Source organism: Gigantopelta aegis, chromosome 10 (genome assembly GCF_016097555.1).
Source record: "Gigantopelta aegis isolate Gae_Host chromosome 10, Gae_host_genome, whole genome shotgun sequence".
Classification (NCBI taxonomy): Eukaryota; Metazoa; Mollusca; class Gastropoda; order Neomphalida; family Peltospiridae; genus Gigantopelta; species Gigantopelta aegis.
The window spans coordinates 16,331,000-16,390,117 of NC_054708.1; the positions used below are offsets into that span (position 1 = coordinate 16,331,000).

General features: G+C 36.3%; 2 protein-coding genes across 2 annotated transcripts in view; both read right to left on the bottom strand.

The window, feature by feature from the left end:
• The window catches only part of LOC121383434, an 8,340-nt gene extending 4,843 nt beyond the window's left edge, over positions 1 to 3,497 (bottom strand). The window contains exons 1-2 of the mRNA XM_041513452.1: positions 1,436 to 3,497; positions 1 to 1,086 (exon numbers count right to left, since the gene is read on the bottom strand). The exon at positions 1 to 1,086 is cut by the window's left edge and continues 4,843 nt beyond it. The gene's annotated coding sequence lies outside the window, so the exon portion shown is untranslated. The remainder of the gene's footprint in view (positions 1,087 to 1,435) is intronic.
• A 13,364-nt stretch (positions 3,498 to 16,861) lies between these two features.
• On the bottom strand, positions 16,862 to 48,654 carry LOC121383433 (protein mono-ADP-ribosyltransferase PARP14-like). Its single transcript, XM_041513451.1, has 6 exons — positions 48,462 to 48,654; positions 45,534 to 45,736; positions 41,973 to 42,387; positions 38,259 to 38,416; positions 22,377 to 22,548; positions 16,862 to 19,115 (listed from the first exon to the last, which is right to left on the bottom strand). The coding sequence occupies exons 1-6, from the start codon at positions 48,541 to 48,543 to the stop codon at positions 18,835 to 18,837; spliced, it is 1,311 nt and encodes a 436-aa protein (XP_041369385.1). The 5' UTR covers positions 48,544 to 48,654; the 3' UTR covers positions 16,862 to 18,834.
• Positions 48,655 to 59,118: the final 10,464 nt, after the last annotated feature.

The window sequence follows — 59,118 nt, forward strand, 5'->3', positions numbered from 1 at the left end:
ATTGAGGATGGCTTTTTTCTTAGACAGAACGTTTGGAAGAGGAATATAGCTGCTACCACTCAGTGGAGCATATTCAGCTGTATTGATTTCTAGATGTATAATATGATCAATAGCCCACCCGCTCCCTTCTGCTTGAAACTCTTGTGATGATGTGTACAATTTTGAAATGCCTCTGCTATTTGTTGGTCTATTTCAGAAATATTTGTTGTTAAAAAATTGATAGTTCTAAGTACAGGTTCAGCTAATATGCTTTCGTTGTTTTCATCATATTTAACAAATTTTAATTTTAAAGTTAAGAACCACTTCATACCTTTTTTCTCAGTCAGAAAATCATGTAAGATGGATACAATGTTATTTTGTTCATCTGCTAAGAACTGAAGAATGTCAACGTCATTTGACTGACTTGGTATCCGTGTGTTTGTTGAGATTGCCCCCTCAAGAGCATCAACACGACCCGCTCCGATTTGGTTTCTTCTCTCTTCATACCTCTTACGTCGTCGAATGCAGCTGTCACATGTATTTACCTGATGACTGTAAAAACGCTCAGGAAGCGGTCGATGACACTGGCAACATTATCGGCCCTTTGTGGAACATCCCTCACAAAACCTTTTACCAGGAAGTAAGCACTTGACGTGTCCACAAAAGTTACACACTGCTAACCTTGCGGGGCTATTGTTATTCGAGTTCACTGGGTTAAGACAAGGTCGTTTTGCTGTGGGATTCACCTCAGATGATTTTCGCTTCAAAACTGATAGACACTTATGCTTGTTATAGTTATCAATTCGGTTGAAAGCAGAGTGGCAATGTATACACTCAAATTGTTCATTTCTATGTACTGTACGAATATGCCTTAGGAGACTCTGTTTCTGCAAAAAGGATCGTTGACATATGTTACACTTGTTCTTTGTAAGTTGATCTGTTGAAGTACTACTGTTGTTCTGAACCGTTCGTTCTGCAAGTAATTCGATCTGCTTGAGATTGACGTCAGTATCGTCAGTATAATGGTTAGCCGTGGCCCATGTATTCAGTTCATCTATGCTTTTTACACTATCCAAGAATCGGCCTTTGTCAGACATGATACTTTCCCTATAGTATGTAAAAGAAGAACTAGTTATTTATTTATCCAATGTTCATCTTGAAAAATATACCTTTAAACAAATTGAGTAATTGATATTTCCATTTAAATATTATAAGTATAACATTTACAATGCTTATTTTGAAAATGTACTGCTCATGTAAAATTAAACAACTAACGTACTATTATTTGTTCAAAATCTATTTCTTTATTTGACTGATCATTTATCTGTTAAATAGCAAATTTTGACTTCTCCTAATTCTAAAACAAATTCTTTAAATAAGCTGAAGTTTTCAACACATCTGCGTCCTTGCGCCTTTCTTACTCGAATGACCTCTTTGAAATGAATAAAGTATTTACCTTGGTTAATCTGGCTTGTGGTGAAGTTGTGATAAGTAACTTGAGTTGTTTACACAACACGGGCTCTCGGTGAAGCGTCTATCTCGGCCGTTTACACACGCTCAAATGATTTAATTATTCCCAGTCGTACTCTTTTTATACCTATTCAATATACTACATTGGATGAGTTCATTACTTTTTGGACACTAATAGTATGGTTAACATCACTGAGAGCAAAGCAGTACAATACTAGTGGTGACAGGTTAGATTACATTAGTAAAAGGTATCACACGGCAATAACAATAAATTCATCCCTCCATAATAGTCTGGTCAAAGGACCCAGGTCGCAAAGGAGATCCGCTTCGATCTGTGACCCTGTTTCACATAAGATTTGTTTGCCTTACGCTGTGATTCACAGTAAACGTTGTGTATATACCAAAAGGAAAGGTAACATTAAAACATCATTATCCAGTTTTGTATGACTGAGTTCAGCTATACATTTAGTAAATTAGTAAACAGCATACAATACGATACATAACGCTGACCTTATTAGAGCTAGTCGACAAAAGTGACGCGCGATCTATTTATAGCGTGACGGGACATTCCGGTATTGCACCACAGCATGAAATACCTATACTAAGTCACGTGACGCATTTAGCCAATTAGTGCGTTGTACCTACGATAACAATAGGTACTATTTGGGGCAGAAGCGGCTTTCTATAATCATCACCTGTATCATATACGAATTTTGAAAAAGCAGAAACGTTAAAGAATTATTTTCTATCAATTTCATCAGTTGATGATGCAAATATTGCACTTCCGAGTTTTGGACAACGTTGCAGGGAATCTTTGGAAACCTTGACAATAACCACTGAAGAAGAAATAATAGACATTATTAAAATAGTAGCTCCTAATAAAGCAAGTGGCCCAGATGAAATAAGCCATGAACTACTAAAACGTATTGCCAATTCCATTTCGATACCTCTTCAATTGCTCTTTAATAAATCACTGATCTCAGCAGAATTCCCTACCAATTGGAAAATTGCCCACGTAAAACCACTTTTCAAAAAAGGAGATAGAAGTTCACCAACAAATTGCATACCTATATCATTAATAAGTTGTGTTGGAAAACTATTTCAGAGAATAGTGTTTAAACACCTGTATAATTATCTCACATTCGGTCATCTACTTTATAAGTATCAGTGTGCATACCGACCTAACCACAGCACCGTGTACCAATTAATTGAATTGTATAATAAAATTTGTAAATCACTGTAAATTTCTGTGACATGTCCAAGGCCTTTGATCGGGTATGGCACAGGGGTTTAATCTATAAGCTTAAACAATATGGCATCAGAGGCAATCTCTTAAAATGGATTAATAATTATTTTTCTAATAGGAAACAAAGAGTGTATATAAATGGAACGTTATCAAATTATGGAACTCTAAAGGCTGGAATACCTCAAGGATCAGTTTTAGATCCCTTACTATTTTTGAACTATGTTAACGATATTGCTGATGATCTGTGTAACAAGGCTATTTGCCGATGATACAAGTATTGGAATATCGTCAAATGACATTTCAATTATAGAACGCGATCTAAACATCAATTTGTTGAAACTTTATGAATGGTGAAACAAATGGTTAGTTACCTTTAACCCGAATAAAACGAATGTATTATTGTTTTCTCTAACCAAATTAATTAATGAACCATGTCTTGTATTTGGTGGCACAACTTTAAACAAATCAAAAACGCATAAACATTTAGGTTTAACTTTAGCAGATGATTCAAAATGGTCTAGTCATATTCTAAATGTATGCACATCAGCATCGGTAATGATCTCAGTATTAAGGAAATACAGACTGTTATTAAATCGTCAAACTCTAATGCGAATATATAGTACTTTCATTCGTCCCGTCCTAGAATATGCTTCAGAGGTCTGGGGTGGCTGTTCCCAATTAAACGCACATAATTTAGAAAAGGTACAACTAGAAGCTGCACGGGTAATCACTGGCATGCCTAAATTTGCTTCACGTAATTCGCTATATATTAAAACCGGTCTTACAACACTTAGTGAAAGGAGAAAAAAAACAAAAAACTGTGTACAATGTTTAAAATAATGGAAGGAATGACTCCTGATTTCTTAACTAATTGTATTCCACAAAGATTGGAAGAAAGGGTTCCTTATATGTTAAGAAATCGGGAGGACATATCTACACCTTTTGCTAGAACCTTCTTATTAAAATCATCATTTATTTATTCAGCAATTGATTTATGGAATAATTTAAGCCCAGCAATTAAAAAGTGTGAAACAATATCGTCTTTCAAAAAAGCAGTAACACCAGTGGTAAATAAAGTTCCATATTATTTTTCCTGTGGAAAAAGAATAGAAAATATATTGCATACTAGATTACGACATGGATGTAGCCCTTTAAACGCCGATTTGTACAGATGTGGACTTACCACAGACCCTTCATGTAACTGTGAATACAGATTAGAAAACAATATCCATTTTTTCTTACAATGTAAACACTATGAACAACAGAGACTGATTCTATATAATTCCTTACAGCTTTTTCAACCAATAGATTTACAATTACTGTTGTATGGTAGAAGCACATTAAGCGATGCCAATAATAAAGAAATTTTTACTTATGTTCAAATATATATTTTAAAAAACCCCTCATCGTTTTGATTAATAAAGTATTATTTAAATTACCATAAGGATTATTTGTAAATGTGATAGCGAATTTAACTGCACGTGATGTACTATTTGTGTAATCTTTTGTATCATATTTTTTGTTCTTTCCTTCACATTCTTTTGTATATAATACACTTCCTTACACTGGTTATCCTCTGAATGTATACATGTAGTTTATATTTACAGCTATGTAATATAGGTCGCCAAGTAAAGTGTATGAATATAGAAGAGGGCCTCGTAAGTTGTCAAACTTGTGCCCCATTCTTTTGTTCTTTGTACAATAAAATATGTTTGCAAACAAACAACTCTCTGATATTGAGTTCATTGTCAAACAATCTGATGCACACTGGCTTTAGTAACACATTATGTTGCATCCAAAAGGAATTGTGTTGGGAAGATTTTGAAGGAAGACTGTCTGTCATGGTATCTTAATATACTCTGTCAAAAAAGAAACGCATAAGTGATAGGGAAAGAAGAAAAGTGTTTGATTTTACAAAATATCGGGGGGTTTTGTACAATGTTGCTGAATGACCATGTTTGCTAATGTTCCTGGAATGGGACAGCATGCCCAAATCCACCCTAAAGGTAGTACTAGACCAAATAACTTCCGGCTGGGTCAAAGTTCGAGGTGCACCGAGCTTTTGATAGAGAAGTGAACACCACAAGTCCTGTGATTGGTTATAAATGTGAGTGTGTTGGTTGTAAAAAATAATAGAATGTGAGTGTGTTGGTTGTAAAAAATAATAGTTTCATCTGGGTAAAAAAAAATTGCAATTTTATTTCATCTAGTACCAATGTGTCGAGTAGCCTTGTGCTTGAAACATGTATGGGGTACCTGTAAAAAAAAGTACTCGAATTTTGTGCGAAACTAGGGTAGTCATAGACGCTACCCGTTATCTCAGAAACGAGCAGCTTGACCCCCATTTTTTTCTGATTCATTTTAAGTGTAAGGGGTGGTAGTATTTATATCTGTGGCGTTTATGTCGGTTGATACGTTGCAGGTAGGAGTTTTAGCCACATATATTACTATTGTCGTCTATGGGATTTGATTTGGTAGTATACACCCTATAACAAATTTAACGCACGTTGTGCGACCATTGCAGGAAATCGGCGTGAAATGGTCAGATTTTGGCGAATGCACGTGAAACACGGGGAAAAGATTGGGGTAGTGATGCCTCATTTCCATTTCGAGGTAGACGAGTTACAAGATGCCAAGACAAAGTCTGCAGAATCGAAACATTGCAATAGGACGCCTACAGTTAGGTGAATCGCAGTCAGCAGTCGCACGCCACATGAATGTCCATCAGAGCACCATTTCACGTCTCTGGGACAGGTACGAGCAGTTTCAATCAGCTGAAGACCGGCCCAGAAGTGGAAGACCTCGCATAACAACTGCAGCACAAGATCGCTACATCTGGGTTCTGCACTTGTGTCACCGAACTGCCACAGCAACGAACACTGCTGGACGCATACCTGGTTTGAGAAGGGTGTCTGCACAAACCATTCGGAACCTACTTCGAGAAGATGGTTTACGGGCTAGGAGACCGTATGTTGGCCCCATCCTGCGACGTCAACATCGACATTTACGTGTTCGCAGGTGTAGTAATGTACAGGGGTGGAACTTGGGAAACTGGCGGCGAGTATGGTTCAGCGACGAGTCACGTTTCCTTCTACAGCGACGTGATGGACGACAATGTGTTTACAGACGCCACAATGAACGTTTTGCTAACAACTGCGTCTCCCAAGCTGACAGATTCGGTGGAGGGAGTGTCATGATGTGGGGAGCCATCTCATACACCGGCAGAAGTGAACTTGTGTTCGTACAAGGCAACCTGACAGCTGTACGCTACCGGGATGACATTCTTCGCCGTCACATGCTTCCCATTTTGGATCGACAGAGAGAACTTTTTCAGCAGGACAATGCCAGGCCGCATACGGCAAGTATAACAATGGATTTCTTACAGAATGAGAACATTAATGTGCTGCCATGGCCATCAAGATCGCCAGATCTCAACCCCATTGAACATCTATGGGACGAACTGGACAGACGTGTACGCCAGCGTGACCCGGAGCCTTAGACGCTTCCGCAACTGTCACATGCACCGCAGGAAGAATGGGCTAGGATTCCACGTGCCCGGATTTCAGAGACTCATTCAGCCTATGCCAAGGAGATGTCGAGCAGTGATTGCTGCTGCTGGTGGCCACACAAATACTCATGTCAAATTTGACTTTGATACGATCATAAATAACGAAATTATGCCACTTTGTATTAAAGAGATAATTCCATGAATATTTCGCCTATGCGTTTCTTTTTTGACAGAGTATATATTGAAAACAAAGTTTGTTGTCTTTAATGATACTTTATTAGTAATATCATCCTGTCATAGCAAATGTTTCTTTCTGCTAATAAGCTTTGATAGAGATTTTATTCAGAATTAGTGTAAAATGTCATTGGTGTTACCTGTTCAGGGCCGTAGCTAGGATTTTTTGTTGGGGGGGGGGGGGGGGGGGGGGCAACTGAGTAGTTAAGTCTAAAACTCCTTTTCTTTGTTTCTAGTGCTTTCCGAAATTTTTCGGGGGGGGGGGGGGGGGGGCAACTGCCCCCCTTGCCTCCACCCACCCCTGCTAGCCCTAGCACAACACTATACATAACATGCACTGTTAAAATGTATAATAGAAGACGTAACACTGAATTTTGTGAATAGTTTCTGCATTCAAAACAGGCCCGTAGCCAGGTTTTTATGGAAGCCCTCGAGTTGTTTAGGGGGGCCTGGGGCATATAGAACAAAATAAAGACACCGGCAGGGGGGTGACCGACCTCCCATTGGCTACGGGCCTGCAAAAGATGGTAAGCAATATAAGCTTGTCTCTGAATTTTATGTCATTGGTGTTATATATATAGGGCCGTAGCCAGGATTTTTTTTTTTAAATTAATTAATTTATTATTTTAAAAAAAAAATGGAGGGGGGGGGGGGTGGCAACTGAGTAGTTAATAGTCAAAAAACCCTTTTCTTTGTTTCTATAATGCTTTTCGAAAAAAAATTCTGGGGGGCATATGCCCCCATGCTAGCTACAGCCCTGATATACTTATGAGAAAACAAATGAAACTGAATGCTATCTGGATAAAACAAAATTCCACCAGTTGACTTCAAATGAAGGAAGATGAATTAACATTCGGTGCATGTCAACAAGGCTAAATAATATTTTTTATATAATTTAGTGTATAGTGTATGGACAGAAAACTTTAGAATAACGTCACGTATTCAGGCCCGTAGGAACCAGGGGTGAGGTGGGGGTCCACATGCTCCTGAACTACCCCACCTGTCCGGCAACACCAATGACATATTAGTTTGCTCATGGAGTACGTGTCTGCATGTGCAGGCCGATTAAAAAACTGCGTGACCAAATATGATTTTAGGTCTTTGTTCATCTAGTTTTCAAAGGTTAACATATTACATATTTTAATTTTTTTATCTTGAATTTGGATTTTGAAGTTATGATTTCTGTAGAAATTGCTATTGGTAAATGCTTCATTTTTTCAATACCCCAGAGTCCGTAGCATCTGCATGCGGTAGATTCTTGTGACTTACAAATATCAGCATTTAAATCCTCATGTTAACAAGTAAATTCTTTAGTCAGATGGGTTTTTTTTGTTTGTTTTTTAAACTGTTGCTTTTGGAACCATTCATATGATAACAGCAGTCATAGCTTGAAAGGGCACAGGTCAAGAAATGAGATGCAATCTTTTCATTTTCTTTGCTGTTGTTCCATTGTTTTATGCAGTTCTCTGAAATCATGCAACTAAACACTGTACGTGCCTTTTCAACAAAACTGTCCTTTTTGGATACAAACTGTGGATGTTAACAGCTGAGATGCCACATAGTTTTATGTGTTTAGCTCTAAGAATCAGTCTTATACTTATTATGGGGATGATGAAGAGGCTCAACATATCGTTAAAAATCTATTGTTAACGTCATTGATTACTGGGTTGTGCATTTTCAAAATAAAGTTACTACCTTTTGTTATTTGTATCCTGTGAATATATTGCATATGTTACTGTGAGAAACACACAGCTCAATATCAAGAGGTATTTAAAAAAAAAAAAAAAAAACCATCCGGAAAACTATGTAGGAGCTGAAACATATTGTCCCCTCCAGTTGAACCGGTAAGGGACTAATAAAAATAGTTTGTGTATATAGAGTAACAGCCAATTTAGGTGTTTTAAATTTTATTACTGCTAAACACATCTATAAGCAAATTAGAATTAAACAGCAAAAATGGCCGATACAGGTACCGTTATATTGTAGTGGGGGGAAAACCCCACAATTTGTAATTACTATATGCGAAAAAGAAAGAAAAAAGCACAAATATGGAAACACAATATTTTTAGTTTTAAAATGGAGAATTAAATGATATATATCACACTAATATATGGCACGATGAAACATTTTTCCAATTGAGCTCAAAGGTAATAAAAGAGAAAGGGAAATGCTATTTTAAATCTGGTGCCTTTCATCACTGAAATTTTTTGGCCTTTAAAAGAACACCTTCCATACTGTTCAGCTGACTTTATCGTGAACAATCATTCTCAATGACCCAATCTGCTGTCAGGTTTAAGCCAGTGGGGTATCGATTTGGTTAAATGAAAGGATAATGTGCTTTGCTTGGACCGACCACTGTAGACACAGACAATGGACAGTGAGATCTGATTTCCGTCTGAATCGATTATAAGACATGGCGTGGTACTCAATTCTGGGGTGTTGTATGCCATATATTAGGTCACATTTACCTATTTTGTCGTGTTGGCAACAAACATATATAATGTTTCAAATCTCATATACTTAAAATCAACATACATATATACAGTACATAAACACATAATTTTTAGTTCATTATTATTATTAAAAAAATTTATATCATTTTTCCAATTCATTATTTCTGTAAATTACCAATATCTTATTCAATAAAACTTGAATGGATGAATGATGTGCTGAAGAAAAAAAAAAAAACCCAATTTAATTCACAGGGTTTAAAAGGGGAAAAAAGAAGACCCCCTGCACCGGACATACATTTGTAACTGTCATAGTAAGCAAAATTGTGGATGAAAAGTGCAACAAGTATATAAACATGACATTAAAAAACAGGTATGTAAAATATTTAATAAAGAAATCTCAACCCTACCCCTGCACACCACCATCCTATATTGTTCCTACATGTGAGGTTTGATGATCCTGTATGCATCTGTATCCAAGATATGGTCCAGACAAGGATTTACTGTTATGTGCAGTAGACCGTGAAACGTAGGACACAGTGACCTAGTAATAGTATGCGACACACCGCCATCCCAAATTGTTCCTACATTTACTGTTATGTACAGTAGACCGTGAAAAGTAGGTGCTGTCTGATTACCGTAATGAAGTTATTGTTCTTTATTAGAAAGGGAACTTTTGTTTAGCATGGGTATGCAAGATATGATCCAGACAAGGATTTACTGTTATGTGCAATAGATCATGAAAAGTAGGCCCCAGTGACCTAGTAATAGTACACGACACACCACCATCCCAAGTTGTTCCTACATGTGAGGTTTGATGGTCCTGTATGCATCTGTATGCAAGATATGGTCCAGACAAGAAAAAGTTAACAGACAGATGTACAGACAACACCATACAATAATACGACCCATAAAAGACGGGGGTATAAAAATCCAATGCAACCTCACAGATTTAGGTATGGAAATAAGAATTGTGTCTGGTAACCCATGTACAGTTAAAGTTTGTTTTGTTTAATGATACATGAGCACATTAATCATTGGCTATTGGATGTCAAACATTTGGCAATTCTGACTCGTAGTCTTCAGAGAAAACATTCTACATTTCCCCCATTAGTAGCAAGGGATATTTAATATACACTTTCCCATAGACAGACATGACATATCACAGCCTTGGGTATATCAATTGTGGAGCATTGGTTGGAATGGGACCTTATGTACAATAAAATATGGACCTGCATGGTAACCTATATTTTGTATACCATTCAGTTTTCAATTTCTATCATTTCTGTTGTGAAAACCTGTCACAGATACATGTACACAAATACTTTGCTATTCATTCAAATCACTATTCTCATTCTACTGACAATTATATGCTGACATGGTTTATATCTACAAAGGGTTTTTAACCTGGATTACAGGACTACACCATGACAATTGTGGTGCAAATTGCACAACTATAAGTTAACCAAGGTTAATTTAACTCCACAGCTGAACCAAGGTCTTAAATTCTGCCATTTTTACCGGGGTTATATTCAATCCATTTTCACATTCCATAAACTACATATGTCATAGCAGCTGTTAATTTACTACTACAATACATACATCCATCACAGGCACATAGATTAGTATACATAAATAAAAGTGTATATCAGTAAATATGTTTTCAAAATATTTTGCTTATACTATTTTCATCATAGATGTCAATGTTAAAGCCATTTAACATATATTTATTTATAACAAAAATGTCTATCCCTACTATATAAAAGATACAAGATTTTTGATTAGTATAGGGATAAAAGTGAAATACAACCCAGGTGCAATTAATTTATATCATAAATAGATTGTGTGAATACAATGAATTCCAAAAGACAAACAGTTTAAGAGAAGGCATTACAACTTAACGGATCATGTCACAAAAAGTTAATGATGCACAAACATATTTTGAAATAAATCTGGGCCAGTGCTTATAAAACTTTTAAGAGTCCAGACTCAATCTTTGATGAGATCACATGCATCAATTTGTATGGCATTGCCATGACGTTAAAGTCACAGAATAGTTTTATAATCACAAGGCCCGAATCCCTGACATCAATTTGCATGTCTAAAATGTGTCATTAACTCTACCAAATTATCAGTAAAATATACATATCAAGACATTGGTTAACTGGGCAATTTAAACAAGATATTTCTGGTTACACAGTATATATAATCCAGTACTAAACATGTGTTCAAACATATATATTCTTTTTAAAAAAATTATATTTTTTCAGTTAGTGGTAGCTAAATATTAACAAATGATGTTAAAATATGGATACGAGTTCTTCTTTGAAAATGGTACCTTTTTAACCTTGATACACTTTGACAGCTGAATACGCAATTGAAATATCAAACAGATAGAAAACAAGATTGGGACATCAGAAATGAGAGATCCAAATTTCCTAAAACAATAATGTAAATAAAGAATAGATATTAAAATTGATGTTTATGTTAATTTTTGTGATGCATCTTGCCGGGTTTTGACTGAATCTGCAGTCCAAATCAGGGTTCTTTATGTCCACTCAAGTCATGTTAAGAAACCAGACAGTTTTAGCATAGTTCGATTTGTTGAAGCACTATGGCGTGAAAGTATTCTTGTCAAAATGCTCATCACAGAAATATAAAATATTTTAATTTAAAAAATATATTTCATATAATTTTGTGTCCTTCAATTAACTTTGTTAGTTCGGTGGTTTATTTTAAAAATCATAACTGCCAATGTTTAGTTTCTGACATTGTACTAAGCGTGTGACCAGGTGATGATGATCTGAATTTTGCTGAATAACAGCAATTGTACTTGAAGTGCGTTCTAGTCTAGTGTCAATGTCACACTTCAGGGTATCATTTTCAACAAGTACTTTAAAATGTCCTTAAGGGACTATCCTGAGTTTATAGTGGATTATCACTACACTAATACATGTATACATATATACATCTAGATTTTAAACAAATGTTTGAAATATAAAGCATTATCAATAGATATACAGTAAGGATTCTCTATGACCCACTTATTTCAATTTTTGTTTGGCAGTTGGAAAAAAAAATTAATTGATGCAAGTATAAAATTATTTTAGTAAAAATCCATATATGTGTGTGTGTGTATATATATACAGAGAGAGACAGAGAGAGAGAGAGAGAGAGAGCGAGAGAGCGAGCGAGCGAGCGAGCCAGCGAGAGCTACAATTACAGACATTAAGAGTACCAAATATACATTGAATATACAGACATATTGTTATCTTGATCCAGTGTATTTCACCAGCCTAGGATAGTCAAGGTCAAGCAATGATCACATGTTTATCTTGATCCATTGTTAACTTAAGCTCTTTGTTCAACACTAATTAATGTAATGTTTGACTACATTGTAATTTTAATACTTGAAATAAAAATATTTCGCAAGACAGTCTGTTAAAATATTAACCTATAAAAGGTGGAATGTGATGGAAGAACTTTATACTGATGTTCACAGACAAAAGGTCACCGTGACATGATCTGCTCAGGCATCGAAATAAGCATTGTGTCTGGTAACCTATTTACAGGTTACCACAAAATATAGCCTGGTAACCTATAGGTTACCACAACTATATGAAAGTTAGAATTGAATTCCTATTGTTACTACTTTTAATGCCCTTACATGTGTGCCAGATGATTATTGTAGTATACATGTATTTATGATTCATTCTTTATCGTATCACTGTTCTTAATATATTACATGTAATTCGTTACAAGTATGTGACTCATATTTAATAACTGAACAATTGAACAAAACAAAATCCGCAAGTAAATTTATCTAGTGGGCGCTGATTAAACGCGGATTGCCGAAAATGCTTTCAATTGCACAAGTGCGCACGAACCTCAGTGCAATTTTGTATAAGAAAAAGAAAAGTGGATGTAAATTCATCTAGTGAACGCTGCTTAAATACGAAATGACTATAATTGCTTGTAATTGCACAAGTGCGTGCGAACATCGATGCAATTCCTTACGAAAAAACGAAACGCTGAAGTCCAGAATACATTCCATGGTTTACGTTCGGAAACGAGACTACCGTTCGTTGACATTTCTGTCGAGAACGAAGCACAGTTCTCGACTTTTCCTACATGTGGTAACCTCCCGGTAACCATAATGACTGTCCTCGACTTATTTTGATGCCTGTCTGCTATCTAGTTTCAGCATAATGCAATGTAATTAACATGTGGGAGAAATTTAAATGATGAGGTCTGATTTGTTTTATCCGATTATATTTGTTACAAGATTAACATAAATACTAATGCAGAAACAGATGGTTAGATATGCAAATACAAAATTAAGTAATTAATATAATTAGTAGAAATTTTAACATTACATTTATCGTCCACTTTTTAAAAAATATATTTTAAATACTATGCTTATTTTTTGATAAAGTGGATACCAGTAATTTTTCTGTAATATTTTGCTTCCTAGTGTCACAAAGAAATCAGTGGAAATTATAGTTGTAATTTGTTTAATATGCTTAGACAAAGAGAGCAATGTCTGATGCTATTCACATTGCTCTTGGCTACTCTAGTCCCTTTCCAGGGTGTATACTACCAAATCAAATCCCATAGACGACAATAGTAACATATGTGGCTAAAACTCCTACCTGCAACGTATCAACCGACATAAACGCCACGGATATAAATACTACCACCCCTTACACTTAAAGTGAATCAGAAAAAAATGGGGGTCAAGCTGCTCGTTTCTGAGATAACGGGTAGCGTCTATGACTACCCTAGTTTCGCACAAAATTCGAGTACTTTTTTTTACAGGTACCCCATACATGTTTCAAGCACAAGGCTACTTGACACATTGGTACTAGATGAAATAAAATTGCAATTTTTTTTTACCCAGATGAAACTATTATTTTTTACAACCAACACACTCACATTTATAACCAATCACAGGACTTGTGGTGTTCACTTCTCTATCAAAAGTTCGGTGCACCTCGCACTTTGACCCAGCCAGAAGTTATTTGGTTTAGTACTACCTATACTGATAACATACATTTTTCAAAAAGTGTCCAGCTATGTGTCTTTATGACAACCAGGATCTGATGTATTCTGACATAAACTGACAACCTCACTGAAACTGTTGTTTCTACAGTGCAACCTAATATAATGTACACCTCAAAAAGCATATATATTGCATATAGTTTTGTACAAATGCAATATGTCATATTAAACAACAAAATGTTTTAAAATAAAACTCCTGAAGATATTTACTTTCAGTTGGGTGTGTGTACTCAGGTTTATATGTAGAGACAACAAAGATAGTCAGAGTACCTCTACCCCTTTAAAGAATTCCATTAAAACACATGCACTTGATTGACCCCTAGATTATGAAGACCGTAACAGGCACATCAAAGAAATATCAGTATTAAAAAAATACACAGTCTGAGGAAGGAAACACAAACATGACTGTACCTGTATGAAGTAATGACTTAATGTCCTGAACATTAGTGTTGGGAGGAAATCCTGTATGCTGGGTGTGGGTGTCTTCAAGTTACCAGGTGTGCGAATTTCAAATCCATCGGCCATGCTGATTTTCATAATGAACCATCAAAACTATTGGCAGCCACCAATATTCCTGACTATATTTTATTTATAGCCTACTGTAGTTGGAGGTTTTAATAGTTGTGATATCTGGAATAATCATGCAGCTTTAACACATTTATTTTTGATTAATTACTGAAAAAAAACTATTTTTAAATGACAAAATTACCCGAACATCTATTTTCTTGCATTATTTTCTAATCCGGATGAATACAATATGTACATTAGATGTATTCCTACAATCTGTAATCCAGCATTTTATTTAGCTAGTAACATTAGGTAATACAGCTTTAACAATAAAATAAATTATCAACTTAATCCAAGGCAGATAATCAGATCTGAAAAAATTGGTTCTGAATCTAGTATAAACTCAAAATGCTTTTCATGAGGGCTAACTAAGTGATTATTAAAAAAAAAAAAAATTATCTGGAGATCTAAGTATATGTTTAACAACCTTATTGTTATGTACAAATAAGAACAGAAGGCACAATAGTGACAACAAATTTAATTATGTTTTTGGTAAAGTTTTTCTTAACATTTACTTTAAATTTTGCATAAAACTACAAATTTGTCTAAAATATAACTTAGCACCCTATAAATATGTCAAAATGACAATAAAAATCAACTTCTTTACAAATTTGAGTTTTCAGAATTTCATACATAAAAAATTAACAATGTTAATGGAAACAAGACATTAACCCACTATTGGCACATGCTATTTTTAATATAAAAATAAATTGCTATTAAAATCTTAGTTCAGGTTGCTTATATATAATACCATATTTAAGAGCAGTTGTATATGGCAAGTCAAATACCATGTAAAAAGAAATTATTGAAATCTTTACAGTATGAATTATAGGCCAAAACCAACTTTTCTTCAGTGCTAACTTTGATTCAAACTCCATTCAGAGCCATGTACAGAGATTATTGTCACGGTCAAGGTCATTGTGAACTTGCATGATCGAGTGATGGCTCATTTATCAACCAGTATAGTTTAATTAAATAAAATGACAAAATCATAATATTTTTTATTATGCACTGAATATGTGCTATAGGGTGTATACTACCAAATCAAATCCCATAGACGACAATAGTAACATATGTGGCTAAAACTCCTACCTGCAACGTATCAACCGACATAAACGCCACGGATATAAATACTACCACCCCTTACACTTAAAGTGAATCAGAAAAAAATGGGGGTCAAGCTGCTCGTTTCTGAGAAAATGGGTAGCGTCTATGACTATCCTAGTTTTGCACAAAATTCGAGTACTTTTTTTTACAGGTACCCCATACATGTTTCAAGCACAAGGCTACTTGACACATTGGTACTAGATGAAATAAAATTGCAATTTTTTTTTACCCAGATGAAACTATTATTTTTTACAACCAACACACTCACATTTATAACCAATCACAGGACTTGTGGTGTTCACTTCTCTATCAAAAGTTCGGTGCACCTCGCACTTTGACCCAGCCGGAAGTTATTTGGTTTAGTACTACCTCCAATCCTTTGTACAGTAACATATTTTCTCAAATATTAAAGATATTAAAATGTTGCATTGTCTTGATCAGGGATAATTCTTTTGTCATTCAGATATACAAAAATCAAATGATTACCATTACAAATATTGAGAATTCCCTTTATGTAATTTCCAAAAAAATTAATTGCAACACTTGCAACATAGTAACAAATATGATGATAGTAAATGTACATGCATGTAATTTGTATTTATCCCGCCACCACCGTTTCCGTTGATTATGATGTCTGATTAAAGCAGTCATAAACATACACTAGCAGATTATAACTTGTGACATCACATCCACATGGACGTCATATCCACAGATACATCACAAAACCGTTCACTTGACTTAAATAAGTATGTACAATGTAGCCGAAATAAACAGCAATAATTGGGGGTTTTTGCATAAATTTTTGATGGATTACAGGATAAAGATAATAACCAGTTTTGTATGACATAGCATATCGGCTTTATCCTGTTTAGATGAATTGAGGAATTCCACTTTATCCTATGTCATTAGCTAGTTATTCTCTACATATATAGGCCTAAATATATATATAATATATATATATACAGTGGAACCTCGTTAGTCCGGACAGTATGGTTATTAAAAAAAACGTCCGGGTTAACGAATTTCCGGATTATTGAAATGTACGTGATGAGTAACCTCCCTTGATTCACAAACAAAATAAAAACAACACATTTGATATAATACTAGCGCCAACATGATACATCCCTCCGCCCCTAGCACAGAAATACAACTCTCTTAAAACCGGTGTGAAACTGAATGAGCATTGTTCCACTTGTGAAAGAATCGCGAGCCAGTGTTTTGATAGCAATAACATATAAAGATGTTTCCTTCGTCTTTATTTTGGGTGACTGGCAATACTCTTGAGTTGGACACCAAAACAAATATGAACAGTATTCAGTAATAAATCATACAGGTAAGTTAGGAGGGTAGTTACAAAACGAGGTCATGGGGTACCTAAGGGTATGATCAAGAGTTACCCACTTTTAAAAATAAAATACTCTTCTTTTTTTTTATAAAATAAAACAGCCAGTCTGGTCATAGAATAAAGAAATCATATTTTTAAAAACATCAAACACTTGTGAACACTTGTGCTCTATCTGACTAACACTAAATAGACACAGGTGAATGGTTAAATAAACTGCGGTGTGAAACCCCGTGCAGCCATTTTATCTCTGTCGATTCCTTGAGCGTTAATTGGCAGATTACTTTTATGTTCAATCAGCGGCGACCAGTCAAACGAAGCAATTTGCCTTTACTTTTTACATTTGGTTCAGAATTATGACCGTCCGGTTCCGGAAGCTGAATATCCGGATTAACGAATAACTTTACTGGGTGGTCGTTTTGTTTTGTGATAAAACCGTCCGTAAGGTGAGGTTTCCGGAGTAATGGAGTCCAGACGAGGTTCCACTGTATATATATATATATACATGTCTACTGAAAATACAATCACTACATGATCTATAACATTCTGTAAAAACAGCTTATTCAACACCAGAAACTGTTTCAAAGTACCATCACATACATGCAAACAGAAGTTGCTTTTAATATTTTCCACAAGATAAATGGTGTTCAATATAGAATAAGTGCATAAAACAAACACACAAAAGAAAAGCATAATATTATGTGCTCACCTCACTGTGATCCAGCACAATATTTGTAGTAGATGTGATCTTTACCCTAGCTAAGTAAGTAACAGTATACAAGAATCAAAACCACTACCTTCACATCAACCAGTACCAATACGTGACATCAAAACTGCAATTAATTATCATAGTTATACTTACAGATGTACACTTTGGAATGAAAGTCTATAATGTTCTAACTAGATAATTTAAAAAAGGAGGTTTTGCCATTTTATCACTTGTACAATAATTAAGGAAATGCCATTATACATGTAGACAATTAGCTGTTTATCTTACATGATCATTCACAGTAATTATTCACTTTTGGAAGATAATTTCATGGACAGTGAAACTCTGCTATTACGGCCATCCATGGGACTTAAAAAATTTGGTCTTAATAACAGGGTTAGCCTGAGCCCATTATTTTCTTAGATATTACACAGTAGAGATTAACAACTGTCTTGTCAAAGTATGCACTCCCAGGGTTTGGAGGTGTCCACTGCCGCAAACATACCAAACATACGGGTAATAAAATCCTGTGAATTATGGGTCACCGAACTGTTTGCAGCTTCATTGTGTCTATTTGAAAAATAAACTACTAAAATAGCAAGGCATTTTCTTTCTTAAAGTCGTCTTACTCTGTACAACTGTTATTATGCAGCTGTCACTTTTCAACATTATCATGTGCAAGTTGTACAATCAAAAGACGTACATGTACATTCAAGAAATTAACCCTGTCAATCATGCCAATTTATTGGCTGCTAATATTAAAGTAATACTTTGAAGTGAATAAACACAATACTAATTTATAACTTGTTTGAGCAGCACATGAGGCAAGTATTTTCACCACATTAATTATTGTTTTTCCTTTTTACGACATATCAGGTTTACAATGCAGTGGTCATGTTTGTGGTCCAAATGCACAAAAACAACCAATACATGTACGTCTGACCGCACTGGCCGTAATCCGAAATAGTTGGGTGGTCTTAGTAACGGAATATTTATACTAAAAAATAATAAGGAAATATTCTGATCTTTAAAATATTGGCCTTTATAGTGTGTGTGTGTGTGTGTGTGTGAGTGGGGGGGGTGTTAGATAGTGGGGGGGGGGGGGTGTTAGAACCAAGGTGGTCGTTCATTGGCATTTCAGTGTACACGTACTTTCAGTTTTCAAACACTGAATGTTATAAGATAATCTGGGTATGCTTGTGTGTCATTGAAAATGATGAACATTCCCGGAGTATTAGCATTATCAACAACAGAATCGTACAACTGGGTTATGCTCTTTGCAGGTGGAACTCTCATACCATGTTGACCCGTTATGAAATCACCAGTGAGAACGGAGGCATAGTACATGTGCTTATGGCCTTGTGCATCTGGTCTTGAATAGGTATTGGATAAAGAATACCTTGCATCAACTGCAAAGTATACACCATCACCATATGCAGTGGCTGAAAAAAAAAAAAAAAAACCCACAAAAATAATATCAGTTTACCAATTTATTACAATTTCAACCATCCATATTGTAACATCATTACTAAATTATTAAATGCATAACACAAACACATCAATAGTTTTAAACAAGAGACTTACTGGTCTAGAGATCTCCACTATTTAATTTTTAATTGTCACTATAGTACCCCAGATAATCAAAGTATCATGTTTCAAAACTATTCAATCAAAATATGTGTAGACTTTCAAATTTTCAAAGTAAATAAAAAAAAACCCCACCCCAACCTTTATACATGTATAACAATTCAAAATTCTAAACTTCTATAGAATAGTATGTGTCTATTAGTTCAAAAGGTGATAATTGCATGGAGTAGCAATTCCATTCACCAGAACAAAGAAAAAAGGTTGAAACAATTTTTTATGTTCAAGATGGCGTTTACCATACTTAATGGATATACTACATTGAAAAGTCAACCATAAATAAATTTATTAATTATTTCCTTACATTTTATGCCTTTTTAAAGCAGTGCTTCAACTTTCATGTTTATTTCACAAAGGCTTCTTGCCAACACTCAAATTAATGTAACTTCAGACTTCAGGCATTACGGCCTGGTAATCTCGGCCCACATCTAATTATAACTTAAAGTATACAAATATCACTGCTTTTGTCGGTTACAACTATTTTGTTTACACTTGGGTAGCTAATTCAGATATTATTTCCAAACACGTGCTATCCGCGATAGGTATTCATTATTCGGTATCCAAAAAGCCAAATATATTTGAGATTTTGTTTAGGTCTTTAGTTTTATTATTATTATTACTATTACTATTATTATTATTCTAACCTTATGAGTAGATTAATTAAAAGATACAATGGGGGACAAAGTTAAAATAAAGTGAAATACAATATTTATAAAATGCCACCGTATTTTATCAATATTTGCTATATGTAGGTTGGTATTTTCATTGTTACACATGCCTGGTTCATTACTTTGTAAGGGCAGGGATATGCAGTTGGGATCCACCTAATAGCCTACTTTAAATGCCTCTTGTTAGTTTATCATCTTTGAAAAATATCTGACAATTTACCACAAAAGTACTCATGTCAATATAAAGCTATTCTGTTTACTTAAGATGTTATTCTGTTTATATTTTCACTGAAATAACAACTATACAGTGTTTCATGTACAAAGATTGTTGTTATTTGGGAATCATTCGAGTTAGCCCATAAATATAGTAACAATATTATGAGTCTGAAGATTCTTATTTTTAAGGTGATCTATACTGCTGATGTTTTACAACTGTATTAAAATACATGAGACAAATCCACGGCACGTACAACGTTTGATTTTTAAAAAAACATTGATGATTAGATCGAAGCTTACTAGTAAGTGATTAAATTAGACTACATCAAATGTACTCAATTAAGCATGGCCTCAATCAACGTCTGATTACAGATTAAACTAAAAAAAAACAATGTACATGTATCTATTGAATTAAGCATGACCTTACATTATAGGTAATATAGATATACTAGTATACGATAACTGTATACATAGGTACATAGACCAATACTAGTAAACATGGCACAAGCAGCCCTTAACGTGCCATATTCATGCTTATCATTTTTTAAACTTATACCCCTAGTAGTTGTAAATGACAAAAGCAGTGATATTTCTATTTATTCAGTAACAATTAGATATGGACCAATATTACCAGGCTGAGATTAACGAAGACTGAAGTTACCACTGACCAGACACGAGATTAACGAAGACTGAAGTTACCAGTGACCAGACACGCAACCCCAAAGGACTCCATACTGATTGCAACAACACTTCCAATGAGACAGGACGATGATTGTAACACCTAGCAAACTCTGGGTCTTTTGTTTTATTTGAGTGTAATACCACGATAGCTTTCTCACCAAGAATGGTGTTATTGTTAACAACTGTTTAATATCTCATGACTGGCTCAGTGGCTTTGAATGAATGTCTAGTGGCAGTGGATTGATACTACTGTAGGTCCGACATGTAAAAGACCTGAAATATTGACTGCAATTTGCATTATTTTGTATCATGTAATAATAGAAATGAACAGGTGCTTTGGACTGACAAGAATGACAAGGGAGACTGTAGACCCAGTGATTTTCCGTGATCGCGGAAAACGGACGGAATTCCCATTGTGAAACGGAATTACGATTTTCAGATTTTAATACCATTTTACTATTGCCACACACTAAAACTGACGATTGGCCCGTTGAGAACCAAATACTTCGCGAATGTTAGCGAAATGTTTGCTGGCTGAACTTGGGACTGGTTTACTGCTTAGACTGTTGTGCCTGCGCAGACGGGACAGGTTTTTTTTTCATGAGTAACGCTCGTCTTGGAAGACTGATTTTTACGCTACACATTAAACCGAATGACTACTTTGGGAACCAGTCAAAATATGTTTGCAAACGTTTAGCAAAAAATGGCTGGCTGAACGCTCTATGTTACTTTATGTCCACTGTGTCATGAGCATACTTCACATTGCAGACGTTAGACTGTCAAAGCGGTAATAAAAATAAATAAAATGTTTACGTTTGTTAACACTAAGCCCCGTTAAATAAAACAGTGCACTCAACTGTTGGACAATTATGCTTTATCTAGTTGTTATAACTGTAAACTTTGTTCCGATTTTTTGCTACTAATATCAAGGCCTACTTCGATTTAACAACAAATAGAGATGCATGTCAATTTTCAGACCCTTGTTTTGGTTTCGTACAAAGTAAATAAAACCGACCCAATTGTAATTTTTTTTATGTGATATATTTGACAAAAGGTACTTTTTATTTTTTTCATCTTTTAAAACTTAAAAAATTAATATTTTGTCAAGAATTATGAAAAATTAAAAAGTAAACAGCGTCGTCTGCCTGTTATGTTAATTAGTCACAACTTGTGTTATTTAATTGTTAATTAGACCTACATATTGTATTCTGTAACGGAAATGAAACGGAATTTACAAAAACATGAAACGGAAAATACATGTAGCTTTTTTTTAAACGGAAAACCACTGGGTCTAAGACTGGCAAATAAGTTTTTAAAAACAATTTTGATTTCAAAGATAAAAAATCAGTTCCAAGCCAGAAACATTTGGGACACACCTGGAAAACCTGGAAACATTATCCAGACAATTAAAAATCCAGATTTTCAGATAAATCCAGAAAACTTATTAAAAATAAAATAACTTCAACATCAGAAGTGGTGCTATATTTTACCAACCGTTTTTTCCACAGTAACTTCTGTTAAATCCATGTGTGTTAAGAGAAACTATAGCATCAGCACTGGTTCCATGCCACAGTTTCCTCTCAGGTGGCTGACTACGTTGTTTTGATATTTGTTTTTTCTTAGCCACATACTGCTGATACAAGGTCTTATTCTGTATCCGTTCAATCTAGAATAAAAACATACAGCACATTTAAGTATGTTTTTTTCCATGTATAGATATGACCTCAGTATCATGACATTCAGTTACAGAGTGTATACTACCAAATCAAATCCCATAGACGACAATAGTAACATATGTGGCTAAAACTCCTACCTGCAACGTATCAATTGACATAAACGCCACGGATATAAATACTACCACCCCTCACCCTTAAAGTGAATCACCAAAAAAGTGGGTGTCAAGCTGCTCATTTCTGAGATAACGGGTAGCGTCTATGACTACCCTAGTTCCGCACAAAATGTGAGTACTTTTTTTTACAGGTACCCCATACATGTTCCAAGCACAAGGCTACTTGACACAGTGGTACTAGATGAAATAAAATTGCATACATTTTTAGCCCAGATGAAACTAATTTTGTTTTTACAACCAACACACTCACATTTATAACCAATCACAGGACTTGTGGTGTTCACTTCTCTATCAAAAGTTTGGTGCACCTCGAACTTTGACCCAGCCGGAAGTTATTTGGTTTACTACTACCTATACTGATAATATACATTTTTCAAAAAGTGTCTTGCTATGTGTTTTTATGACAACCAGGATCTGGTGTATTCTGACATAAAGTGACAGCCTCACTGAAACTGTTGTTTCTACAGTGCAACCTAATATAATGTACACCTCATAAGGCATATATATTGTATACAGTTTTGTACAAATGCAATATGTCATATTAAACAACAAAATGTTTTAAAATAAAACTCCAGAAGATATTTACTGTCAGTTTGGTGTGTGTACTCAGGTATATATGTAGAGACAACAAAGATAGTCAGAGTACCTCTACTCCTTTAAAGTATCCCATTAAAACACATGCACTTGACTGACCCCTAGATTAGGAGACCTGAACAGGTACATCAAAGAAATATCAGTATTAAAAAAAATACACTGTCTGAGGAAGGAAACACCAACATAACTGTACCTGTATGAAGTAATAACTTAATGTTCTGGACATTTGTGTTGGGAGGAAATCCTGTATGCAGGGTGTGGCCGTCTTCAAGTTACCAGGTGTGGGAATTTCAAATCCATCGGCCATGCTGATTTTCATAATGAACCATCAAAACCACTGGGAGCCACCCATATTCCTGACTATATTTTATTTGTAGCCTACTGTAGTTGGAGCTTTTAATATTTGTGATATCTGGAATTATCATCCAGCTTTCACACATTTATTTTTGATTAATTACTTAAAAAAACTACTTTTAAATGACATAATTACCCGAACATCTATTTTATTGCATTATTTTCTAATCCAGATCAATACAATATGTATATTGGATGTATTTCTACAATCAGTAATCCAGCATTTTATTTAGCAAGTAACATTGGGTAATACAGCTTTAACAATAAAATAAATTACCAAATTACTCCAAGGCAGATAATCAAATCTGAAAAAAACTGGTTCTGAATCCAGTATAAACCTAAAATGGTCTTCATGAGAGCAAACTAAGTGATTATTAAAAAAAATATTTCATCTGGAGATCTAAAGGTATTGTTAACAAGATTATTGTTAGTATAACTAAGAACAGAAGGCACAATAGTGACAACAAATTTAATTATGTCTTTGGTGAAGTTTTTCATTAAATTTATTTTAAATTTTGCATAAAACTACAAACTTGTCTAAAATATAACAGCACATTATAAATATGTCAAAATGACAATAAAAATCAAGTTCTTTACAAATTTGAGTTTTCAGAATTGCATACATGAAAAATTAACTATGTTAATGGAAACTGAAGACATTAACCCACTATTAACACATGTTATTTTTAATATAAAAATAAATTGCTATTAAAATCTTAATTCAGGTTGCCTATATATAACACCATATTTAAGAGCAGTTGTATATGGCAAGTCAAATACCATATAAAAAGAAATTATTGAATATTTACAGTATGAATTATAGGCCAAAACCAACTTTTCATCAGTGCTAACTTTGATTCAAACTCCATTCAAACTCCATTCAGAGCCATGTACAGTGATTAGTGTCAAGGTCAAGGTCATTGTGAACTTGCATGGTCCAGTGACAGCTAATTAATCAACCAGTATAGTTTAATTACCGGTAAATAAAATCACAAAATCATAATATTTTTTATTATGCACTGAATATGTGCTATAGGGTGTATACTACCAAATCAAATCCCATAGACGACAATAGTAACATATGTGGCTAAAACTCCTACCTGCAACGTATCAATCGACATAAACGCCACGGATATAAATACTACCACCCCTCACCCTTAAAGTGAATCACAAAAAAGTGGGTGTCAAGCTGCTCATTTCTGAGATAACGGGTAGCGTCTATGACTACCCTAGTTCCGCACAAAATTTGAGTACTTTTTTTTACAGGTACCCCATACATGTTCCAAGCACAAGGTTACTTGACACAGTGGTACTAGATGAAATAAAATTGCATACATTTTTAGCCCAGATGAAACTAATTTTTTTTACAATCAACACACTCACATTTATAACCAATCACAGGACTTGTGGTGTTCACTTCTCTATCAAAAGTTCGGTGCACCTCGAACTTTGACCCAGCCGGAAGTTATTTGGTTTAGTACTACCTACAAACATTTTTGTTTAATGACATCACTAGGGCATATTGATTTATAAATCATCAGCTATTGGATGTCATACATTTAGTAATTGTGATATATGGCCTTAAAGAAAACCTACATTTTTCCATTAGCACCGAGGAATCATTTACATGTATGTATGCACTTTCCCACAGACAGCACAGCATATAACACAGCCTTTGATATACCAGTTGTGGAGCACTGGTTTGGACAGGAAATCCCCCAGTCTGATAGTGAAACTGCTGATGGGATTAGAGTTTATGACCTAAACAGCTCAGGCAAGCACTTTATTGACTGAGTTAGATCTCAACCCAAATTTCTATTAATATGAGCAAATGTATACCACAATGTATTAGCTGACAGAGTATCTCTGTATAAGCCAACTTCTTAGTCTGAACTAAATATTTACTCAAAAAGACAATGTGCAAGTTGACTCGACTAAACCAAATAAAATCTGGCATGGTTAAAGTTTGACATGTACCCTACTTTTAATAATGTAGTTAATTACTAAAAGTCCTGCCATTGGTGATAAATGTGATGGTGTTTATTGTGAAAACAATTTGTTTTATCTGGGCAATATATGTTTGCAATTTTATTTCATCCATTACCACTGTGTGAAGTAGCGTTGTGCCTCAAATATGCATGAAGTTCCTGTAAAACAAAGTACAATTTTATGTAAAACACAGGAGTGTTGTAAAATCATCCTGTTATATAAAAAATGAGCCACAAAAAGATGCCACTTTCTTCAGTGAATACAGCAACAATCTGACATTACTAAGACTTGGGCAGTACCAAAGTGTTTCAATAAACCATGGTTTAATGATACTTGCAGAGATACAATCAAGAACAAAATAGGACTCTCGAGAGGCTCAAACATGAACCTACTGGGAATCACCTGAATCAATATCGTAATGCTAGAGCTAAGGCTTGCAGTGAAATCAGACAAAGTAAAAAATCTTGGACTTTTTTTTCTCCATGTTGAATTCTCAGACATCTGTGAAATCTGCCTGGAATAGGATCCGTAAGATCAAAGAAAACGAATCCAGCAATACAGTTAATCATTAGACTGTCAAAGATATGGACATCACATCTCATCGTGACATTTTTGCTAATCGATTAGCAGACAACTACAGACGATTTTATATCTGTGAGAAATAAATCTGAAAAGCAATCTATTAATTTGTCATCCTAAAATGCTGAAATATACAACGTACAGGCCCTTCTCTATGAAGGAATTGCAGGATGCTCTTCTTAAAGGCCATGATATTTTTAGTAGAACCACATGAAATTCATTAACAATTATCAAAACATTTACCTGAATCATCTTGAATGGTTCTTTTGAATATTTTAACATAATCTGGATTTCTGGAGACTGTCCTTCCAATCAGACGAAATCAATTATCATTCCTGTTCCCAAGCCTCATGGTAAGGATCCAATGAATCCTACTAGTTATCTTATTACCCTATAGCTTTGACAAGTTGCATAATATTATGTAAAAAACATGGAATTAATCACCAATCATAGACTTGTCTGGTATCTTGAACGCACAAATTGTTTACTAATGTGGATTGTGGATTCAGATCTAGACATAGCACAATTGATCATCTATTATCAACACTTAGTGTCAGTATATTTTTACTTGGAGAAGGCTTACGATACCATATGGAAGTATATGTATGGAATTTTAAAGGACCTCCATGGCATGGGCCTAAGACATTGTCTTCCTAATTGTATTTCTAAATGTTTCAAACATAGATCTTTTAATGTCTGAGTGGGGTCGACTTTGTCTGATACTCTCCCACAAGAGATGGGTGTACCTCAAGGTAGAATCCTGTCTGTAAATGTATTTTTTGTGAAAATTAACAACAGCACCCAGTGTTTAAAACCTAGTGTTGACTGCTTGTTATCATGTCAATGATTTTCATATTTGCTGCAGATTCCCTTGTATGAGTATCAACGAACATCAGTCGCAGCTTTGCTTGAATAAACTTCAACAATGGGCAACTGACAATGGCTTTAGGTTCTCAAAGTCAAAGACATATCTGCCAGAAAGGAGGTCTTCACTTAGATCCACAGCTGTTTCTGGACAAAAATCTGATTCCAGTGGTGGAGGAGACCAAATTTCTGGGGGTTATATTTGACAGAAAGTTATCTTTTGTGCACCATCTAAAATATGTTAAAAAGAAGGGCTTAAAAACTCTCAGTATTTTAAAAGTTAGTAACAATACAGTATGGGGAGCAGACTGAAAGGATGTAGTTCATCTGTATACATGGATGGATGCATTGTGTACGGGTCAACACACAAGTCTTACTTGCAGATGCTGGATTTTATACACAAGAAGGGACTTAGGCTTTGTCTACCCATGTAGAAAGCATGTACTTTCATGCACATGAACCTTGTATGGGTGCTAGATGTGCATAGATTTCTCTGCATAATACCACCAAGATTAAATCATTACCAAATCATCCTAAACATAATGCAGTGTTTGATAACAAATATATGAAGCTGTCTGAGGCACAGCCGAATGCTACCATTACATTTGGTATTTGCATAAAGCGGTTTTTGTCCAATTCCAACATTGATTTAACATACTTTGGAAAAAATTTTGTTTTACCATTTTAATGTATCAAAGCACTTAGTGTTGCGCAGCTGAAAAACGCTTGTACAGATGTTATATATGAACAATAATTTCTGAAAATTCAAGAGGTACCATGATTATATTTCTTTTTATACAGACAGATCACAGGATGGGAATTCTGTGATTTCTGCTAGTTTTTCCATAAGACACAATAATTTCTACGAGATTGTCTGATTTAGCACCAATCTTTAGTGCTGAAGTTAAAGCCTTGTGAGAAACAAAGGATTCTATTGCATTCAAGTTTATTGTTTTCATAGATTCACTTTCTTATTTCCAAGCTTTACATAATATGAAGCTGGAACATCCCTTACTGGTAATTGTGATTGTGATACGAAAGTGTGTCAATAAAGACATTAATTATTTTGTTGGGTGCCAACCCATGTTTGGCATCAGAGTAATGAAAAGGCAGATTTAGCTGCAAAGTCTGCTTTAGATTTAGCTGCAAAGTCTGCTTTGGATTTGCCTCAGCCTAGGGTTGGTATGCCTAGTAGTGATTTTTAAACATAGTATAAACCAATATATACTAAAACGCAAAAGAAACGCAGGTTCTCATTAAATTGGATATAAAATATTAAAAAAACAAAACGAAATGAAGATTTCAACATTTATTTTGGAGCTACACCAATTCGGCACACATTGGTGTTGGAAATTTTTGATTGAATTCCTTTTTGCCTATTGTTTCATGTCATAAAGTAGGGTGGGGGTCCATGTTAAAAATGTGAAAGAGACGACCTGTAGCATTGTCAAAGTCAGTATCGCGTGTGACCACCCTGGGCATTCAAACAGGCAGTGCAACGTCTCCTCATTGAGTTGACAAGCCGTTGAAAGAATGCCTGAGGGAGTGAGTTCCATTCATGGACCAATGCTGCCTCCAGCGCCTGCATATTCTGAGTTTGTCCGCGAGCCTGAAGGCGACGTCCGATTTCATCCCAGACGTGTTCGATAGGCGCCATGTCCGAGATAAGGCTGGCCACGGCAACGTTGGGATGTTGTGCTGAGCCAGCAACGCCTGTGTTGCCCTGGCAGTGTGCGGCCTGGCATTGTCTTGCTGCAGCAAGCGCACACGTGGGTGAGCGGCAAAGAAGGGAACGACGTGATTGTTGATGACGTCATTTTGGTACACGGCGGCATTAACGCGTTGTCTGAACACATGAAGTTGTGTTCTGTGGTTGAATGAGAACCCACCCCACACCATCACACTACCCCCGCCCCATCGGTCGGCCTGCAGAACGCAGCAGTCGGAGTAACGTTCATGTCGACGTCGCCATACTCGGATTCGGCCATCAGCGTTGGAAAGATTGTAACGGCTCTCATCAGTAAACAGAACTTGTTGCCACTGGCCACGTCGCCATCTTTGATGTTGTTGCGCCCACTGTTGACGTTGTTGGCGGTGCCGAGGGGTCAATATTGGTCCCACATAAGGACGGCGGTTACGGAGTCCTGCTGCCCTCAGACGGCGTCGGACTGTATCGGCGGACACTGGACCACGTGGACCACGCACCTGGTGAGCGGTGTTAGCTGCTGGCAGCATCTGATTCCTAAGGTGGGTCACCCGGATGTACCGGTCTAGGGCTGCGGTTGTCACCCTCGGGCGGCCGGTGCGTGGTCGATCGTTCACAGATCCAGTGATTTGGTGACGTTGAGAAAGGCGTGCGATTGTCGAAACATGACATCCCAATTGTCTGGCTACAGCAGTACGGGTCTGTCCGGCTTGCAACATCCCGATGGCCATCCCTCGCTGGAGTTGCGTCAGTCGCGGCATTTTTAAAATGTGATTCTGTTGTCTGTCACTACTCAAATTGAATTTATGCGATTAAATCCAGGTGTGTAGGCTTTATAAGCATTTCAATGAGTGTGTTTGCACTGGATTCATGATACGGATGATCCAGCACGTGCAAACAACGTGTTTTGAGAATTCGTGACGTCACACAGGTAATGAAATTGACACGCAGGTGGGACTGCGGTGTGGGTGTGTGCCATGTCCTTTAACACAGTTGAGGTTCAATTCCACCAAAGATACTGCTTTACAAAGTGCAATTCTTTCGCATTTTCAGGACCTGCGTTTCTTTTGCGTTTTAGTATATCTTATATAACATAATATATATATATATATATATATATATATATATATACTCTTCAAAAGAAGAAACGCAAAACCACATTGTCGTAACATTTGGAGAATTGATTTAATTATTGAATGGTGAGTCCGATAATTACCAAATGTTGCAGGATTGTTCACAATTCACTCTAGTCCATTGTGAGTAAGTGATAGGACACACCACCAAGGTCAAGGTCATCTGGAGTCAATACCGGGTGTGGCCTCCGCGTGTGTTGACAACTGCCTGGCACCGCCTGCCCATTGAAGCAACCAGAGTACGGATGACGTCCCGGGGGATGGTGGCCCACTCGGCCTGCAAGGCTGCTGCCAGCTCGGGCAGGGTCTGGGGCTGTGGTTGTCGCTGTCGGAGGCGTCGGTCCAACTCGTCCCATAGATGCTCAATTGGGTTCAAATCCGGTGATGTCGATGGCCAAGGAAGGACATTAATGTTGTTGTTCTGTAGGAAAGCTGTTGTGAGACGTGCTGTGTGAGGCCTGGCGTTGTCATGTTGGAACACTGCGTTGGCGTTGGCCATAACTGGAACGATGTGTGGCCGGAGGATCTGGTCAATGTAGCCCTGTGCATTCAGGTTGCCCTGCACGTGGACCAGGTCAGTTCTGCCAGTGTGTGAGATGGCTGCCCACACCATGACACTACCCCCGCCGAATCTGTCCACTTCCTGCACGCAGTTTGCCGCATAACGTTCACCACGATGCCTATACACGCGACATCTTCCATCATGACGTCGGAGCAGAAATCGGGACTCGTCACTGAACCACACCTGTCTCCATCGCAGTTGAGGCCATTGTCGATGAATCTGGCACCACTGCAGTCGGAGTCGACGGTGTTGTGGTGTTAAGATGACACCTCGAACTGGACGTCTGGCACGAATTCCTACCTCACGTAGGCGGTTCCGTACGGTCTGGTCGGATATCCTGCGCAAACCTGGTATTGCTGCGGCTGTGGAGGTGGCAGTAGTCAATCGTTCCCGAAGGTGGCGTACCCGGATGTAGCGGTCCTGCCCGGGGGTAGTGACCCGTGGTCGACCGGATCTAGGGAGGTCACGTGTTGATCCATGTTGCTGGTAACGGTCCCACAGTCTGGAGATGGTGCTTGGGGACACATGGAATGCCCTGGCAACGGCCGTTCTGGATTCACCTGCGTCTAGTCGGCCGATGGCATTGTTTCTCTGCGGTTCACTGAGACGTGGCATGTCCTGGATTGTCAACTGTCGGCCAGATACAGAGGCCAGGCAAGCGAACACCCTGCACTTTTATACTGTCGGTGTTCATGTTGCACGTGCAGACAACGCACGTGCAGTGGTGACATGGTTTGCACGTGGCTGCGTTTTTGCGAATATTCACATTTTGGAACTTTATTGTACAGTAGCTGCGTTTTATCGAATGTAACCGTGGGAATGTGTTTGGGACATGCAATGACCTTATATTCACAAAGCATGAACCGGTAGGAAACATAAAATCGGAGTTATAACCCATTTGTACCCTTTTGCGTTTCTTTTTTTGAAGAGTATATATATAACTTGGCAAGATGATTCGAATGGTATAGTTGCAAACAAGCTTTATTCAGTCAAGCCAGTCCTGGAAGAGTGGCATCAGTCACACATATTTAACTGATTTATTTATTCTGAAGAAGGATCTTGCACTTAAGTGTGAGCACTGTCAGTGTACTCTGACGTTACGTCACATTTTGGTGGAGTGCAATCATCTTTAGCAGTCGAGGAAAGATACATTTGGCAGAAGAAATGCGATGGAATCATTTCAATTCCATTCTGCACTTTTGTTTAAAATCTTAAAGAGATGCTGAATTGTATTTTAAATTTTAAATTTACTCACCTGAAATATTTATACGTTTTGCAAAGCTCTTTACACTGTTTTCATTTGACACTTTTATATATTGATGTTGATCCATGACTTCATTTATGCATTTACCTAAGTCTGACACTCAATAGCTGATGTATTTATGTTCATGCTGAGGTGTCGTTAAACTTGCATTCATTCATTTAAGGAATGACTGTGAATCAGCGAAGCCGTTCTCTCATAAGTTAGCAGATTATTTTTGTTGTTCATACACAGATGAACGTAAAAGAAATAACAGACAATATACTTAATATTAAATTCTAAACATACTTACTAATAATAACACTAAAAAATTAATATTTTATTTTGAATTATTTTTTGGATTACAAACAATGCTCAATAAGACAAATTACCAATATAAAATAACATCATCAGGTATGACGTTCTCTGGTTATGTATTTTTTTTACATTCATCAAGAATTGAACAAACTCCAGTTGTTATGGCTGGACCAAAGGGATGATGTCATATTGTAATGAATGTAACGGAAATTTTATTATTCTTCAGTGAATACTTTGTTGAGAGGGGATGTAGTATTCATACTTGTTGGACACATGCATACTTTGGTTGATACACTGCTTACAATGTTTTTAACCACATAAATTAACATTGTTGCTTAGAGGATTTTATTTTGTATAGTACAACCTAACAAATATAAGGATATATAAAAATAATGTTGGTCTGTCCTTCCATAAACAGATTCATGAACATTTATTTTGGTGAAAATATTGATCCCCAATATGAGATGACATTGTTCTGTTTCTATTGAAAAATTAGTCAGCTTGCTGTTATACTATTCTGGCATAGTATACTCTGTCAAAAAAGAAACACATAGGCGAAATATTCATGGATTTATCTCTTTAATACAAATTGGCATAATTTTGTTATTTATGATCATATCACAGTCAAATTTGACATGCGTATATGATCTTGATGGCCATGGCAGCACATTACTGTTCTCATTCTGTACGAAATCCGTCGTTACACGTGCCGTATGCGGCCTGGCATTGTCCTGCTGAAAGAGTTCTCTCTGTCAATCCAAAATGGGAAGCATGTGACGGCACAGAATTTCATCCCGATAGCGTACAGTTGTTAGGTTGCCTTGTACGAACACAAGTTCACTTCTGCCAGTGTATGAGATGGCTCCCCACATCATGACACTCCCTCCACCGAATCTGTCAGCTTGGGAGACACAGTTGTTGGCAAAACGTTCACTGCGGCGTCTGTAAACACGTTGTCGTCCATCACGTCGCTGTAGAAGGAAACGTGACTCGTCGCTGAACCATACTCGCCGCCAGTTTCCCAAGTTCCACCCCTGTACATTCGTACACCTGCGAACACGTAAATGTCGATGTTGACGTCGCAGGACGGGGCCAACATACGGCCTCCTAGCCCGTAAACCATCTTCTACTGCAATGTTTCGATTCGGCAGGCTTAGTCTTGGCATCTTGTAACTCGTGTACATTGAAATGGAAATGAGGCATCATTGCAGCTTTAAATACCCATCACTGCCCCCACCCCCCCCCCCCCCCCCCCCCCCCCCGAGTTTCACATGCATTCGCCAAAATCTGACCATTTCACGCCGATTTCCTGCAATTGTTGCACGTGCCACAACGTGCTTTAAATTTGTTTTAGGGTGCATTTGGGCATGCTGTCCCATTCCAGGAACATTAACAAACATGGTCATTCAGCAACATTTTAAAAAAAAAAAAACGATATTTTGTAAAATCAAACACTTTTCTTCTTTCCCTATCACCTATGCATTTCTTTTTTGACAGAGTATATATATATATATATATATATATATATATATATATATATATAGGTTAATGGTGGACAGTGACGATCGCTAATGTTGGAATTTCGACCACTGCATTGGATGGTTATGAAATGGTTATGGTTTATTTTCATGGATGAAGAATACACTGGTATTGCTGATAGCGAAACCAATGAATTAAAAGACATATTTGTTGTAAGAAGTTATCCCTGGCAGAACAGCCTTCTAAGATGCAAAAAAAAAAAAAAGCCAGCTGGACCAAGTTTGAAGAGCTAACAGACAAGTTTGTGAAGAAAGCAACATCAACTCTGAAATGTCATCCACCAGAACATAGAATAATGCATTACCAACTGCATTCTAGAGGCAGCAAGCAGAGTATACCATGAGGCAGAAGAGACAACTACAAGCCTTATTGGAGCGATAATCTCCAAATCCTCCATGAGTAACTCACAACAGCAGAAGAACAGTTGCAAGAATCACCAAGCAACGAAGCCACAGCTGCATACAATATAGCCAGAGAAGCTTTCGACGAAGAAAAGAACAAAGAAATAAGAAAATCGTGGCATGAGAAAACCAGTTCTCTAAACATGGAAAGGAACACCACAAAGCTCTGGAGACTAACAAAGACCCTAAATGACGACCATCAACATTTTCCAATGGCACCGCTTCTGAAGGAAAATGAAGAGATGTACACAGGGAAGAAGGCTGCGTCTTTGTTGGCAGAATACTTCAGAGATGACAGTGTCCTAGATGTTCCCCTGAACAAACAAACTGAAGTCAGAAGAAAAATAAAAGAGGAGCTCAGAAAGCAAACACCATCAGCTGCAATGACTTCCGTTTTTACTATCCAAAAGCTGAACTGCGCCATCAGACAACTAAAAAACAAAAAGGCACTGTGAAAAGATGGGATCACTAACAAAATGATGAAACATCTTGGCAAGAACACCAAGCAGAAGTTATTAGACATATTCAACCAGTCTTGGAACTCTGGTGAATTCCCAAGTTGTTGGAAGGAAGCCATCTTAACACCCATCATGAAGACGAAAAAGGACAGGCACAAAAAGACCAGCTATCACCCCATCAGCATCCTCAGCTGTCTTAGCAAGACCATGGAGCGCATGGTCAACAGGCGCTTCCAACACCACCTGGAGAAGAACGGCCTCATAAGCTCCATACAGTCAGGCTTCCGCAAAACCAGATAGCGCTCTTAACTCAGGACATTGAAGATGGCTTCCAACAAAAGATAAAAACCATCGTAGTCTTTGTCGACCTGACCAAGGCCTTCAACAAAGTGTGGAAAGAAGGCCTCCTCCTGAAGTTCCTCAAAAGAAAGTCTGTGGCAGTATGCACCACTGGATCCACAGCTACCTGTTTCAAAGGTCAGCCAGCATAAAACTGAATGGTCAGATGAGCAAGCTAGTGAAGATCCAAGAATGGTGTACCACAAGGGGGAGTAATCTCGACAACACTCTTCGTGGACTTCATAGATGACATCGCTGACCACCTATCTACCCACATCTCCAGAGCACTTCATGCTGACGGCCTAGCAGTGTGGACCAAAGCAGAACAGACCAACACAGCAGCACACAGGATGCAGGTGACAATGAACTTGATCTCAGACTGGGCCAAAGAGTGGATGGTCACGATCAATGGAACAAAAACAAAAACTGAGGCCACAGGTTTTTCCCTCTCCCCCAAGAAAGAAAAGTTCAGCCTGCAGATTGATGACCAGGACATTCTGCAGCATGACAACCCAACCTACCTTGGGGTGACACTGGACAGGAGGCTCACATGGTCCCCTCACATCAACGTGATTCACAGCAAAGTTATCAAGAAGATGGCCGTGATGAAGAAACTAGCAGGCACCAAGTGGAGTGCCAACATGAAGATCCTGACTCAAGTATACACAGGATCTGTCCGACCCCACATGGAATACACCTCCACCTCCTGGTCTACAGCAGCTAAAAGCAATACAGACCATCTGGACAAGGTGCAGAATGCCAGTCTCCGAGTCATCACAGGGGGCATGAAGATCACCCCTATAGCTGCAGTGGAGAAGATTGTTGGCCTACTCTCACTTCAAGAGAGAAGAGACGAGAAGCTCCTGAGACAAAGTGAGAGAATGAAGAGGCTTGCATCTCACCCACTGCACTCCAATCTCTGACCAAGAACCACATCAAACAGCAGAGTCCAAATCACCTGATTAAGGCTCTTCAGAAAAAACACAGTGAACATCTCCCGCTCAAAAACCAACAACAGAAAGTGCTCCAAGACTATGATGAATGGTCAGTGGATATCCCATCTGTCATCTTTAACGTTCCTGGAGTCGGAGCAAAAGAAGACCACACAGCAATAGAACTGAAAACCCTGACCCTTGAAATGCTGGACAGGGACTACCCACCCACCACCTGGACCAGAGTCTATACAGATGGCTCTGCAGAAAATGCTGTGCGAAATGGGGGAGGTGGTGTCTAAATACGGTATTCTGACGGCAGCTCTGACACAAAGTCTGTTGCCACTGGTCACTTCTCCACCAACATCAGAGCTGAAACCTGCGCCTTACTTCATGCTGCTCAGATCCTGAATGCAAGGGATGACCTATTTTCTCAGTCTTCCTCACTGATTGCCGAGCCCTTCTCCAGAGTCTTCAGTCCACACAGATAGACCAGATCCTCCAGGACACCAGAAGGGAACTCCAAACACTGGGTTCCAAAACAAACCTGGTGTTGCAGTGGATCCCCTCCCACTGTGGTGTTATGGACAATGAACACCTGACAAGACTCTCCAAGCTGTGAGCAAACAGGAACAAACTGCCCACCAAATGTCATATGGAGAAGTCAAGACCCTTCTGAAAAACCACCTCAAGAACATGTGGAGGCAGCATCTGCAGACAGGGCCTGAAGGGAATGGCATCTACCAGCTGGACAGGGCGCAACAGGTCACCATCTTCAGACTGAGAACAGGACATTGTTAGCTCCTCTCGCATCTCTTCAGGCTGGAAATCTTTCACACGGAGGAGAGCCCGTGTGGCACTGGTCCACAGACACCAGCCTACATTCTCCATTCCTGTCCCACCTTCATCACCCTGTGACAGCAAACTTGGCCCAGTGCAGTGGACCTGAGGAAGAAGCTGTGGGGCGACAGTGACGTCGCTAAGGCAGACTGTGGATTTTGTCCACAATACCGGACTTCCCATCTGACATGGCCGGGATCGCTGAAGAAGAAGAAGAAGTTATAAGAAAGTTACAGGTGAATCAGGAAATGTCAAGACAGGAACTTTGAACCCAAGATGGTGTATATAATGTTCCAATTTAATTAGTATACAATGAAACCAGTTGTGCTGACAAGTAACAGTGAGCGGAATAATGTACTAAATGTATAATAGTTGGTGAGGTAATAAATTACCTACCTCAAAGAATTATAAGCTTACGTTTGGAAAGTTGAACAATGTCATATGCTGAAAATGGACTAACTCTTGTGTACCAGGAAATATTCCACCAATAATTTGAACAGCATCTGTATGTGGTCAATGATATTTTGAAATGATCTGGTTGGTTAATGGATTAAATCCTGTGGTTAATTATGCAGAGATTAGATGATAAAGGTCAGGGATCCTGCAAGTATATACGGCAAGCTGGGACGTTACTCAGACACCTTTCACTTTCGAACGACCATCAAAATTGCGCCAAATTTACTTCAACAAAAATTCGCACACTTTCTCTTTGGCTTAATCCTACGGGACTTCCAAAATTCCATAGCACCTACCACTCACCGCCTGTTACCAACCTTGATTGGACTGCTGGTGCTCCCTTGCACCTGCCAGTGCAGGCGGCCCCTCCTTCACCCTCCCCACCCTTTCCTGTCCTGCCCAAGATAGGCGTGCGCTACAACAGCTTGCTCTGAATGTGAACGTTAAGACCTTCTTCCGTTCCGTTGCTCAGACATTCAGTGATAGGTCAGAGACAGTTTAGCACAAAGTGGAAAGTGGGAGAACATCGTTCCAGCAAGAGTTGTCTCCAGCTTGCTTTGGACGTGAATCTTGTGGTCTGATGTCACTGGGTCCGGATGCAGAGTTTTGAATTATACAGCATTTGTTATGGTCCCGCGCGGTGAAATCTACTAAGAACATTCGGTAAGTATACTAGTTAATGCCAGACTTTACTTGAGTAATACAAATTTGCAACTATCAATATTGTATAACATCTTTGGACATAAATGTATCTAAGTTTGTCACTTGTTGTTTGTGTGATTATTATTAATGTGTGCTCAGCGAGTTAGTTTATTACAATATTAAGATGTGTGATAACAGGGACTATTTCTGAGAATCTGTTCAATGCATGTGTTAACAAGACACATGGCAGTTGTTGAAGACCTCGTAATTGGATGAAAGTTATTATCATTCTTGGTATATGTGACTTTCATGTTCTGGGTATAATTAAATGCCACAACTATAGTGATTATTCAGTTCGGGAATGTCACATTGTACACTGTACAAACCTTTTTGTACCAGATACAGAGAGGCAAAATAATGGATAGGTATATCCACAAAGTCAACTAACACACAATGATATACAGTAACCAAGCTATCCTTTTTAAAAAAAAAAAATTCTTGGCTTTTCAGTTGTGTTTTTAAAAGGTTGGGTGTGGGGTCGCGTGGACACCCTCCTTCAGTTAACCCAGAGAGAACACTGACCTTGATTATATTTATATTTGGGTTATGAACTGCAGTGATGAAGCTCTGAGAAACAGTCTGGTAATCACCATCTGTAGCCTGCAGTGTGACCACCTTCAGGTCTTCATCCTGTCCCATTGCAGTCCAGTTGCTTGGCAATTCAAATGGAGAATCTGATTCTGGAAGAGTCAAAACAGTTACTTGAATAGATTTATTTTTCTTGCCCACTGGACTGAATTAGCCAGTTTTTGCATGATCTGTCTAGCACGATTTCTCGATATGCCTGACGTCATAATTCATGTTTTTCAGAATTCTGTTGAGTTAGGTATTCCCCAAGTTGCCATTTCACTTTGTATCATTGTTTTAAAAATATTTAAACAAATTAATATATTCAACGTTATATTTATTGTCAAGTTGTTAAATTTTTATGTCATTGCATGTGGACTGTTTTACCATGTATGATTAAATGAATTTGTAGGTGAAATGTTTATGAATCGTTCTAATAAACAAACTGTTGCCTACAAAATTAATGTTTTGTTACTGTAATTAAATGGGCATTGTGAGGTGTAGATAAGCCAATTCCAACCCGAGGGACAAAAATTTTTTTGTGAGGGCTGAGAATTACCGAGGTTGGAATTGCTGTATCTACACCTCACAACAGTGATAAATTCTATTATTACATTTAAGTTAATTTGCATGAATCGATAATTAGGCCCGTCTGGCAGTTAGTTCTCAGGTTGTTTTCAGTAGTCTCAGACTAGAAGCACCACCCTTTATGACTCCTTGAACTCTAACAGAACAACATATATGAAGAAGGAAGGAAGGAAATGTTTTATTTAACAACATACTCAACACATTTTATTTATGGTTATATGGTGTCGGACATATGGTTAAGGACCACACAGATATTGAGGGAGGAAACCCGCTGTTGCCACTTCATGGGCTACTCTTTTCGATTAGCAGCAAGGGATCTTTTATATGCACCATCCCATAGACAGAATAGCACACACCATGGCTGCATGAAATAACTAAATACTGTCAAGAGAATATAATTACAAATGTAATTTATTCATTCATCTAATGATATAGTAGCTGGATTTGTAAATATTGATTGTGTAGTTGATATAATCATATTTAACAGGCTCGTATTTAGGGGGGGGGGGGGAGGGGGGGGGATCATCCAAACCTTCCTGCAAAAGCTGAGGTCCACTTCTTTTTTATAATATTGCACAAATACTTGATTGTAACTTTTGCAACTCTCCTATAAAACAATATTTGCTTGCCTTTGTCATTTAGCAATCCCATTACCAAAGCTGCCATGTACATGATTCTGAATTTCTAACTAATCTGGCAAAATAAAAACAAAGGAACCTACATGTAGCAAAAATGTTTAATTGTATTTTCTGCTAGGGTCTTCACGAGTACTCAAGTACTCGGGCACAGGCCGAATCTAGTAAGACTCAAGTCCGTTCACACGACTCGAGTACCTGTGCAAGGAAGAGCATGTGGTATGCTTGCCGCTAATTACATTATAGGGCTATAAAACATGGAGGGAAAACAAAAGTCGAACATGTGGAATGCAATACAATGGCATGATTTGATATCCATGTTCAGTGCTGGAATAAAGATGCATAATGCTAGTTTACTTTAATCCTTAGTCTGATTATCATCTGGCGGGGAATCGGGTCCAGGTCAAGTTTGACCCTCAAGTACTTGAGTCCAGTATTTTAGACTCAACTTTCTGCTATATTGATGACCTAGCATTCAATAATTACATGACAATGACAGCAGTTCACCTTCCATTGATATATCAACCAAAGTTAGAAATAAAAGGTTAACAACAGAAAGTAACCCTGTTCATGCCTTGATCTTCATATAAATTCAAGTTGACACAGACTTCCATATATATCAAGCAATATTCTTCTGTTCTTTTGACATAAAAGTTGCTTTATCATGCCCATTATTTCCAAGTATTTCAAACGTTTTACGTATAACATGTAGATGCCCTTTTGATGACATGACACATCAGTGACAAAAATGAAATGGGATACAATACCTTATGTAACACCTTTTTCTAAAATATTTTAGGACTATACCTGTACTCTTAACAGGGGCTGCATGTATTGGCGGTGATTCGTGATGATACACTTTTTAAGAAGATAATCTGTTTCATTTTTCATAAATATGTTCTTTATTAAAGGAACTGATCATAGTATGAGGTACACGTACATGTACCTTTCTGTTACTAAGGTTATAATAAGCAATTGCCAAAAACATTTAACATGCACCTCGGGTCAATACCCTTAACTCCTATTGTGTGCCTGAATTTCATTATCTTAAAAACAAAACAAAAATAAATAACAAAAATACAATTTACAAAATAGTAAAAAATCATTGTTTTAAGTTCCAGATGCCAGGAAAACGCATTTTAGTCTTTCAGAGATTTCAAATTTTCCAGGGGAGCATGCCCATATCCAGAAGGCCCCAGCAAATATCTAGTCAGCCCCCCCCCACACCCCATCCCACCCCACTCGAAATGCTGGCTATGGCCTAAGGATTAAAGTAAACTAGCATTATGCATCTTAACAAAAACAATTATTCCTGGTTTATAAATATATTTCTTTTCTACTGTGTCATAGCATTTATCTTTAGAACATTCCACATATGCTAAATATCTTAAACATCTTGCACAATGGAGGAATGTCAGGTCATTTTGAAGAACTAATAGCCGACTGCAAGAGTTAATATATACTCTTCAAAAAAAGTAGACTAACTATAATAAAAATTTACCAAAATTGTAAGGTATATTAGCTGTGGGGAATGGTTATATGATAATAGTGAATTAATTGGGCAAACATTACAACCGGTAGTTCAGTAAAAGATCTTGAAGGACAATTGGGGTCAAAAGTGAAATTTGAAAGTTGACGGGAGTTTTTTATCAGTAAATCGCATATTCAAACAAAAATGACTAAAAACAAAACAATAACAACTGTATGATCAACAAAATGAAAAAGCTTGACAGAAATAATGTTCCACAGTGATTAATCGACCTTCCTACAAAATGACACCCCATGCACGTGTACGGGGCAACTGCGTGATGCACAAGCAAACAATGGAATGTGTTTCGGTGTGTTGATAAACAGACCTGAACGTTCTTTACTAGGATGTCTGTGATCAAAACGTATGTTCGGTATAGTTGATATTAACATTAATATTTCAGGTTCCACTTTTTTTGAAGAGTATATAACAAATTTGCTTATTTTACCAACAAGCATCATGAAATATTGGGATATGAATTGTAATTGTTTTCTTTTTAAAAATAACTAAAGTCAGTAAAACATAGTGATTGGGAATATAATAGCATAAATACTGGATATCTGGTTGTAAATAGTGGACACCTGGCACAAATGTGCTTATAAGTAAGTCCAAACTATCTTTTTTGTTTTTGTATTTTTAAGCAACATTAAATACTCTAAAATATAAAAATTAGAAAACGTTATCACTAGGCTATGTACTGCCCCTTTCTTGTGTGAACAAAATAATAGGTTACGTAAAATTAGTATTGTACAAACAAAATTATTGTTCATACAATTATCAGAGGCCTGTAAACAAAACTAAACCACTATGTAAGGCATTTTCGATTAAGCTATAGAACGATGAAGAGTTATAATTTTATCTTATAATCTGACAAGTAGAAGGAAATGGAACATGTGAAATTTTTTAAATATAGTAAACCTTTGAGGAGATCCTTGCGGACAACTTTGACACTGTCCGTTTTATTACCAGCAGGATATTCTTCCATAGTATTGAAGTCTATGATGTATTTAGACCTTCCAGCTGACAAAGTGACTGTAGATAACTTATCACAATAGGCTTTCTCAATAATTCCATTTATTTCTTTATCATATGGTGTTTGTTGTTCTTGTCCCTGGTCATCAATTTCAACAAAATGCCACTGAACCATGTTTGAAAGAATCTGAGCCTTGTCACGCTCTAGCTCCAAACGGTCGACCTCTCTTAGAAGTTTTTGTGCTACCTCATGGGCATTATAGACATCCTGTTGTATTCCTTCTATGGTGAGTTGTCCAAGGTGTTGCTGGAATGTCACTCTCACTTGAAAATCATTCTCAAGATTGTTAACCGTTTGTATCTTCATGAGAAAAAAAATCATTATGTTTAGTCTGCAATAATGAAGAATATTGTTAAAAATAAAGAACACATACATGCAGATTTCAGTATAAATTGGAATATCTATATATACATAAGTTGAGTAATATCCATTACATTAAAACAAATTTTTACAGCCCCTTATTTACACTGAAAACAACTCATGCCATGGGTAAACATGGCTTGTGTATGTTTGTCTGTCTTATGTCTGTCTGCGTGTCTGTCTGCGTGTGCGTCTGTCTCTCTGTCTCTCTCTCTCTCTCTCTTAGTCAGCAACTTTCAACAATAATAACACACTCAAGAGTTCCTTTAATAATATGTGGACTACTGGGAAAAAACAGATGTGCAAATTTAAAGAAAGTCACCAAAAAAGGCATGTTCAAAGAGGGAATATATATATATATATATCTCGTTCATTTTCTAGGTTGCTGTCTTGGGAGGTATTCTACTAAAACATCAGCAACTTGACATAGTTTTAGGAGTAGTAACCAATTTATCAAATGAAAGGACATTTGCTATCTTATACACAAACAGTAGTTGCATAATAAATTTCCAAAAATTATTATTATTTTATTTGTTTTGAAATGTAAAGATTATTCTTGAATTAAGTTACATGCCCATAAAACATTACAACCAAATAACTTCATTTACAGGTAAAAAAGAATTATATCATTATAAAATTAATTTCAGCTGACCAACAGTTAATTGCGTGAAATCACATTTTGAATTTGAGTTGCAATTGCACAATGACAAAGGATTGGCTGTTTTGTTGAATAACTGATGCAAACTGTTTATGTACTTTACAATTTTAAGCAAGAATTCATGGGAAACCACTGTGGCAGTACGGTGTAATGTTGATTTATTTTTCTGAGTTAATTATGAAAGATTATATATGAAATCATCTAATTTGTAGTTATTTATCATAAATAAATGTAAAAATTGGCAAAATGAGTGACTTGCCACTACATGTATGAAACTGCAATTTTAAATTTGTGTTACCGGTAATTATTATTGAACATTATAGATACTGTTTACAATAAACGGTGCTGTACATATATTAATCTAAGCTAATGAAACAATGTCTACCTCTGACATCACAAGCAATACAATATATCTAATGAAACAAATTATATGTGCATCTGACGTCAAAAGCTATACAATATATATCTTGAAGTATAAGGGTATATGCATTGATGCTTGTGAAACTGCTATCATCTACATACATGTATCTATTTAAAAACAGTGTTAACTGAGTCATGATTATTTTATTTTAGTGAAATAGACATCTTTAGATTAACTTCTAAGGAGTGACAGTATTTGCAGTTCTTGAAAACTTTATTTTTTTATTTTTTATTTTTGTTTTACACAGATGTGATAATAAAGAAATTATAAAACTTACAAGTGCAAAGGTAAAGAAAATTCTGAAACTTATTAATTTTTTTATAGCACTCACTCTAGTTTGGGAAATAACACATTTCACAATCTTACATTATGCCTCCAAGAAATATAATGTATGTGTTAATGTGTTGCATCAGTTACTGACTGGGGAGTTACGTCAGTTACCAATAAATTTTAATTCTTGGTGTGCCCACTTAGATTATCTTCTTGCCATTAGTAACCATGGCACAACTAAGAGAATATAAAAAATTAGATTTTTTTTCTTCTAATTTTCATTATTATTCATACTTACCTAGTGCTAGCACAACAAATATGCTATTCAACCTGAGTCATACCTACACACTGCAGAATTCTCTCCCTTGCCAGATATGCACAATGCTATCCTTGCACGGTCTACCTGTAACTTCATTCTCGGTTCAAAGTCCACCCAAACCCACCGAGGGAAAGCCTCATAGGGGTGGGTGGGAGGTATTATTTGTTGTGCTAGCACTAGGTAAGTATGAATAATAATGAAAATTAGAAATAAATTTTCTAATAGTCTTATTCAACTTACTGTGCTAGCACAACAAATATGTTATAACAGACGTGCAATGACACCGTTAGAGCACGTGAATTCAACATTAATGGGAGGAGGTCAGAAAATAGAGGACTTACCCATACCCAAAAAGCTCCTTTGAAGTAATGACATGGAGATAGGACGAACCACAACATACAAGAGGCCTATCTGCCTATAGTCACACTACTTAATTTTGAAATTTGTCAATAGCTAGTAGATCATTAGATCATTCATTAATATTTAATGACCATCTTAGAATATCCATGTGTCAAGTTTAAGAATAATTTAATTAAAACTGTACGAGACATATTGTGAGATTTGTAAAATAACTTTTTATTCTGATAAATTTTATGAAATTTGTCATATTTTTTAGTTTATGGAGGCTTGCCCTGATTGTAATAATTCCTTTCAGAACTAATGAAAATGTTCAATGTTATATTTCTATTTTAAATTTTTAAAATGTAAAACAAACTCAAAAATATCTTTCCATTATGTTTCAGATCTATCCTATTTAAACTCTAGGAGAAGATTGTCTTTTAAATTTGCAATGTTAAAAGTTCTATATAAAATGTTTAAATTTAAGAAACAATTTTAATTTCCAAACTATCTCTCTATTAGATTGTGACGACTGCCCCAGAGAATCATTGTACCACGTTTCGTAACTATTTGATTCAAATTCTAGAAGATATTTTTAAACATTCCATTTAAAATTTTGATTTAAATCTTTTTAATTTAATAAAATTCAAAAATTCAAAATGTCCAAAATATCTCTCTATTAGTTTGTGGAGAGTGCCCCCAGAGAATCATTGTACCAAGTTTCAGAACAATTCAATCAAAATTATATGAGAAGATAACACTTCAAAGGAAACATTGACAGACTCAAAATGGACAAATCAGTAATAGAAAAGCTCCAATGATGAATGCCACAGCAGAGCTAAAAGATACATTTAATCTGTATAAGTTATTAAATGTGATTGAAGTGAAAAAGATCAATGATTTGAGAAATACCCTTTCCAAGTTTTTTTTAGGTTTTTTTTAAGATTTGCTTTTGCTTTTTATATTGGAGTTCTGATAAGAAAGATTATTTTAAAAGTTTCTGATCATTTTTTTTTAAATGTGGGTGTAAAATTATTAAGACAATTGTGTTAATTAACTTACATAATTTTTATTTTTACCTGTGATTGACTTAAATGTTCCAAAGCTTCATCTGCAATTACTTTCTTCATGGTCTCATCCCTACAGTAACTTTCTACTGCCTGAATGCATCTATCAATGCTTGTATAGTCATCAGAGAAGTAATACAGAGGAACCTCAGAACTTTCTTCTGAAGCAGATGGTTGGGCAGCTTCTCCATGTTTAGAGCCATAGCCAAAGTAGTCTAAAAAACATTAATATCCATATATTTAGAAATACAATTTTCCCCATAATTTACCCAAAATATTCGTGTCATAAATCCATTTAATATCTTGGTGTATTGATCCGGTTAATTAAAAACAAATGTTTTTGCTGTCAATGGGTCATTTGGTTTACAAGCCAACAAGACCTGTCAAATGAACATAACATTTTGATAAGACTTAGTTAAGGTGTGTGACATCAAACTATATATTGACGAAGGTGACTTTAGAACTGTGATTTACTAAATGTTGAATTTTAAAATTTAATGGGTTTTTTTTACATGCATTCAAATGAACATTCATAGAAAGAAAGAAAGAAGTGTTTTATTTAACGACGCACTCAACACATTTTATTTACGGTTATATGGCGTCAGACATATGGTTAAGGACCACACAGATTAGTTTTTTTAGATGAAACCTGCTGTCGCCACATAGGCTACTCTTTTACAACAGGCAGCAAGGGATCTTTTATTTGCGCTTCCCACAGGCAGGATAGCACAAATCATGGCCTTTGTTGAACCAGTTGTGGATCACTGGTCGGTGCAAGTTGTTTACACCTACCCATTGAGCCTTGCAGAGCACTCACTCAGGGTTTGGAGTCTGTATCTGGATTAAAAATTCCATGCCTCGACTGGGATCCGAACCCAGTACCTACCAGCCTGTAGATCGATGGCCTAACCACGACGCCACCGAGGCCGGTGAGAACATTCATAGATGCATCTAAAAACCAAATTTCATTAATCTAGGACTACAGATTGTGAGCTAAACACAAACGTTGACGCCATCACACCACTGATGGTAAAATAATACTTCGTCAATATGGGTTAAAAACACAGCATGTATGTTGGTGTATTTTCATAAGTAGTTCATATGGCAAACTCAAACTTTTTTTCCAAAACATACGTACTGCCTATATATTTTTTTAAATGTCATGGTATGTACAACTGATTAACCACTGAGCACTGATGAGCATAATTTAAGAGATTTTAAAATACATTGGGTTATCAGTTTTTTCTTCATGTTCTTTGCCATTTTACTATCCTACAGTGTAAGCTCGTCTTTCATTGCAGATTTAGAATCAGTACTGCCACCTGGTACTAGGGTTTCCACGAGTACATCAAGACTTGAGTCCATTCACAGGACTTGAGTACCCATGTAAGGAAAAGCACATTGATTTATTAATCATAGACTATTGGATGTCAAACATTTAGTACTTTTGACATACAGTCTTACAGAGGAAACCCACTACATTTTTCTAATAGTAGCAAGGGATCTTTTATATGCATCATATCATAGATAGGATAGCACATAAATTGATGTACCAGTCGTGGTACACTGGCTGGAGCGAGAAATAGCCCAATGAACACTTTACCACTGGACTATATCCCGCCCCTGTGCAAGGAAAAGCACCCTAATTTAATTAAAGGCAAAAACGCACTCTCTGGAATTCATTGCAAGGATTTCACCCAGTGGAATTACAAGTTTTAAATGGTAAAGGTGCTCTAAATAAAGAAGAAATATTTGTTCATATACATAAGTATATAAATAAAACAAAATGTTTCCCTCAATTAGTAAAAATTGTAAGGGTGTTTTTGTTTTTGTTTTTTTGTTGTTGTTGTTTTTTTAGCCATTAAGTAATCATTGTGACATCTAGTTTGTGTTTTGTAGGTTTTTTTTTAACAAACCTGCTGTCTAATTATCAAACACATGGAGAACTTAATTTGTGTCTTTTCTCCGTTTCCTTTATTTTTTCTTTCTTTCAGTAATATTTATTTCTGTTCATATTTAAATTGCAAAATATATATTACTGTCGTAACATGTATGTATTACACAGAAGGCCTAGTAATTTGTATAGCTTGTGCCTAATACATTAAATTTTGTTCTTTTAAAAAGCAATAAAATATGTTTCAATCAATCAAAACATTTTATGTCATTTTGCCATATGCTTGGCTTGGCACCAATTACATTATATAGAGCTATAAGTCATTGGGGGAAAACAAAAGTCGAATGTGTGGAATGCAATACAATGGCATGATTTGGCATCTATGTTCAGCACTGGAATTAAGATGCATAATACTATTTTACTTTATTCCTTGGTCTCATTATCGTCTAGTGTAAATGTCGGGTACTCGGGGTGGGTTGAGTTAAATTCTCGAGTACTTGAGTCCATTGGTTTGGACTCATGGAGACTTACCTGGTACTAAATTTCAAATGAATGTTTCATTAACATGCCTAGGGATGATTTACACCTATATGGGACAAGAATGAAAGTCATTTCTGATGGGCTTGTACAGTTTGAGTTCTCTTGGCATATGAAACATTGTCAACACAATCCATCTTTAATGTTCCAGAGATTGACTGAGTGAGTCACATTCACATCTTCCAAGAACTTATAACTGAGATGACACCAGTAAAATAGGCTGGTATATATTATAGGTTTTCAATCTGTTTTCGTAGCATAGTGGTTAAGCCACTGGACATTTATGTTGCAGGGTACTGGGTCACAAGGCTTAAAATAGATGGGGAGCAAGTGCCACTTAAAATAAACAATATGCTTTCAGATAATCAATTCCACAACCAGCTCTTGCTTTCCATGTTGAAGCACAGTACAATAATTATTCATAGAGTGTCAGCTATGTCAACATTAGTTATAAAAAAACACAAAATGCTAAATTAATACATCCTATAAGATTGAAGACATGAGTTCACCTTTAAAAGTATGCCAAAACCCAGGTTTGCCAGACTTTTGTTCCAGTGCTTTTTGAATTGTGTTAGTGAATGACTGAAGCATGTCAGGTTGAAATATGATGATTCGGACATCACAAATTGAAGGATTTGACTTTTGATGATTATTAATTGCAGTCACAAAGGATTCAGCCACATTGCCAGCTGAACTGCCAGCCATACCTGTTTTAAAAAAAAGAAGAAGAAAAAACCCCTATTAAAAACATGCATATTATGTACATGTCAGATCAAATGGTGCATACAATATAAAACAAAAAGGAAAACAATTTAGGAAATTATGAACGAGATGTATTAATATACAATTTAATTTGCTCACCTGATATTAAATTAACTATACTTCTGAAAAATGAACAATAGCAATCACAGATGGTTATTTGGTGACCGCTAATTGGACATTAATATAAATGAACAAATGAAGATGTGCATATACAAACATATTGTAACCTGAACCAATAAATAATCCACTTTTATCACAGCATACATGCCTTGATATTTTATGAATTCTTCTTTTACCTGTGACATAATTAGGAACTAAATGAAGATGTAGACTGGTGATGGTCAGTTATCAGAGGATCAGCTGTGACATATATGTAATTAGGGACTAAAGGAAGATGTAGACTGGTGACGGTCAGTTATCAGAGGATCAGCTGTGACATATATGTAATTAGGGACTAAAGGAAGATGTAGACTGGTGACGGTCAGTTATCAGAGGATCAGCTGTGACATATATGTAATTAGGGACTAAAGGAAGATGTAGACTGGTGACGGTCAGTTATCAGAGGATCAGCTGTGACATATATGTAATTATGGACTAAATGAAGATGTAGACTGGTGACGGTCAGTTATCAGAGGATCAGCTGTGACATATATGTAATTATGGACTAAATGAAGATGTAGACTGGTGACGGTCAGTTATCAGAGGATCAGCTGTGACATATATGTAATTATGGACTAAATGAAGATGTAGACTGGTGACGGTCAGTTATCAGAGGATCAGCTGTGACATATATGTAATTATGGACTAAATGAAGATGTAGACTGGTGACGGTCAGTTATCAGAGGATCAGCTGTGACATATATGTAATTATGGACTAAATGAAGATGTAGACTGGTGACGGTCAGTTATCAGAGGATCAGCTGTGACATATATGTAATTATGGACTAAATGAAGATGTAGACTGGTGACGGTCAGTTATCAGAGGATCAGCTGTGACATATATGTAATTATGGACTAAATGAAGATGTAGACTGGTGATGGTCAGTTATCAGTGGATCAGCTGTGGTTGAAATCTACATGGCGGAGCTTGAGAAGAGTCAAAATCTCTCAGCCAATCAGAGGCTAGGGTAGCCATATTAGGTTTTGAATCATCACAAAAACATAACAACACAGAAGAAGTTGAAAATGTCTCAGTCAATCAGAGACCAGGATTTTGAATCGGCCCCAAGGGCCATGAGAGGATCATTTAGAGTACATTTGGTTGAAACAATAGGCACTTGATGACATAATAATTTAACTGTTTTCAATATACCCCCAAAAGAACCCCTCAAAAACATGTACTAGCCTACATACAAAACCCTAAAGGTATTGTTATGGTCAATGAGAAAAAAAAAAGATAATAATAATAAAAGTAGTATTATTGTATCATGAAATTTAAAATATGATGAATATTTATAATAATTGTTAGAAAACATGTTTTATTTCCATAAATTAGCATGCCAACCACTGAGACGATGTAGCCTATATTGTTACAAGTGTGTTGCAGACGTCAGTGACGGTGGCATTTTCCCAACACTCTCAGCTCAAAAATATAAATTTGAAAACAGACTTGAAATATTGGAAAAATAATTAAGAAGACTTTTTAAATCTCTAAGCTGCTTTATAAAGATGCAATAAAATGGAAAATGTAGATATTATACAAAGTAGAACACTGTCGGAAGCAAATGAGTAAAATTCTCGGTAAAAATATTTGCCTGTAAATAGCCGCGACGTCACGAAGGGAACTCACGCCACGAAAACCTACCACGAGACGACTTCCAGCGCAAGCAAAAGTGGGACCGACAGCGACTGCCAAGCTCAATTATTATGCGATTCTTCTTTCGATGATGAATAGTGTAGTAATGACGACTGGACTAATATTTGTGCAACACAACAAATAATGCTGTATCAGTTTGAACCTGGAACATCTTCTGAAGAACCACCGGCCTGACAGATGATGATGAAAATGGTCGTGAAGACAGCTTACGACTAATTTATAACTTTTATTCTTGTTTTGTTCTTTAGATTTTCATGCAAATTATTTTGCTACACTGTAAAAACAATAACACACTGTAGTTTCGATTCGTCCGAACTGGCTTGTCGACTTAAGCGAGATATGGGAATACCATGTGTGCTGTCGCAACGGTCTCTGGCATTTTCTTCCTGTCCAGTCTTTCCACGTTGTTTTAATCAAATTCACACACAGCTTTCTCACAGCAACATTACTAGGAAATGCGTGACGACTAAATTTATCGGCTCTTGTATTGCTACAGCCACTAACAACACGCTGTTTAACCATAATAAACACACAAGAAGCAATGAACAATGGTGCCAACTATCGAAAGGAGTTCCCTTCGTGACGTCACAGATAAAATCTTACGGAAATTCCTGAAACGAATTCAGCTGGTTCTGTTTTTCAGGGGAATATTTTTAAATGGAAAATATATGGGTATACAATTTTTTTTATAATTTTCTAATCATATTAAATAATATGTTGATTGATATAGCCCAATACATCATACATCTGGAACAGCACTATAACTGATTGTAAGCAGCGTTAATTAATCCCCCCCAAAAATAAAAAAATAAAATAAAATAAAAATAAAATAAAATTAATAATAATATTGTTGTTTAATTGCTTCATTAACTTATAATTTACTTATTTATTTATTTATTTTCATGTGTGTGTATGTATGTGTCACTGCAAAAGTTATCATTTTCATTAGTATTATTAGTATTTATTTAAAACAGTCCGCCATCAAAAACCGTCCTATTTTACTTCAGTGATCTTTTGACAAAATGTGCATAGGACTAAGCATTATGTTTTGATTACGTCATATTTCGTTCACAAATAAAGCCTCGGTGAACCATTACAAAAACCATTGATGGGGAAATGCAGTTATTTTATATGTATTTTGCAGGGCTGGGGGTAGGGTTTGCACTTTGGCACAGTGTTAATGATATAAATATAGATACCTTCTGAAATAAGTAACTATAATTTAAATATCGCAAGGCAATGTTAAAAACAACTGTACGACGTGTAATTATATTAATATTTATTTTGTGGAACGAACAAGCATGGAAGGTGCAAGATACAAGGGGAATTGGGGGCATGCTGCCAGGAAATTTTGAAATCCAGAGGCTCTGAAATATAATTTTGCAGCCATTTGCTTGGACGCCATTAGGTTAGACAACATAATTTTTTTCGATGTGTAATGTTTTTGTATAGTTAGCATTAAAATTAGTTAAAATAATTGTCTCCTCCAACTGAATTATAATCATAGTAAACATATACTTCTGCTGACGTGTTAACAGCAATGACAACTATGCGGAACCTACGATTGACGTAAAATCAGTGTTTTCTTGCGAAACCGTCACATGGTATTGAAAGTGAAGTTTTGCCGAAATCCATCAAAATTCAACTGATATATAAATTCTATGAAGGTAAGAGTTTAAGAATCACTTTCTCTCCATTGTAATGAAATTTACTGACTCATTTAATCAGTCTTCGATGTACATGTATATATATTGTCATTAAGAATCCGTTGTTAAACTGCACAGTCAGACGAATAATAAAAGTTTTGGCAAGACTTCCGATCGTTCCAGCATTCAGTTAATTCAGGCTTACGTTAGGTATAGGGTTAGTTATAGTATTAACAAGCATGCTGGAACATTTGGAAGTCTTAGCTTTTTTTCCTTTTCTTTTTGTTTGCATGTGTGTAGGCGTGAGTGTGTATGTGCTTTTGTGGGGGGGGGGGGGAGGGGGAGGGGTGAGTGAGGGAGTAACCTATATGGTTGCGAGCTTTAGGGGAATAAGGAAGTATTGTCTGGAAAGTTATAAATTAGGTAACTTTTATGTAGGGAGCCTGAAATGTTTTGAAGCAAAAAATATGTTTACAAATAATTGTGATTTTTTGCAATCAGAACAGATATGCCGGTTACGGTTTCTCGGTTTGATTCGATTTAAGCCAGTGCATCACCACGACTAGTATATCAAAGGCTGTGGTATGTGCTATTCTGTCTGTTGGGTGGTGTATATATATAAAAGATACCTGGCTACTAATGTAGCAGGTTTGCACTCTAGCTAGACTATACATGTCAAAAGTACAAAATGTTTGATATCCAATAGCTGATGATTAATAATTCAATGTGCTCTAGTGGTGTCTTTAAGCAAAACAAACTTTAACTTATCCATTAGTCCCCCTCCACCCCACCCCTCAATTAAAAGAACCCAATTTTACCATAATATACATTAAATCAAATTCCTCACCTAACAGCAGATCAATTACCAATCTTGGGTAATTTATAATAAATACTGGTAAGACATTTTATTATTCCTTTATTGTTATTCTTAGAATTTTCAACTTAATGGTTTCTGCCAGAGAGTACTGAGGTTAAACTTATGTACCCTAAAATCTTGGAAATTAATATATATATTTTTTAATGTTTAGATAAATGATAGTAAAATAACTACAGTTTATAAATGGTCATGTGCTTGAAATGAAATGTCCTAACCCTAATTTCAAAACATTTCAAACCCATAACCACCTAGATGAGGCACTTACATCTGTTTTGTTTTTATTACCTACCCTAAATATGATTTGTTTTTCATCATTATTTTATACCCCAAATTTTAGCAACGCATAGGCATTTTTCTTCTTCCACATGTCATCTTACATGTAGCTTTGTGCATCTTTCTAATAGAAATCAAATAACATCATCAAAGTTAAATACATTGTTTACTACTTTTCTGAATTTACTGCTATACTTTTTAATTTTATACTTTGTTTAGTCACACTGATTTTGTTTCCTGTTAAAAAAATGTTTTCCTAAAATTAAATTAAACTTTAAATTAATACGATATGTAATTAAGTTATAGGGTGTATACTACCAAATCAAATCCCATAGACGACAATAGTAACATATGTGGCTAAAACTCCTACCTGCAGCGTATCAATCGACATAAACGCCATGGATATAAATACTACCACTCCTCACAATTAAAGTGAATCAGAAAAAATTGGGGGTCAAGCTGCTCGTTTCTGAGATAACGGGTAGTGTCTATGACTACCCTAGTTCCACACAAAATTCGAGTACTTTTTTTTACAGGTACCCCATACATGTTTCAAGCACAAGGCTACTTGACACATTGGTACTAGATGAAATAAAATTGCATATTTTTTTTACCCAGATGAAACTATTATTTTTATCAACCAACACACTCACATTTATAACCAATCACAGGACTTGTGGTGTTCACTTCTCTATCAAAAGTTCGGTGCACCTCGAACTCTGACCCAGCCGGAAGTTATTTGGTTTAGTACTACCTACAGACTAATGTACTTCTTCAAATGGATGTCAAATACTTAACATGTTTGTTTTTATATATTTCAGCAACTGGACCAATGGATGTGAGTTCATTGATTAGATGTCGAAAATGAGATTCTGAAGACAAACTATTGATGTATAACATGTATATTTGTTAAATGTAGGGAGAGGCCTTACTTGCCTGTTGGCCAATCCCAAATTTAATTTGCTAATAAATATTGTTTAAACCAAACTATTAAACAAATTACATTGCATCTTGATATTGAGAAGAGAATGATAGAAATAATAGAACAGTTTCAACTGATATGTGAAAGAAAAACTGGGGCAGGGGGTGAAATTGCTGCTGAAAATTAAACACTTTCAACAATTTCATGTAATACAATATTTTATAGTTTTTTGTGTTTTGACATTTTGCTGCTAAGGAGTAATTCAGACTTCCAAGACTTGGGATTCAGTTTGACACCACCCATCAAATGGTAATCCTTAATTGCTCAGTTGACTGTACAAGTTTCGAAGATTTGGAGATGCATGGATGTCACAGAAAGATACATTTCTGAATAAATATATTTACCTGTACCAGACTGCATGGGGATTAATATATGTAAAGACCCTCTCTTTGAGAAAAAAGAAAATGTTAGGAAGTATTCTCATAATAAATATGAAACAAATTGTGAGAACCGCAATCTGTGGTTTAGTTTAATGTTATATATATATATAATTTTGCCTCTTTTTTTTTAATATATATATCGGTATATACATTTTTTAAATTAAATTTTTATTTTGTATTATTATTACTGTTCTGTAGGCATGGGTTGTCTTATAATATTTATTACTATTTTGTATCTGCCTATGCCTCTAGAACAGATAAAGCTTTGTGAGTACATTTTGAGTGACAGTAGGATAACTAATTGGGGGGGGGGGGGGGGGGGGGGGGGGGGGGGGGGGGGGGGGGGGGGGGGGGGGGGGGGGGGGGGAGAGATTGGGTTGTGGGTGCCAGAAACTTCAAGTTTGATTCCCAACAGTTGTTACCACTATTTAAACACTGTGTTATACTGGCTTAATTGGCAAATATTTTACAGACTGTCCAGCTTCCTACTTTTTCGTCTTGTCCTATTTTTCCTACTTTTTCTTCAGAATACTTAGTTTTTCTTACTTCTTTGTTTGAAAATGCCACGAATTGCTGTTAAAGTGTGCATATTCCTTGTGTTATTATAAAAGTCATCAGTTATGGGAATTATTTTAACTTTTCTTGGCAGCAAGATATATCTCCCAATTTGTGGCACCATATAATCTCAACATATTAAAATTATACCTTTGAAGCTAACATATTTTCAAATGATTAACATGATTATAATGTGCAATGTGTATGTATGACTTCAGAATCTATAATACATTATGGAAAACTTAAATTAATCATGTTAACTCTGTTTTACTGTGCATCAGCATTCCTATGCATGTAAATATGTATATTGATTAATATAGTGTTCAGTAATTTGAAATAACTGTATAACATGATCGACCATTACATAAGATCACATTATTTTTGATAAAACACAAAACACATGTACAAACTGAGCACCACATAAAAAGGTGTTTTGAGCATGAATAATGTCGTTACGTACTGTTTCAGTCCTACTTTTGTTCTACGTTTACCTACTTTTAAATTGTCCCACATTTTCAGTTACTAGTCATTTCGTACCATAGTTTATGGCCATTTCGTACCATAGTCATTTCGTACCATAGTGTTTTGGTCATTTCGTACCAGTCATTTCGTACCATAGCCATTTCGTACCTACTTTTTACCATCTCGTACCATAATGTTTGGTAATTTCGTACCATAATGGTTTTGTACTCGGTATCTTATTTTTGTCATGGTATGCCACTTATTTTTATTGTTGACGAATAAAAGTTTATGTGTAAATATACCTTGTAAAGTGAGCAAAGGTTTAAATGAACATATGTATGTTGCCACTGATGATCATTCATATGATACGAGACTCCCCCCCCCCCCCCCCCCCCCCCCCCATCTTATATAGGCTTACGTCCTTAGCCCACTGTCGACAGATTCTCTGCCTATGCTTGCCTTATTGCTGTTGGATAAACAATCGTTATAATCAACAGTCACGTCAGTATCGATGTAGAATATCACTGTGTGGTCTAGTCTATGATTAAGTATAGCAAAATATACACGATCTTGAAATCATTATAATTTTATTTCACATTTCATAACAAAACACAGTACTATATTCAAGCTAGTTAAAACACTTTTGAAATCACTAGCGTTGCGGTGTCAGTCATCAGCGACATGCACCAATCTGGAACAGATTTTCAACAGGCGACCGACGCTGATTTTCCCGTCACTATAAAGTGCCCAATTTTCGAAGAGCACCTTTTGTGTGACTCTGGCACCCTTCCTCTTCGTGGGTAATTAAGGTTTTTCTGAAATCAGGTTGTCTTAGAAGATCTTGATATGTTATTCGAACACAAAGTGCTAGTTGGTAATTAATATAATATGATGGACGGAAACGTTTGAAGATAAAAGTAATAAAAGTAATATATAATCTTTTTCTTGTTATTTGTTTGTTTGTTTCTTTCTTAAGGGTGGGGATTCAATATAGCTGCATTAGCCTAATGTTTATTTTTTAAATCAGTAATTCGACATTTTACTATCTATCAGTCAACTAAGATGCACAATAAATGATTGAGGTACGAAATGACCAAGGTACAAAATGACTAAGATACGAAATGACCAAACAGACATGGTACGAAATAACATGGTACGAATTGACCAAATAACTATGGTACGAAATGACTATGGTATGAATTGATTGGTTACCCCTGCTTTAGTTTTGTAACCTTTTGTGCATAAAATTATAATACACTGATAGCATTCTCCTACGCTTTGTATTTTAATGTTACTGCTCATGTCCCCCCCCCCCCCCCTTTTTTTTTTTAAAACAAGCAAACAAAACATTTAACGCAACCCGACTGAAAATAAAGACACCACGGTCTTAAAGTTACATTCTCTGGTTACCATATTATAACATCATGTACAAATGTGAAATACAAGCTCAAATGCACTTTTCAAAAAGTTGTGTGCGTTCGTTATGAACAGATATCGTCAAACGTATACGCTTGATTTGTCGCCTGTGCTGCCATAGCTCGGCAAAGCACAAACGACAGCCTGTTGTCAGTTTCAGTTAACACGTGCGTTTGCCGATTTCAAATTGTATGATTCGTCTCAAAAAATTATAAGAGAAATCTTGCACTGTACGAAGAACGTTCGGTTGAGGATACGGTACTAGAGTCTTTAGTTAAAACCGGTTTGATCTTGACAATGTATTATCGACAATCGTACCTTCCTATTTCAGAATTGATATTTTATAAAGTGTTAGTAGAACTTTCAAAGTTTAGTTTGTATACTAGTAACACATTGATCATGTATATATTTTTAAACTAAAATATACTAAAGTAGACAATGAACGTTTTCACTTTTTAATTTTACGTTAAAATCGACAAATTCAAATAAATACACTGGACTCCGTGTACCGATCACGCAGCGCCTACAGTAGGCCTCAGATTACAGTTATCTTCCCATTTGGTTGTCCAAAATCCGGAGTTTCACCGCGCAAGTAGTCTGCTGTTTGACTGTGATTATTTCATGGCAGACAGCTATGAAGTGGCAACTGTTTGACTGAAGTGACAGGGGATAGCATGTAGTTTGTAAACATGTGTAACTTGTTGACATTGAAGACTTGTTTGTGGTAATTCCGGCCCATGCAAACGTAGTGCTTTTTGTGTAAAATGGGTGTACTCCGGCCTGGTTTAGAGGGTGTGTCTGTTTAAACCAATATGCTGGGAGAAAGAGCTGAACAACAGGGGTTGTCCTTTTCAGGGTATGTGTCCCCCATGCAGGCAAAGGTACATACAAAACTTCACGGGCCTGCTGATATTAATAAAAATGTTATAGCCACTAAGGCTATATAGAAACATATAGCGAAGTTAATTGTGGTCTGAGGCCAGTACCCCAAGTTCAACCGCAGCGCGAACCGATGTAAACATCACTAACACCACGGAAACCGGATCAACAGGTAATAGCTACTTCCGGGTTTTTTCGGAATCTCTTCCATATCGAGATTTAGTTTCGCCCTCTCTGAGACGGCAAATTTTAGATGGAAAAGACATTAACTTGGCTACATTACTTATTCCTTACTTCGAGACCAATCCAAGCCGCGCCCTGGGGACCACACCATTCGAACGCAATGTCACCAATGATAAACGATTACAAAAAGAACTTTCTATCAGTGAATTTATCACAGCTTTTGGTAAATTTAAAAGAATAATGTGCCAAAAATTCCCAGACAGAAATGAAGAACTAGACCAGTATTTGGCGCACATTGTGGAAATTTTCAATAGTTATCGGTCTTTCTACACCTATCATAAATTATTCTCAGCAAAAGCGGCAACAGCTTTACAGGTCGGCGGCCAACTTGTAGATTTGGCAAGAAAGGATAAAGAACTCCTGCAGATGGTGATTGGTGGAATCAAAGCAAAAAATTGTATGCACTGTGAGTCAGTCATGCATAATTCCCCTTTCTGTACACGCATGATAAATCAAGACCCTGCTACCAGCAAAGTCTAACCACCACTACAGATAATGCACTTTCCCATAGAGACAAACAAAACCGAACAAAAGAATACTACCAGGGGCAACAAATCTGCAATGACTTTAATGATGAACATTGTTACAGGAAGAACTGTTACAGTACACGAACCAACCATAGTGGCAATATCGGAGATCGGCTCGGCGGTTTCGGCGGTCTTGGAAAAAAAAAATGTTTCCAAACATTCGCCGATCGGCGGATCGGCAATTTTGTAAAATATTTATTTCAACAAGAATTACGTTTGCACTTCATCCAACGCGTAGAACTGTTCATTATGATTATATTGACCATGTTTACATGCACATTGTTATTAACAGCTTCAAGTCATAAAAGTGAAACACCAATTTTTAAAAATAAATAAATTGTGAAACTG

Bases quoted from the DNA above. Each gene is read 5' to 3' on its own strand.
- LOC121383433 (XM_041513451.1), bottom strand. From the start codon at position 48,543: ATGCTTCAGTCATTCACTAACACAATTCAAAAAGCACTGGAACAAAAG. The intron at 45,737-48,461 runs GTGAACTCATGT...AATGTTTTTTAG, and splicing joins GTTTTGGCATACTTTTAAAG to ACTACTTTGGCTATGGCTCT. The intron at 42,388-45,533 runs GTAAAAATAAAA...TTTCTCATGAAG, and splicing joins AACATTTAAGTCAATCACAG to ATACAAACGGTTAACAATCT.